Here is a 72089-nt window from a genome sequence, read left to right on the forward strand (position 1 = left end):
TATCCTTTAAATTTATAGAACTGCTGTGTGAATTGATGCTCAGTTCTGAGCACTAGAGTGATCAGAAAGTATTACAGTACTTTGAGGAAAGTAATTACACCATTTTCCCACTTAATCCTGCAAAACTAAGTAGTTAGGCTCAAACATAGGAAACACGCACAACATGTTCATCTGTTTCAAGTCCATAGATGTATGGTTGAATGATCATAATCTTTATTGTTGAGAAACAGGGCAAATTGGCAAATTTGTACTTGGAACAGAGAGACCAACGCATCCCCACAGATTGCTTTTGAATACTGTTTACTCTCCCCTTTCCAGCAAGAATTTGCATCTCCATAGACCCACTTTCCATTCATTGTTTCAGTTGAGACATTAAACCATTTTCATTAATGGAAAAATATAATTCTTAAGCAGAATAATTAGGCCCTCCTCAAAAAGATAAAAGCTTACTGATTTGAATGGAAGGTTCTTCTTCTCTGGCAGCCAATTGCACAATCAGGCTGCCTCCCACCTGACAGACAGTAATTAGGGAATGGTTGTGTGTGCATGTTAAAACCTTAACACACAGGTGTCATCTTCCTGTTGGGATGCAGTGGGGGGGAAGAACAAGTCCATGGCAAAAGGCTGAGGTGAACCCATTTGTTCCACTGTGCTTAATTAATTTGTTGGTGTTTAGATCTCTGGGGTGGTGGTTGTTTTTTTTTTAAAGTCATCTGAGAAGTTTCTGACACTGAAGTCCCCATGACTGATTTGGGCTGCAAGAAGCATAGTGACTGCACCATCTCCAGACTGCTCAATGTGGTGGAGAATGAGCTGCAAGCAGGAAGAGACAAAGGAGACCCCACTGAGAAACAACTCCAGGTGGTTTTGGAGGATACAGCTCTATGGCAAAAGTTCAAAGAAGTGACAAATGAGATGATTGTCACCAAGAATGGCAGGTGAGTACTATCTTCTCCTTTGAGGAAGTGTGGGATAGAAAGATCTGCTTTCCGAAACAGCAGCTGGATGGGCAATGAGGCTGATCCACCATAATGTTCTCCTGCACAGACCCACTGAGATAAATAACTATGCAAGAAGCACAAGAGAACTCTTGAGCAGCTCCTGCTCATATCAGTGGGGCTTACCTAGGAGATCTTCTCTATAGATTGTGCCCAATTATTTATTTGTGCAAAATGTCCTTTTCAATGCTAACAGGGTGTGTCTATGCAAGTTTCTACATACGTAGTTAACGAATGCTAATTAATTAGATTAAACATTCATACTTGACTTTTCTCCTCAATGGGTTTATAAAGTCACTTACAACATTATTCTTGTTTCTTAAATGCTATCTTTGTAACATTCACGCTGTGAGGTAGGTTGGACTGGGAGAAAGCAACCTGCCCAAGGGCACCCAGCAATCTTCCAAGGCAGAGTAGGGATTTGAACCTGGGTCTTCAAGATCCTAGTCTAGCACTTTACCAACTATATGATGCTGGCTTTTACTGAAAGCAAATGTCTTTGTAGAGGCCACTGGATAAAGATACAATTAAAGTAAGGTACCTTGAGTATGGCACTATCTTTTTTCTGAAGCAGTATCTGATGGCAAGAGTGTACAAGCTGACTAGATACATAGAACACTTTTGAAAGACTTTCTTCTGACTGGGCATCTTCCGAAATAATGTCTTTCCTACCCTGAAACCACCACATGCTCAATATGATTGACATCATGTGTGGTGTGAATGATCATATGTTATATTTATTTATTGTATTTATTGTTCTTTTAAGACCACAAGAGGTTTCACAAGGCAACTTCGTTGGAATAAACAGCAAAACACAATGCCGGTGTGAAAACACAAATTATATTAAAAATCGTTAACCTGACCTAGCATGACCTGTTCACTGCATGCACACATCATGAGAAGCTCCTATTGGTAGTGTGTTCTGCCATGTCATGTATGCAAAGAGATGCTGACATGTCTATCTCTGGACTGTCCACTGTTGTATGTGTATCTAGATCTGTAAAATGTCCTGGATGGCACAGACTAGCCCAATCTTGTCAGATCTCAGAAGGTAAGCAGGATCAGCCCTGGTTATTATTTAGATGGGAGATCACCAAAAAAACCAGAGTCACAATGCAGATGCAAGAATGGCAAACCAGCTCTGAACATCTCTTGCTTTGAAAACCCCATGGGGTCACCATGACAGCTGTCACTTGACAGCAAATTTTTATATGGGGTTAACAAAACATCAGCAGTAGAGTTTCTGACAGACTCAGAAATGTAGTAACTCCCTTTGATTTTTTAAATTTAATCTTTAGTCACAGAAAGTTTTATGGAGGTCTACCAAGAATATTGTCTGAAGGTCATTTGCAAAGGTATAAATTGAATAAAGTAAAGTAAAGTATTATTGTTGTAGAAAATGAAGACATCTAGGGAGCTCAATAAGAAATAAATCTCAAAACTAATTGAGAATTTATTTCCAGAGGAAATTTGAACTGAATTAACCTGACATTTCTCTTTGAACTCAAGGAGAATCTGTAAACTGTTAACTAGTTAGGAATAAATGGTTCGGTAATAAGAAGCTCAAGTAGGGTGGTAAGAAAGGGTCAGAAGAGGTCATGGCCTAGTCCTCATATGAACTATACCATATCTGATTGCACGCAGAGGCCCAAATGGCTGCATAGTTCTGTATACAATGACTTTTCCTCTATGTGGAAAATTAGACAGTAGCCTGGCCTTTCCTCTGACATCTTTCTTTCTTTTTTTTTACAAAGCCATCATGTGAGGCTGATGTGGAATAGCCCAGCACAGATTTACTGTTACAGCATATGGGGCTAATCAGATGTAACACTGAAAGGTCTCTGAATGCATCTCCTGCTTCCCACAACACCCAGTTTAATAGCTGCTCTGGATCAAGGCTGTGGCAAGAGAGGAGATGTTTTTCACCAATGTTCCCTCTAAGCTGCAGAGTCTTGTCAGCAAAAATTCTACTTTGTGAGCTACGGGTATTAAAGTGGTGCACTACTGGCATTAAAGTTGTGAGCTACTGCATAAATTATTGTGCTCTGGGGTCATCCTTCCTGAGCTATGATAAAAATGTGTGAGCTGGAAACTAAAAATCTGTGAGTTAGTTCATGCTAACTGAGCTTAGAGGGAACACTTTTCCACCTTTGCATCCTGGGCCATTTCTCTAGCCTCTTCCCAATACAGCTGTTTACCCTAGGGTTGCCAACCTCCAGGTAGCACCCAGAGTTCTCCTGGAATTATAATTGAGCTCTATGCTCTTGTGATCAGTTCCCCTGGAGAAAGTGACAGCTTTAGAAGGTGGGCTCCATGGCATCACATCCCCACTGAGTTCCCTCCCCAGATGCTGCCTCCAAATCCTCCAGGGGAGGAAGGCAAACTGCAATTGAAAATAATTTTTTAAAAATCTCCAGGAATTTCTCAAGGCAGAGCTGGCAATCCTATTTGCCCTGCAGGGAAAAACTTACTGGTTACCATATAATAATGGCATCATGCCATTGCTATGCTATGCTCTGCTATGGCAGGATGCTATGCCATACTATGACTGGATGCTGGACTAGATGGACCATTGGTCTGATCCAGCAGGGATCTTCTTATGTTCTTATGATTGCCAAGTTCCAGGTGGAGCTTGAAGATATCCTAGTATTACAATTGATCTCCAAACTACAGAGATAGTTCCTGTGGAGAAAATGACTGCTTTGCAGGGGGAATTACACTCCATTGAGGTCTCTCCCCAAATTCCACCTTCCCCCAGCTCCAAACTCCAAATTTCCAGGAATTTCCCAACCCAGAGTTGGCAACCCCATGTTTTCCCCCATGGAACAAATAGCAACAACAAGAAAAGAGTGAGTGAGATTAGGAAAACAGTGTGCAAGAAGACTCTGTTCATGCTCTTTGGCACCAACTGGATCAGGTTCCATACATTTTGACTGCTATGAAGCTAGTGTATTGTAGCTGGTAGAGCTGCAAGCCCATGATGACCCTGAAAGCTTGGCGGGAGGAGCTAGGGTATTGCACCACACTGTGTGATGAAACTTCCAGCTGTGTGGTGTTACATGCTGCCACAATGTTCTAGTTTTCTTCCAGACATCTTGATTTCATCACAGATGAGGTGGCATTTGCTTCCACATATTTCTTGCTGTTGCATCAGAGCTATGAGCCTCTGGTAAACCTAGGATAGATGGGACCTTGGGAAATCCTGAATTCAATTCTCTTGTTGCTGTGGAGTTCATTAGGTGACTTTGGGAAGTCAGTCTTTACCCTCAAAGTGTAAGAACAAAGCAGAGGAGGGAAGATCTTGGAGAGCCAGTTTGGTGTAGTGGTTAAGTGTGTGGACTCTTACCTGGGAGAACCGGGTTTGATTCCCCACTCCTCCACTGGCACCTGCTAGAATGGCCTTGCATCAGCCATAGCTCTGGCAGAGGTTGTCTTTGAAAGGATAGCTGCTGTGAGAGCCCTCTCAGCCCCACCCACCTCACAGAGTGTCTGTTGTGGGGGAGGAAGATAAAGGAGATTGTGAGCCACTCTCAGACTCATATGAACATATGAAGCTGCCCTATACAATGTGAGAAGGCTAGAAAATACTGGGGACAGGTAAATAGTTGGATCCAAAAAACGTTGAAAATAAATGTTCAGCTTTCACCTGAATTCTGCTTGTGGAATATGTGCCCAAATTCGTTACCCAAATTGATTAACAGATTTTTACTGCATGCTGTAACTGCAGCTAGATTGGTATATACTAGATATTGGAAAAACCAGCAGATTCCCAAAAGAGGAATTTCTTCAAAAATTATTTGAGACCGCTGAAATGGATTTCATAATTGTTAAGTTGAAGGAAGGCAATATACAAGAATGTAAAGCAACTTGGAAACCATTATATGAGGGTCATAAGTTGATTTAGATGTTTAGTTAAATGTTAAGATATGAAAGATGGAAAGAGTTGGAATGTTAACAAATTTGATTTAAAAATGCAAGTCCTTGAAATAGATAAAAGATGGAAAATGATGTATATAAGTTAGTATGATCCTTATGCTTCAGTGTATATTGTACATAAGTGTGTGTTTGGTTTTATTATTTGTGTGGTGTGTTGTATGTTTTAAAAATAAAACGGTTATAAAGGTTAAAAAAAAGAAGAAGAAGCTGCCTTATACTGAATCAGACCCTTGGCCCATCAAAGTCAGTATTGTCTACTCAGACTGGCAGTGGCCCTCCAGGGTCTCAAGCTAAGGTTTTTCACACCTATTTGCCTGGACCCTTTTAATTGGAGATGCCGGGGATTGAACCTGGGACCTTCTGCTTACCAGATGCTCTACCACTGAGCCACCGTCCCTCCCGATTCTCTTAGATTTGGAGTGGAGGGTGGGATATAAATCCAATATCATCATCATCATCTTGGAGGAATGGGTAGGATGAAAGTGTAAGATTTACCCCCGTCAAGTCACAGCTGACTTATGGGTGACCCCATAGAGTTGTCAATGCAGGAGATGTTAACATTGCCTACTTCTATGACACAGCCCTGGTATTCCTTTGAGGTTTCCCATCCAAATACTGACCAGGGCTGACCCTGCTTAGCTTCTGAAATCTGATGAGATCCAGCCAGCCTTGGCTAGATAGGAGCTTTAAAAAGGAGACGAGAAAGAGACTAGCTGACTGACTGAATGACTACCCTGTCACATATCTGTTTTATTCTTTTGTCAAAGAAGTAACGTCAGCAAACACAGAGCCTTGTCCCCTCCATTTCTCCTGTCTCTTGCATTGGCTTTGACATAATAAACTGCTTTTCTCAGAAGTGTGCAAGCAAAAATATTCTAAATCTGAGTGCGCAACATGATCCACTTGTGGTCTGGTGGATTCAAATTGTGCAAACCGCCCTGCTAAAACTTCTTGCCACATTCTCTGACTCTAAACTGAGTTAGCATTCCAATTCAACCCACTTAGAAGCTTCTACTACAGAAATGGATGTAGCAAGAAGTGTGTTATGTATGTGTGTGTGTGTATGGGGGGTGGGGTCAGAACTCCTAGCTGTTGTTCTGAAAGACAGCATGTTTGGAAGTCCCTGTGATACAGTGACTTCTGAGCTGAGAATGGATGTTCTTGTTAAGAAACTGAAAATAGTTTAGCATTTTCTTTTACAAGATTCTTCAGACCTTTGACCATTTTAGTGGCCATTCTTTATCTTTTTAGCACTCTGAGATTCTTTCTAGCAAGGGGATTACCAAAATTGTCACAATGATGGCAGTGTCACAGATGTATATAATCACATTATGTTGGCGGTTCTTTGCTGGTGAGAGAAGTGCAAAAAGCACCTGTCATTAAAAAGTGCCTTCTCTTCCTGCTATGCAGGTTAGGTCAATGCATAAATAACATTTGAAAACTGATATTCAGAATGGGAGCAAATTCTACCCCTGTCATCAGAATGTTACCCAAAACAGTAGAGTTGTGGTGAGTTTTCCCCACCCTAATGCTTCTGTACAATCTACATCATCACAAAAAAATTGCCTACTACCTCCACCCATAGAAGCAGCCTTTGGTTTGGAGTTAGGATGGGGAGACAGGGCCATGTGTCATGCAGTTGGGAAGAGAGAGAATCATTTTCCCACAACAGGCACATCATCTACTACTATTCTTATTTTGTCCTTTCAGTGGTCAAAATGTAACCAAGAGAATTCTGGAAGATGTGGTATTTGCTCATATTGAGCAGCGTGTTGAGGGGAAATGTAAGTTTCTGAAGCTGAACATTAGTGGATTGGATCCACCTCATGCTAGCTCTTCTTTTGTCAGATGATTTTCTCTAGTATAGGAAAATAGTTGATTGGATCAAATTTTGTGGACTCAACCGATTGAACCCATTTTATGCAGCAGTCATAAGACCTGATGACATTAATCTGCATCAAATGTCTGAATTAGTTCAAAATTGATTCAGAATGGCTAGTAACATTACTAAATAACATCTTAAAGTTAGTGTCTGAAGCAGACAGTTAAAAATACTGAGATAATCTGAAACAAAATTGAATGCAAATGTATAATAGTTTAGCTCGGCTTGGAACAAACTGGGACATTTATTGATACATCTCTGCAGAGTGCTGTCAGTTTCCTTAAAAGAAGTTTGCCTCAAAAGAGTCTACTAAATGCTTGGGCGTGATTACATAAGAAATAAAATTACAGAACCATCCAAAAATGAGAGATTACTCCAGAGATTAGAGGAATTGCCAGAAAAAAATTAGAGGTGATCAGTAATGTTGATCAAGTGGACTATTAAGTTTAGGTCTTGGAAATGAATATGAATCGATCAGTTTATTCTTTGTCCCCCCAAAAAACCCTGTATGCCACAAGAACGATTTATACAGCAGAACAAACTTCAGGTTCAGGGAACATTATATTTGGAAAATGGCATAATGGCATAAATAAACATATTCACATGGCTGAGCCATGCCGTGCCATGTGTGTACCTATTTAAGATTAGGTAGCAGAGACAGGGCTTTTTTTTGAGCAGGAACACACAGGAACACAGTTCCGGCTCTTTTGGATCCAGGGGGTGTGGCCTAATATGCAAACGAGTTCCTGCTGGACATTTTCTATGAAAAAAGCCCTGAGCAGAGATATAAACTTTATAAAGGACACAAACACAATTTAAAAAAAAAAAAAAACTTAAATCATTAGCACTCATTGGTTTTAAAGGTGCTTTCTTTGTATCTCTCCCACTGGATCCAGGGAAATGAGCAAAGGAAGCTCTGGCTCTTTGCTTCCTTCCCTGGGGACAGGGCCGTGGCCAGGATTTTAAAAGTTGGGGGGCTTTTTAAAAAGTCAGGGGGCACCCTTTCACATCCACTGCAGGGCTTGTCCCTTCTCAGAAGCTTTCTGGGATAGGGGCAAAAGTTGGAGGCTCTGAAAATGGCCAAGTCGAAGCAGATAACCCCAAAACTTTGGAGTGAACTGCACCTTGCGTGCAAGTAGAGAGGTTTCCTTCCACATCCCTCTCCCCCACTTTGTAGCCAGCAGCTCCATCCATCCCCCCTTCCCAGGCCATTCCACATGGCTTCTCCTGCGCCTCCCTCCTCTCCACTTGTTGCTTTGGCTGTTGCAGTGCCCTGTGCCCTGCTCAGCTCTCCTGGCTCTGACTGCCATGAATGATGTTTTGTCGGCTCAGCCATGGCAAAAAGAAAATGAAAAAAGCAGACCATATCTCAGTGCTCCCCCTGGAAGTCAGGGGGCCCTACCTGGAAGTCGGGGCAGTGCTCCTACAGCCCCCCTGTGGCTACAGGTCTGCATGAGGGGGGAAGAAGCCTTTAGCCAATAGAAGGAAGAGAGGTTTGGCTTAGTAGCTCTGCTGTGCAATTGAGAGAGCACCTCCTTCTGGGGCCCATAGAATTGGACCCCATGGTTTACTGCCACAGGAGGTGGTGGCGGCCACAAGCATAACCAGCTTTAAGAGGGGATTGGAAGACGACTGGATTCAGATTTGGAACTCGCCCCTTTTAAAGAGCAGAGCTATAAATATTCATACACAACAATTTAAACTCCTTTCACATTGGTATTTGACTTCTTTAAAAAATTTTCGAAGTAAACTCAACAATAATGCAAAATGTTGGAAAGGGTGCGCTAAGGAGGGTAACTTTTTTCATTGTTGGTGGCTATGCCCTGAAATTCAAAAATATTGGGCCCGGTCGATAGCGGAAATATCTGAAATAGTTGGTTGTATGGTACCTTTAATGCCAGAATCAGTACTTTTAAATCTCTGGCCAGATAGTTTTTCCACTCCTCAATGCAAAGAGCTTATTGTTTACTTGATACTGGCAGGTAAAATTTTAGTAGCTCAGAATTGGAAAAAAACTAGTCTTCCTACTATGGATGAATGGTTTGCGAAAGTCAGGAAGCTTATAGTGCAAGATAAATTGTCCACACAGCTTTTAATCATGGAAACACCGAACTATAAGAATAACTTTATTGAAAAATGGTTTCCTTATCTTGAATATGTGAACTCAATTGCCTCTGCAGAAGAAATATTGACTCCAGAACTGTTGAACTTTATTGTTCTGTAATTGATTGATCTGTGCTTGTCCTTTTTTGTAAAACCAAACTTTGGGATAACTTTTGTATAAGCTTTATTTAAGTTCTTGTTTGTAACATATTTTTTATTTTTTTGTTACAATTAAATTGAAATTTAAAAAATAGAAAGAAAAAGGGATTGGATAAAAATATGGAGCAGAGGTCCATCAGTGGTTATTAGCCACAGTATGTGTGTGTGTGTGTGTGTGTGTGTATATATGTGTGTGTGTGTATAGACACACACACACACACACACATATTGGCCACTGTGTGACACAGAGTGTTGGTCTGGATGGGCCATTGGCCTGATCCAACATGGCTTCTCTTATGTTCTTATGGTCCAATCTTTTTGAAACTTGGGTTTTTTAAAAGGAGAGTCACCAGTAGCTATGTTGCAAATTTGGTGCCTCTACCTCAAAAATAGCCCCCCAGAGCCTCAGATACCCTCAGATCAATTCTCCATTTTAGCCTATGGGGCCCATTGACTATAATGGTCCTCATAAGCTATTATGCTTTTCAGTATGATTTGTAAGCTGCTTTGAGTCACAGTAAAAGTGGGATATAGGGTTGCCAAGTACCCTCTGCTTTCTGGTTAGGGTTGCCAAGTCCAATTAAAGAAAAATCTGGGGACTTTGGGGGTGGAGCCAGGAGACTTTGGGGGTGGAGCCAGGAGACATTGGGGGTGGAGCCAAGAACAAGGATGTGACAAGCATAATTGAACTCCAAGGGAGTTCTGGCCATCACATTTAAAGGGACAGCACACCTTTTAAAATGCCTTTCTTCCATAGGAAATAATGAAGGATAGGGGCACCATCTTTTGCGGCTCATAGAATTGGACCCTCTGATCCAATCGTTTTGAAACTTGGGGGGTATTTTGGGGAGAGGCACTAGATGCTATACTAAAAATTTGGTGCCTCTACCTCAAAAAATAGCCCCCCCCAGAGCCCCCAATACCCACGGATGAATTCCCTATTATTCCCTATGGGAATCGTTCTCCATAGGGAATAATAGTGCCCAGTAGACATTTCCCTCCCCACCATGCTTTCTAAAGGGGGGAAGGCCTCCAAACCAGGGAATCCCCTGCCCCCTCCCTCTCTCTCACACACAAATACTTACCAGATCTTCTTCCGGAGAACTCTTGCTGTGAAAACGAAAGCAAAAGAAAGGGAGGGGCCGTTCTCCCAAGCCCTTCCTGCTTCCTGCCCAGCCTTAAAGGGGGATACATTTTACAAACGGCTCAGGAGCTCTATAATAACATGAAGCCTACAGGTATGTTCTCCCCCCCGCCCCCCGCTTCCCAATTTTTGAAGAGCGGGAGATGAGGCTGCGAACCCAGGGGTCTCCCGCCAGAGCGGGAGGTTTGGGAAGCCTATTTCTGGTGGGGGACTTTCATGTGTGCAACACACCTGGAAGTGACGTCATCGCGCCGGCGACAGCACTTGCGGCTGCTCTAGGCATTTCTGGGAAAACTGTATGGTTTTCCCGGATCCTCTAGCCATTTTTCCTCCCAAATGGCTAGAGTATCCAGGAAAACCATAGAGTTTTCCTGAAAACGCCTAGAGCAGTTGCCGCGCACCAATCCCGGCGTGATGATGTCACTTCTGGGTGACATCATCGCGATGATGACAGTGGGGAAGGTTCCCCCCACTGGCTCAATGTGGGCCAGCAGGTTGAGAACCTCCCGGGCAGGGGAACCCCTGCTCAGATTGTGGCTTAGCAGCCTTAGATATAAATATCTGAATAGATAAGTAGTTTAGGCAGGTTGATAACATTTAAGCAATTTCCTGTTAGGTTAGGCAGGATTCTGACAGTGATTGTTCCACCTTTGTTATACTTGACCTGTAAATTTGTCATATTTCACTAACTGCCCCAAAGCAGACTGCAAGAGTCCTGCCTCTCCCCCCACCCTCCAGTGTTGGTATGTTTTCTATGGCTCAGTGCAGGGTGATAGAACAAGGCCAGGTCTACCAATAGAATGGAAAGGGAGGGACGAAATTTGACTTGATTCTGTTTTCTTTTATGATGTTTAAGTTTTTCTTAAAATGTAGTTTGAATAGAGTTTTAAAAAAAATAATTCTGAGGTTTTTTACAATGTTATGGAAGTTTTCTAAAAACTAATTTATGTGATCGTCAAATGTAGACTCACTTGCAACTTTAATGCTACTAGCTTTTTTTGTTCACAAGGTAGATTTTTTTGCTTACAACCCTGTGGAGCTTAGAGGGAACATTGGATAATTGCTGCCCATGCTGGGTAGCAAAACGTCTTTGGCAGCCCTACCCCTGTCTACGGACATCCAAATCTGCAAATCAAAGACATGCTCACCCCGAACAGATGTTTCTACAAACTTGGGGGACCCACTAGATTTGCAAAAAAATCTGACATCTTAAAAAACACCTTGGGAGTTTAACTCCCCCCCCCCAATAAAATTCTCTGCTTGTGCACCTACTTCTGGCACAGTGTGCAGTGCAGCCCAGATAGGGTTCCCAGCCTTCCACCGGGGGCAGGGTTTCCCCTGATTTAGGGGCCTCCAACTTGCAGTCACAGAACTGGCCAAGGGGGGGATCCCTGCCCCTGAAGAGCACCAGCATATAGTGACATGTCCAGAAGTGACATTATTGCACTGGGCACATTGTGGGGGGAAATTCTAGAACTTTGGAAAAATTCTATGGTTATCACTGGGAGATGTCATTGAGCTGTGTGTGAGATCCCCTGCCCGGAGCCAGGTAAGACCTGGCAACCCTAAGCCAAGGAGATATGCTATGCCCAGAGGTGGCAGCAGAGCCCAGGAGTCATGCTGGGCCTGAGGTGAAGCCCAGGAAACATGGCAAGCCCCATGGCAGCTACAGCACAGCCTGGGAGCTGCAGGAGCATAAGAACATAAGAGAAGCCATGTTGGATCAGGCCAATGGCCCATCCAGTCCAACACAGTGTCACACAGTGGCCAAAAAACCCAAGTGCCATCAGAAGGTCCATCAGTGGGGCCAAGATGCTAGATGTCCTCACACTGTTGCCCCTCCCAAGCACCAAGAATACAGAGCATCACTTGCCCCAGACAGAGAGTTAACAGCCACTGATGGACCTCTGCTCCATGTGTTTATCCAATCCCCTTTTGAAGCTGGCTATGCTTGTAGCCGCCACCTTCTGTGGCAGTGAATTCCATGTGTTAATCACCCTTTGGGTACTTCCTTTTATCCGTTTTATTCTGTACTTCCTTTTATCCATTTTATTCTGTACTTCCTTTTATCCGTTTTATTCTGACTGCTCAGCAATTTCATTGCATGCCCACGAGTTCTTGTATTGTGAGAAAGGGAGAAAAGTACTTATTTCTCTACCTTCTCTATCCTATGCATAAACTTGTAAACCTCTATCATGTCACCCCTCAGTCGATGTTTCTCCAAGCTAAAGAGCCCCAAGTGTTTTAACCTTTCTTCATAGGGGAAGTGTTCCAACCCTTTAATCATTCTATTTGCCCTTCTCTGGACTTTTTCCAGTTCCATAATATCTTTTTTGAGGTGCGGTGACCAGAATTGTACACAATACTCCAAATGAGGCTGCACCATCAATTTATATAGCGGAAGACAGGCAGCAACTGTATCACATCAGAATCCAGGAGCCATGCCAGGCCTGGTGAGAAAATGGGGGGATGGAATTCCCCCTTAAGTGTATTGTAAGACAGGCTCAGCGGCTTTAAAACAACATAGGCAATGAAGATTTTCGAGCAGCTTCTGATTCTTCAGGGTGCTTAATTAGTTACTTCCTGTTCACCTATGGTGCTCTGGCACATCTGAATCTATTCTTAATCATTTCCTCCCCCTGAGGGTGAAATGGAAGAGTTTTAATTACTACATTTCTCTTTTGCCAGAATTGCTTATTAGAGCTTTTATTTTTCATGCTCTAATAGTGTTAACTGCATTATTATGTTCATTAAAAATAATGAACAATAAAATTTGCTGCAGGAAGCTGGAGGAATTAAAGTCTCATCCCTCTCTAGCCAGGTAAAAGATCCATACAGGCACACTGAGGCACTGGCACGAAGAACTAGAAGTTTTTTTTGGGGAATGGGGGGGGGGGGCGGGGAGGAACCCAAAGTGAAATTTAAATTGATGTCTTCACAGTATATTATCTACCAAGAGTGTCTGGTCCTGCAATTTCTTTTAAGGGGGGGGGGGGGAAATGGCCACAAATCAGCATGAAAAAAGACCACCAAAAAGAAAAAAAGAAAAGACAAAAGACATAAAAATTGGAGTGCACCACAACATCTTTTGGATCATCTGTAAAAAAAAAGACTGAACAAATTATGGTAATTACAGATTAAATGGTCAAAACGGAACCAGTCAAAGTGTATGTTTGAGGTCCACTATGTTAGGAAACAAAAACTTCTACTCTGTTTTGATGAAAGAATGTTGTCCTTCAACAAGTACCTTGGTTTATGTCATGAAAGATACTGAATAAATAGCAAAACTTATTTTCTGGTTTTAACCTCATGGCTTCCCACAATTGGACTTCTCTTGCAGACGGATGTTCCCAGTTTTAAAGATCAGCGTTTCAGGCTTGGATCCCAACGCCATGTATTCTTTCCTGCTGGATTTTGCTCCAACAGACACCCACCGCTGGAAGTACGTGAATGGAGAATGGGTGCCGGCTGGGAAGCCAGAGCCATCGAGCCACAGCTGTGTCTACATCCACCCAGACTCTCCCAACTTTGGAGCCCACTGGATGAAAGCCCCTGTATCTTTTAGCAAAGTGAAACTTACCAACAAACTGAATGGGAATGGGCCGGTAAGGTGCCAGTGCACTGAATATGCCTGCTGGCTTCAGTCATAGGCTTCTACCAATCAAGAAATATCAAGGGTGCATTTATGCAATTACAAGGGCCCTTAGAGACCTCTTCACCCACAGATGCCAATTATTCCTTGGAGTCCAAATGTAAACAGGAATAAACAGGTCTTAATTGGAGCTTTCAGATTTTAATGGACTCCTTGATGTTAAGAGAGACTGAGTGCACTGTGGTTTAACCATCAGGGATAGTTTCCCCCCCACATAGCTTGTCTTGTGTGTTGGGGTTTTTACACAGGACTTCAGAGAAGGAGGGAAATGATTGTGGGTATTAAGGTTTTGTTTTCTCCCCCATGGCGTTTGGTACGTAAGTGGAATGTTGGCAGTCGTCAGGCACTAGAATAAAAGGCTGCTCCTAAATGAAATAATTACCATGCTTGCATCTGCTTCATGGTAATTATCAATATTCTATTGAATCATCTTTGGTCTTTGGAATAATAATAAAAAGCATCTACCAATACCAGAAAATAAGTGGCATTCTCTCTGAGACCCTTAAAAATGCAAAGAGGAAAGTTGGCTTTGTTGGATAGCTTGTTTATTTCATATGGATCTTGGATGATAATGCCATGCATTATCTTTGGCTTGTTTGATACAAAACTCCACTAGTGGGATAGACCCATTGGCAAACCCATTAGCAAGCAAAGAATTAATTTTTCTGATCTGAATTAGTTTTGCCTGTGGTCATTTCATATATTATCTGTCCTCAAGTTAGATCTTAATGAACATCGCCTCCCTGAAGAAGAAACATAGGGTAACGAGATTTCTGTCTTGCTGGTTCAAAGTCTCATAGTGGAATAGTGAGTGTGCTGGAAATGGAATCTAGACAGCACTGGAAACTGCTTTATACTGAATCAGACCCTTGATCCATGAGGTCAGTATTGTCTACTCAGACTGGTGGCGGTTGTCCAGGATCTCAGGCAGGGGTCTTTCACATCACATCCTACCTGATCTTTTGTCTGGAGATTCTGGAGACTGAACTTCCTACATGCCAATCAGATGTTCTTCCACTGATCCACAGTCCCCCCCCCCCCCCCACCCGCCTTGCCACAGCCTTGGATCTATATTCCAAATGCGTCCGCTTGCTCATTGGGAGAAGCGTAGAGAATGGACTATACATTGACCTGATAGTCAGTACCCCCTATTCTTTAAATGATTAATGATGGACAGCAATTTGTACTCCATGGTATTGTCAGCATATGCTTGCTAGTTAGACTTTAGGTTGGAGTCTAAAGTTGATGATCTGTGACAGTTCCTGACAGCTTCCCTTAGCAGGTGCATACCGGTTCTGTCCAGAGTACTTGTGCCTATGCAGGATGACTCAGCACTGTGTGCTGATTGGTGCTTGTATATAGCTATATGTATATGGCTGGGAAGAGTCTATGCAGTGTATCTCTGCTCTCAAATGTGTTGTCTGGCGAAGCACTTTGTCCAGTGTATACCAGAATAACTACAAACTGTAAATAAATGTAAATAGTTAGCATAAGTCAGTGTGCTGTCTATTCTTAAGCCTCACAAATCCAGAGCATACCAGTGAATACGCCAACAAGTATGCCTGTGTTAGATCCAGAAGAAGATGTAGTCATACAAGCAGAAGAGTTTGAAATTTTGCTTGTGGTAGAATTGGACTTAGAAATACTTCATTCCTGTGACACTAGCCATTTAAAAACCTGAAGTTAACAGCTAACTTCATATTTCCTGATAGGCTTGCCATTTGCTGCTTGTGGCAGGTAAACCCCCACCCTCGACCCCAACTGACCATCCTAAAGAAATTGAGGAATGAGATTTTTTTAAAAGACTGGAAAATGTCTCAATGGTGATGTCCTACCTAGATGTTTCCCCATTTCTCAGTGGTCTACTACAGATTAGGGGAAATTCCTAGAGCAGAAGTGGTGTGACATTGCCCCCAGACTCCATCCTTCCCAAACACTGCTCTCAAAAACTCCTGGAATTTGCTGAGGCAGTTCTGGCAGTCCTAGGGGAATCTGTATTCTGTAATGAGATCATTGAAATCTTTCTTTTACATTAAAAAAAACCCTGTTCAGTTTGGTTTAGTCCTATGGTGCAGAGATGGGAGCAGTGTTAACACTTCTACCCAGTATAGTTTTTTTCAAATAAAAGCTTTCCACGCACCACCACCCCTCCTTCACACACACCAGGATTAAAAGATTTGTGGTGTATTGTCTGACCAGCCATCCAATATATTCAAAAAGGTGTAGTGATGATACCACGGGACAGTCTTTTGATATGTTACCTGCAAATCTTTCCAAGAATTGTTGACTTTGGCTTAATACCATTGCCTTCTAACTTAATTTCAAAAGAAGATTCCTTTCAATCCTTTTGGAATGATACATATTCTAGTTTTTAAAGAGATGTAATTTAACAATGTTTTCATGCAGACCAATGTAATAAATACACAGAGTGTTCCTTTCTGCTTCACTGCTAAAACTTGTCTTAGATATGATCTCTCATTTTGTACCTACTAGTCTAATGATTTGGAAGTGACCCCAACCTATTAATAAATCCGATTGAAACCAATGGAACAAATCTTATTGCTTTTAATTTTGCTGCAATTTTAAGGACACTTTCTTAGGGGTAATGCAGCCCCATGGTGCAGAGTGGTAAAGCAGCAGTACTGCAGTACTGTGGTCTGAACTCTCTGCTCATGACCTGAGTTCGATTCTGGAGGAAGCTGGATTCAGGTAGCCGGTCCAAGGTTGACTCAGCCTTCCATCCTTCCGAGGCTGGTAACATGAGTACCCAGCTTGCTGGGTGGAAAGTGTAAAAGACTGGGGAAGGCAATGGCAAACCACCCCATAAAATGTCTGCCGTGAAAACGTGAAAGCAACATCACCCCAGAGTCAGAAACAACTGGTGCTTGCACAGAGGACCTTTCCTTTCCTTAGGGGTAAGCCCTATAGAAATAAATGGGGCTTACTCATGAGTATGCAAACATAAGCCCAGGCTCCATGTATCAGCTAATTTCAGTTGGATTGTTTTTTGCTAATCCAGCTCTCCCTTTTCCTCTCTATAGATTATGCTGAATTCTTTACATAAATATGAGCCTCAAGTTCACATTGTCCGTGTCGGAGGTCCACACAGGATGGTAATGAATTGTTCCTTTCCTGAAACTCAGTTCATAGCTGTGACTGCTTATCAAAATGAAGAGGTAGGTGGGTTTAATTATTTAAAAACACAGTTAAATGCCCTTGGGGTTATCTACATTTTAAAAAGAAAGGGCATTAAAACATAAAGTGTGCCTTCCCTTCCGGATGTATGAAAAAGGGCATTCTAACAACACCATGCCAGGAAATATTGTTCCTCTGCCCCCTCAAAAGTATAATTTTTAGAAGAAAAAAAATGACCATTCATGATCTGAACAGGAATGGAGAGTGACATTGTGTAGAAATAAACAGGGAAAAGAAAAGGGTTCACAATTAGAGTTGCTGAAATGGAGAAGAACACTCCATAGTGTTACCAACATCTAGGTGAGGGCTGGAGTTCTCCTAGAATTATAACTGATCTTTAGTCTACAGTGATCAACCAGTTCCCCTGGAGAAAATGGCTGCTTTGGAGGGTGGGCTCTATGGCATTATATCCAAATGAGAGCCCTCCCCTCCCCAAATTTTACCCCTCTGTCTTCCCAGGAGTTTTCCAACCCAGAGCTAGCAACCTTAATAGGGCATCATGTCCTCACTGAACCCCCTCCCCTACCTAAACGGCACCCTCCCCAGGCTCCTCCTCCAAAATTTCAGGAATTTCCCAACTCAAAGTTTGCAAACCTAAGGATCAGTCCAGATTTTTCTCAGGAGAAAAATCCAATCTGATGACCCTAGAAGGATATCAGCTAAGAGCAGTCATGTCTCTCAATCTTCATCCGGCCTCTAGTCTTTAATGTTCTTTCAAGTGACTACCAGTCATTTCTCTTTGTGTCTATGGTATATCATAAGATGAATTGAAATTGTAGAACACCCACTTTCTATAGCCACGCTAGACTGCATTGTTCCTCCAAGGGGAACTGATCTTTGAAGTCTGGAGATTCCCAGGAGAACTTTTGGTCCCACCTGACAATTCCAAGTGAGCTCAGATCTGTATGGGAGAGAGAAAACTAGGGCCCAGACTGTAAAAAAAAAAGTGTACATAAAATGATGTTGACTGCATTATACTGTACATTTTGCATATGGGAAATGTAATCTAGTTAGACTTGAACTACTCAAGGAGGAAGCTCTATTCACAAGTTACAGTAAACACATGTGAAATCCATGTATGGTGTACACATTATTGTTATTTGTATGTGTTTTGAGTAATTCTCATGTTAACATCAGTGCATGGACATCTGAACATTTAATGCAACCCTCACATTTATTCAGGTATTGGTCCCACGTTTCATTTGTAAAATGAATCCACGTTAGCTCTTTCTTACAAACGGATGTATGCTAAGACTGCCAAGTTCCCATGGGGGATTGGTGGGGCCCAACCCGCCGGCAGGAAGGAGGCTGCCAGGAGATCCCTGCCACCCCAAAATCCATTTATTTATTTATTTTAGTATATTTATATTCTGCCCATTCCCCGTAGGGCTCAGGGCGAAGTAAAACATATGATAAAACAATAAAATACAATAAAAACATTTTAAAAACAGGCAACTCAACAGCACTCAGAGAAGTTTACCATATCATCACATATTGCCCAGCCTGGCAATCTCACATCATGATATCTCATAGAGATGGCAGATGATAATCCATTTTATAGCAGAGGTGACAGTGCTGATAGGTGAGACCAACCAGATCAAGAATAGACCCCATTGTCGTGTGGTGTGTGTGGGGCATCTGGAAGTGATGTATCACACTGGGCATGTCGCACCGGGATGCTAGGAATTCAAGGGGAAACTCTGTGGTTTCGTGGGGGGAAACTTGCTCTAGCAATTTGGCAGGTTGGGGCCCACCAAACCGTGGGATCCCCCACCCTCCATGGGAACTTGGCAGTCCTAGCATACAGCTGTTTGTAAGAAAGAGCTGACATGGGTTCATTTTACAAATGAAACTTGGGACCAATACCAGAATAAATGTGGGGGTTGCATTAAATGTCCCCTGCCGGCAGCTGTGGGGGACTTGGGAACCCTAATGTATGCAGATATAGGCAGGGTTCATGCATTCATTGTAACATGTGAACAAAGCCTGACTGAACAGCCTATTAAATACTAGCTTCCTGTTTGCAACCAGTGAACAGACTGTGGGCCATTCTGATGCTTTAAACATCCTTAATATCCTAGGATCCCATTTTTATCAAAAATGTATTTGATGAATCCTGTACCTAGTTCAGTAACTGCAAATGACTCGAGGGGGAACAAATACTGGTCACTGTTCATTATGAAGTAACAAAATCCTGGTTGTTGCTCTGAAGCATGAAGACTGTGTATTTATTACCTTTAAATATAGCATTAATTATTTAAGTGTGTGTGTGTGGATTCTTTTCTTGTATGGCATACTTCAGAGTGGAGAACCCAACTGATAGGTAGATGCTTAGTTAAATAGAATGCATGTTTGCATATGTCTTAATGGTCCAGGATAAAACTAAAACCCATTCCTGTAACTTTGGAAAACATGGAGACAGCCTCCTTCAGCTTCACAAAACCTTGTTAACAAAACTTTTTTTTCTCTCCAACTCAAGATAACAGCCCTCAAAATCAAGTACAATCCCTTTGCCAAAGCCTTTCTGGATGCAAAAGAAAGGTAAGTTCACTTTCTGGTAAGGCTCATGACACCGATTGCACTTAGTATGCAGGTATGACCTTAGATAAGCCTGGTCTCAGTTCCCCCAGCCTTGCTATCTTAGGCTGTGATCACACCCTAAATAATGTACTTTCAATCCACTTTCAATGTAATTTTCAACTGGATTTTGCCAGTTCACACAGTAAAATCCAGTTGGCAAGTGCATCGAAAGTGCATTATTTAGTATGTGATCCCAGCCTTTGTGTCGAAAAGGGCAATTATAATTGCAATGTAAGGCACACCATGATATTTTTATCATTATGATCACAATCATATCCCATCCTTTCTTCAGCCAACTCAGAACTGAATACACAGTTTTTCTCCATTTAATCCTCACAACAGTCTTGTCCAGTAGGATAGGCTGAGTCCTAAGCTCATCCAATGGGCTTCATATTGCTGTGGGGAGGTTTTGAATGCAAGGGGAGTATCATTAAGATTGTCAAAGTAAATTTGATATAAATTTCTTTCAGAAACCATACAAAAGATACTCCAGATCGTGACTCTGAAAGTCAGCACATGACGTATTCTCACTGTAAGTCTTCTTCATATCTTTTTGTTACTCTGAATGAGTAGATCTAATTAGGGAAGACCCATGTCCCATCTGCTTTCACCTTTCTTCCCTGACTGTGATCAATACCATATGTTTCAGGACAAAAGTAGAAAAGGCAATGTTGGGATAACTAACCTTAGGACAGACTAAAATAAATGCCAAAGAATGATTATAGGAGTCTAATTTATTATTATTACTAATGTTATTATTAATGCTGGAAAAGAAACAATGTAGTCTGCTGGGGCATTTTAGGCAGTCAATTGGAGACAGTTGTTAAATATCACTGTGTAAGCTGCTAATCTCTTTTGCTTTAATACGGACTAGTAGCCACTTGGAAACTTAGTGTATTACTGTAGACATCTGGAAGAAACAATGAATTTTAATGGTTATTTTCTATCATTGGTTTATGGTTTGTTTTATTCCTGGAAGTTACCATATGACTAGTGCCCTGGAAAGGAGATTAAATAATGCTGCCATACTCCCACCCCAATTTTGGCATTTTATGGATGACACATAACATAAAGATAACTTTTCCCACTTCAACTAAATTTGTTTGCTTCTATTGCATGCTGATTACCCAATAAACCATCAGTATTTCTTTCATTAACAGATCCCTTTACATTTAGTTTGAGACAAAAGGCTGCTCATATATATTCCATAGGATTGAAAGGATGGCAAGAGGACCACTGCAGCTCACTCATTTTCCCCAAAAGCTCCTGTGGATTAGTGAGTGTCAGGAGCAGTGTGGAATATGACATGGTGGTCTGTAGTGGAGAAGGGGAACTGGCAGAACAGAAATCACTTCCTCTCTACCAGTGTGAAAGACAACTTGTGCCAGGCCTCATTTTGGGCAGGGGCTCACAGGAGCGGAGCTCTAGAACCTCTAAATTTTATTGTACCCTTTCTTTCTACCCTCCCCCCATAATTGCTTCTGGGCTCCATTGTTCAAACCCCCTGTAAGAATTTTGCTGAACTCCAAGATTTGACAAACTTTCTAATATTTCCCCCCACAAAAAATGGAAAAGTAACCAAAACATAAAGCTGATATAATTTAATACACCTTTTGGTGATGTCAGGGGTGTGTGGTATATGCAAATGAGTTGTGCTAATGAGCTCCAGCACCTCTTTTTATATGCAATGACCTGTGACTCATATTAAGAATATAGTAGTCTTGGGTAGGGGGTAGGAATGGATTAGATGTGATCTCCATGGATTTGCTAAAATCTCTTCCTGCACTGTACCCAAGGCTACTGTATTCTTAATACAAAACAACATGTAGGCAAACGTGGGGGTTGGTTGAGTAGTTTAACTCCTTATTGTTTTAATTTATTAATGAAATGAGTTGGCTGTATGCTGTTTCAGAGGGGTTGGTCTGTAAGTCTGTCGCAAGAGAAACAAAATGAAGTAGGCTTCCCAATCCACAGTGGGGGATCCCCCGGTTTTACAGGCTTCCCCCCTCCCCCAGCCAGCTGGCCGGCAGGGGGAGCCCCACCCCCACAGCCATTATGCACCTTCATGAACAATTCCCATAAGGAATGATGGAGAATTGATCTGCGGGTATCAGGGGCTCTGGGGGGCCTGTTTTTTGAGGTAGAGGTGCCAAATTTTCAGTATAGCATCTAGTGCCTCTTCCCAAAATAGCCTCCAAGTTTCAAAAGTATTGGACCAGGGGGTCCAATTCTACAAGCCCCAAAAGAAGGTGCCCCTATCCTTCATTATTTTCTATGGAAGGAAGGCATTTTAAAAGGTGTGCTGTCCCTTTAAATGTGATGGCCAGAACTCCCTTGGAGTTCAATTCTGCTTGTCACACCCGTGCTCCTGGCTCTGCCCCAAAGTCTCCTGGCCCCACCCCCAAAGTCCCCAGATATTTCTTGAATTGGACTTGGCAACCCTAAAATGAAGCCTTATTGTGGCTTAAGCTTTTATAAGACTCCCTTGTACAGGGCTGTTTTTCTGAAAAAAGAGGTGCCGGAACTCTCAAGAGGGAAATGAAGATGAGACACGGGCACCGCTCACAAACTTTTAAGCTGTTTTTGAGAATTTTGCTTCCACAAAGAGGTTCCAGAACTCTGTTCTGCCTGTGGAGAAACGCCATTTTAGGCAGTGGTGGTGCTTCATTTGGCAGGGGTCAGTAAATCCCTCAGCCGGTTTTGTAGCCTTCCCCTCACTCCCCCCCTCCCTTCCAGAGCCAAACCAACAACGCTAGGGGGAAAATCTCCTAGAGAGGCAGGAAGTGCTGTTGTTCCTTGCATGTGTTAGGCAGGAAGAGAAGCCAGATTTTGAACTGGGGCTCGAGCGAGCATGTGGTGAGCAATGGAGGCTCCTGCCTGTGGGGGAGGCCTGCTCAGGAAAATGAGGCCTCCAGGCAGTAAGACAAAGTAAGTCATTCAAAAAGGGCAGGGCATGTCTAGATCAGGGCCAACCGGATGCGTTTATAATCAACTTTTCTTTGTTATGCTGTTTGCTGTGTTGTGCGGTGCTGTGCTAATTTTTTAAACGCAACTGTTTTTGTTTTGTTTTTCTTTTCCTATCTTTTTCTCTTTTTAAATAAATATATTTTTACTGTTTAAATGCTGGCAGTCAATCTCTGTACCACATTGATCCCTAGACCGCTTTAGACCACGCTGTGTTGAGAAGGGGGCCCCAGGCGAAGGGGGGGGGGAAGGCATGCAGTTGGATAAGGTGCCAATCCTCCAGGGGTGCCCCAAAGAAGCACTGAGGTCTCTGTGAAACCCAAGTACAGGGTGGCAGAGGACCTTGAGGCCGGGCCTCATAGCTGGAGAGGGGGATTGGGAGTCCTGTTCCTCTCAATCTGAACCCCGGGACTGAGCAGGTGGTGGCAGCGAGCCCAAGGGGCAGGAGGAGAAATAGCTCCCTCCAGGAGTTGGCGACTCCATGGGGAGCTGACGGGACCGGGTCTGAAGGCAGAATCGGGCCGGTTCCGTCACACTTGGCGGCAGCGGTGGGATAAGAACAAACAGAGAACTTGATTGGCCAGGCATTTTTGTTTTTTTTGATACGTGCAAGCACCCAGAGGAAGCAACAGCGGTTTTGTTTTATTTTCGGGTCAACTGGAGTAGGGAAAGTTTAGCTAGTTAGGATGGAGCGTGCTAAGATGCGGGAAATCCTGAAGATGACAAAACCACAGCTCCAGGAAGAGTGTGCAAAGCACAAGCTGGAGTGTGACAACATGACTGTAGTAGATATGAAAGACCTCCTTTTGGAGTATCATCAGCATGCAGCGGCACTTGCAAAAGTGGCCCCCACCCAGTCAGAAGTAACCTTGCAGCTACAGTTGGAACTGGCAAGAATACGTACCAAGGCGTACCAAGAGCGCAGACAGGAGGAAAGAGAGAAAGCTGAGATCCTCAGACAGGAGGAACGAGAGAGAGAGGAAAGACAAAGAGAGAGGGAGCTGAGACGAGCTGAGCTCCGCAGACAAGAGGAAAGAGAGAGGGAGCTGAGACGAGCTGAAATCCACAGACGGGAGCAGGAAGAGCAACGTCGCCATGAGCTTGAGGTGCTGCGTCTGGAAGCTGAACTAAGCGGAACGATCAAAGTCACCCCCAAAGACTTTGCAGTGTACAAGGAGGGAGAAGACCCCTCCACATACCTCTCCAACTTTGAGAGGGCAGCCAAACAGTGGGGGATTGCAGAGGAGGACTATATGTCTTACCTCTGTAGCAACCTGACTGGAGAACTTTCAGCCATCTATCACAGCATGCCTATGGAAGATGGGGGGATAACTTTTGCGGCCTATAACGCCACTGTATTTAAAAGGTTTACACTGGGGCCGGACCACTCCCGAAAGCAGTTCAGGGGTTTGGCTCCACAAGAAGGTAAATCCTATTCTGAATGTGGGGTAATGAAGGAACAAACAGTTCCAGTGTTATTGGGCCGGGATTTGTTGGTTGGCCAGTACTCTATCAATGCTGTAACCAGCAGCCAAACCCTCAGAGGAAAGTGGGAGGAGGAAGGCAACTTTAAGGAAGCCACCTCACCACCAACCAGGGAGGGGGAAATAGCCCAGGTTACTGAGGATGAAGAGAGGGCAGTCACCCAGGAGGGGGAGGACCAACCTATCTCAAGCCCTGGAGGAGGGTGTTCCCAAGGGGAAGAGGGGTGTAGCTTTCCCCAAGTGCAGCAAGAGGCTGTCGATGTTCCTAGCAAGGAAAGGAACCTGTCTAGCTTAAAGAATGTGCAAGCTGAAGAGACCGAGGTGGAGAGTGGAGATTTCACAGGAGGTTCTGAGAGCAGCAAGGCTAATGTGGGCTCAGAGGAGCACATAGCTGAAGGCTTGGGGGAACGGGAGCGGTTCCAGAAGGGGGTCCTGAGCGGCCTTAGGTTGGAACCGGTTCACCAAGTAGCTGTGGATCAGGAAGTGGGATCGTCCGAGACGCTCTCAAAACAGGTCGTCTTGAAGCAGGGCAGACAGGAATCCTGGGAAGCTGTGGGACCTTCCAGACAGGAAGGGGGTCAGTTGGGTAGTGCTGAAAAACCAACCGAGGGGACTGAGAACCCAAGCCAAACCCTCAGGGGAAGGTGGGGGGAGGAAGGCAACGTTAGGGAAGCCACCTCACCACCAACCAGGGAGGGGGAGGACCAGCCTGTCTCAAGCCCGGCAGGAGGGTGTGCCCAATGGGAAGAGGGGTGCCAAGTTCCGCAAGGGCAGCAGGATGCGGTGGAGCCTTCCAGACAGGAAGGAGCTCAGTTGGCTGACACTGAAAAACCAACTGTGGGGGCGGAGAACCCAGGTCAAACTTTGGCTAAGTGTTCTGGAAACAGTGGGACTAGGGGTGGCTTGAAGGAACAGATGATAGGAAGTCTGGGGGAGCCAGAAATGTTCCTGTCTGAGGTTCAAAGTGACCCTAGGCTGGAAACACTGTGTGAGGTGGCAAGGGACCAGAAAGTGGAGTTCCCAGAAGCTGAGACAGGGGATAGGGTGATGGTTTTCCTGCCCCTTCATACTGGTGAACGGAAAGTGGAATGGGAGGGACCCCATGTGATTGTGGATGACCTGGACGATGCTACTTATGTGGTGGCTATGGAGAAGACGGGAAAGGCAGTTAAAGTGGTGCAGGTGAATATACCACAGCCATTCTCTGCGAGGTCCATGGGGTTGCACATAGGTAGGAAGGAAGGAGACAAAAAGAAGCTGGGACAGCAATTGTTTGGAGCCCCAGAGGTGGGTTTCTGGGAGGACAGAGTGGACAGAGGGAACATTCCACCAATGAGGGATAAAGAAGCAACTTTGTGGGAACTGGGCAGTTTCCAACCTCATATGTGGGGCCAGGAATTTCCTCCTTTGATGGACCACTCATTCCAGCAACAGCAGCAACGGAGGGAGAGCACCAAACTCCAGAGGTGGTCCTGGGAGATGGAGGAGTACATCTTAAAGACTGGACATTCCTTCGGCATGCAGCAATGCAACGTTTTGTCCAGAAAGGGCATGGACACCTAGGTTGTGGGACTTTGTGTATTACTGGAGAAATACCTGGATGTTTGTGTAATATTTTGGTTAATGGGTTTCTCCTTGTTTGATTGGATTCTGCTACGGGGTCACCTCTGTAGGAGGCAACCCCTCCGGCTCAGAATTTAAGGAGGGGGACGTGTGGAGAAACGCCATTTTAGGCAGTGGTGGTGCTTCATTTGGCAGGGGTCAGTAAATCCCTCAGCCGGTTTTGTAGCCTTCCCCTCACTCCCCCCTCCCTTCCAGAGCCAAACCAACAACGCTAGGGGGAAAATCTCCTAGAGAGGCAGGAAGTGCTGTTGTTCCTTGCATGTGTTAGGCAGGAAGAGAAGCCAGATTTTGAACTGGGGCTCGAGCGAGCATGTGGTGAGCAATGGAGGCTCCTGCCTGTGGGGGAGGCCTGCTCAGGAAAATGAGGCCTCCAGGCAGTAAGACAAAGTAAGTCATTCAAAAAGGGCAGGGCATGTCTAGATCAGGGCCAACCGGATGCGTTTATAATCAACTTTTCTTTGTTATGCTGTTTGCTGTGTTGTGCGGTGCTGTGCTAATTTTTTAAACGCAACTGTTTTTGTTTTGTTTTTCTTTTCCTATCTTTTTCTCTTTTTAAATAAATATATTTTTACTGTTTAAATGCTGGCAGTCAATCTCTGTACCACATAGATCCCTAGACCGCTTTAGACCACGCTGTGTTGAGAAGGGGGCCCCAGGCGAAGGGGGGGGAAGGCATGCAGTTGGATAAGGTGCCAATCCTCCAGGGGTGCCCCAAAGAAGCACTGAGGTCTCTGTGAAACCCAAGTACAGGGTGGCAGAGGACCTTGAGGCCGGGCCTCATAGCTGGAGAGGGGGATTGGGAGTCCTGTTCCTCTCAATCTGAACCCCGGGACTGAGCAGGTGGTGGCAGCGAGCCCAAGGGGCAGGAGGAGAAATAGCTCCCTCCAGGAGTTGGCGACTCCATGGGGAGCTGACGGGACCGGGTCTGAAGGCAGAATCGGGCCGGTTCCGTCACACTGCCATATTCCTCCAGGTAAAAATGCTACAATACCTCTGTTAATACCAAAATGACTCATGTATTATGGAGTGCAGGGAGGTTGCAATGCAGTTGTGTATGAACTTTCCTCAATGGCTGTCAGTCACTTCAGAAACTTGGCTTGTGTGTGCATTTAACTCCCCCTCCCTTTAAAAAAAAAATAATCATTTTGATTTTTGTAGTTTTTGAACTGCTTTTCTGCTTTCACACACAGAGACCAATTGTGAGAGAAAGGCAAAGAAATTGCTTTAAATGCCATATGTGAATTTCATCTTAATTTTTAAGATTGCCAGATAAGTATTTTTTCCTCTTTTTAAAAATTAGCTCTTTTGTCTCTTTCTTCATAGTAGGTGGCTGGTTGATTTCCAATCCAGATGCCATGTGTGCAGCAGGAAATTCAAGCTATCAGTACAGTGGCCCTTTTTCTCTGCCCACATCACATTCTCATCACAGCTGTGAACACTATTCGGCCACCCTCCGAGGGCACAGAGCAGTGCCATATCCTGCCTCTTACATGCAGAGAAATCACTCCCCGTCAGGCAAGTCCCTATCATTTTTTTTCTTGATGGGGAAGAGCAAATGCTAAATGTTATACTTCAGCAAAAAGATTCTAGTATGGCATATCTAAATTATCAGGCAGATTCTACAAGAGAAATAATAAATAAATCACAGCAGGCAGAACTGAGAGATATTTCTTGCTGTCTCTTGTATTGATTCTAGAAATTGATAAAAGGCTCCCATTTCCTTTAAAAAAAGAGAGAGCAAAAGTTCTTAAGGTTACAACAAGGAGCAAGGAACAATAGAGAAATTCACAAGTTTTGATAGTTCCTGTCTCTGTTTTGTCTCACACTGTTCTGAGCTCTGGAATAACTCTGAGGCCTGTACACAATGATTTCTGTCTGGAAAAATAAAAATGCATTCCCCAGAAAACAGACTTGACAGAAGGGCATTCCTAATAATAATAATAAATAATAAAATTTTATTTATATCCCGCCCTCCCCGCCTAGGCAGGCTCAGGGCAGCTAACAACATTTATAAACATACAGTACAATAAATATAAGACTTTAAAATTAACATTATTTAAAAACCAGTCAGTATACAATTAAAATTTAACTTAATTTAACTTAATCTGACAGTGACGGTGGTATTTCGGCGCTAATTTCTGAAAGGTTAAAATCGTAATACAGGTCTTTAAACAGAACCATATTGGCGGGTCCCTTTGTTAAACAGCCATAATTCAGCAGTCCGTATACGCTAGCTTGAAGAGGGTGGTCTTGCAGGCCCTGCGGAACTGATCAAGGTTCCGCAGGGCCCGCACCTCCTCCAGAAGCTGATTCCATAGGGAAGGGGCCGCGATTGAAAAGGCCCGTGCACGGGTGTTCTGGAGTTTAGCCACTTTCGGCCCAGGGATAGTCAGTTTATTTTTCCCGGCTGACCTCAGTGCTCTCTGGGGCTCATATGGGGTAAGACGGTCCCTCAGGTAGGCTGGTCCTCAGTGATGAAAAGTGACAAGTTTGTAAACTAGCCTTTTTTATAAACCGCATTTGTCTTAACAGTGTTCTCTCTCATGAATACAATGTCAGATCAGTTTTAAGAACACAAGAAGAGCCCTACTGGATCAGACTAGTGGTCCATATAGTCTAGTATCCTGTTTCACAGGATTGCCAACAATAGGGCATAGAGGCCGAAGTCTTTCCCTGCTGTTGTCTCCTAGCAGGATTGCCAGTCTCCAGGTGGTAGCTGGACATCTCCTGGGATTACAATTGAGCTCCAAGCCACAGAGATCAGTTCACCTGGAGAAAATGACCACTTTGGAAAATGGATTGTATGGCATTTTACCCCATTGAAGTCCCACCTATCCCCACACCTCACCCTCCTCAGGCTCCACCCCCAAAATCTTCAGGTATTTACCAACCTGGAGCTGGAAACCTACTTAGCTCTGATATATAATATGGAGATTTTCTTAAATTAATAGCCTCTGATAATCCTATCCTCCATTTATCTTTTATGTCTATAAATGTGAAGCAACCTTTTGTGGTAATAGACTGGTATTTGGGTCCCTGAACACAACTGAAGTAGTGACTTATCAATATGATTGTTCATTTTCTCCATTACACTCAGACATTTGAGGAGCAGCCAGAAAGCTTTTATTATTTATTAATTAAATTACTTCCTATGACATTCTGCCTTTCTCATAAAAGAAAGATTACAGATTATACAAGGCAGATTACAGAGTTATAAAAGGCAATGCAATAAAGATGGTATAGTATATACCATGAACAATGACAATAAAACTGGATTACACAAATTAAATAACAATGAAAGAAAAATAATACACTATATCACATAAAAATGGATTTCACAAGCAAATGCAATAAACTGGATTTCAAAGTTACAGCATGCTGAACTACAGACAGTGTAGTGGATCCAGTAATTGATGCAGTAGAAAGGGGGAGGAAAAGAAGGCTGCCTAACAATTTCATAGGCAATTAAAATTAGAACTTTATTACCTACATAGAAATTGTCTTCCAGCGGAATTCCATTTTAATATTTCCCTATTCCCTCTAAGCCAATGTGTTTTCTGAACAGTTCTGTTTTACACGTTCTGTGAAATGATGTCAGTGCAGGAGCCTTTCTTCCCTCATCAAGCAAGCCACTCTACAAAGTAGGGGCAACATCCAAGCAGGGGGTTCTGTTTTGTAAAGTAGGACAGGATGGTGGAAGTATCTAGCAGTTCTAGACTGAGGTCCTCAGCATGGCATCCATGGGTGCCATTGTGCCTGTTGAAATCTTATCTGGTGCTCTCCAAATGTTTTAGAAAGTGGGTGGGGCTCCTGCCCAGCAGAGGTTCTGATTGGCCATTGGAGACTTGGCTGTGCAGATTAAAATAGCATTATCAAAGATTTCAGGTTTTCACGTCTGGTAACATCATTAGGGTTTGTAGAATCTTTCGGGCTCAAGTGCCGTGTTCTACTGGAGAAAGTTTTCCTTCCAGACGTTTCGTTCTCAGCTGCGGAGAACATCCTCAGTGGCGTTGAAGCCGGAGCAGGCGCTCTGACCTTCTTGGCTGCTGTGCATTGAGACATCGAGACATCAATGCACAGCAGCCAAGAAGGTCAGAGCGCCTGCTCCGGCTGCAACGCCACTGAGGATGTTCTCCGCAGCTGAGAACGAACGTCTGGAAGGAAAACTTTCTCCAGTAGAACACGGCACTTGAGCCCGAAAGATTCTACAAACCCTAATAAAATAGCATTGTTTCAAAGGCAGCAACTGCCACAGTGTTGGTTTTATTCTCTCTCACACTCCTCTTTCTGAGTGCATTTTTTAAAATGTAAAAACTTATTCCTCTTGTTTCCTGTGCTTGGGCTTCCACTGTGTGCGTGGGGCTCTACCTCCCACAGTAGTCACTTTGTGGCTGGCTTCACCTACCATGGTCACCATTTTGTGGTTGTACCCACTGTCCTGTGTCAGAATTCCAAAAGTGCCCACAGGATCAAAACGTTTGGGGACCCCTGCTCTAGACATTGCATGTAATCCTGAGCACAAACGCGAATTGCATGGGGCTTCACTGGTAGTCTGCCATTGCCTTTCTCTGTGTAGCAACCCTGGACTTTCTTGATGGTCTCCCATTCAAGTACTAACCAGGGCTGGCTGATCCTGATTAGCTTCTGATGAAGTTGGGTTAGCCTGGGCCACAGCCCATGCAGCATCAGAGCTGTTGCTTCATTAGCACTTAAAACTGCTCAGTTTTTAGGAAATTGCAATTTCCTCAGTTTAGAAGAAATTGCTATTTTTTCAATGGCAATATATAAAAACAGATTAGAAGAGATCTTGGGAGAATTCAATTCCAGTTTGAAATGTGACAAAGAGAAAGGGACATTAGGTAGAAATGTGTTATGGTGATACTGAAGAAATGATAGCTTAGAAATTGGAATATTCTATTGTCTATTACAAACTAAAGAGAGTTTAAAATATGTAAAATAATTCCTGAAATGATAATGGCTACTAGATCTGACAGCATTTTAAAAAGATTGAACACTTGTAGAGGGCAGGTCTGTTGGGACAAATAATAGTGGAAGGGAGTCACTTTTAGGCCAGGCTGCAAACTTTCCAGAGGGGTATGGCTGACCACTGTCAGAAACATCATGCTGGTCTCCACAACCTTCATTTTCTCTAGCAAGGCAATCCTTCTTATTAATCCCTGTTTCACTCACAGCCATAAACATGGAGGCCACCACAAGCTGCCTTCATATAGTGGTTCTCTCAGTGTATCTTGATTTTTAACACTGAGATGTTGACTCCAGAAGTTCTGGGGAACTCAAATATTTGCTCACCAATTTGTGATATTGGCTGCCCCTTAGGGTTGCCAAGTCCAATTCAAGAAATATCTGGGGACTTTGGGGGTGGAGCCAGGAACAAGGGTGTGACAAGCATAATTGAACTCCAAGAGAGTTTTGGCCATCACATTTAAAGGGACAGCACACCTTTTTAAATGTCTTCCTTCCATAGGAAATAATGAAGGATAGGGGCACCTTCTTTTGGGGCTCATAGAATTGGATCCCCTGGTCCAATCGTTTTGAAACGTGGGGGGTACTTTGGGGAGAGACACTAGATACCATATTGAAAATTGGGTGCATTACCTCAAAAAAACAGCTCCCCCAGAGCCCCCAAAACCTCCAGAACAATTCCCCATTATACCCTATGAGAATCCACATAGGGAATAATGAAGACGTTTCCCTCTCCCCCCCCCCCCCCACTTTCTGGCCAGTCTGAAGCAGCGGATCAGCCTCTCTACTCACCATTTGCTGCCAGCTTCTTCACAGAAACACAGACACACCATCCTAAATTGAAGCCTTTCAAGTCAAGCCTCTGGAGGTGCAAAGGCACATGGTCCTTTGCGGGCGGGGCTCCCTCCCCCCCCCCCGCCAGCCAGCTGATTGGGGCGGGAAGCAGCCTGGGAAAACTGAAGAAAGGCTGCTGTGATCGAGGCTGGGTGGGAAGGGCAGGGCAAGGAGAAGCTGCTGAGATCGGGGCTGGGTGGGAAGGGCTGCCATTCCCCCTCGCTTTTCAGATTTTTGGCTAGCGAGGGAGAAGGCTCCAAATCAGGGGTACCCAGGCAAGGCGGGGATTTGGGAAGCCTACTGCCCCTAGACAAAATGTTGTTGCACATATTTTTTTCTGGAATTTTTCTATGGACCATCAAGGATACCTGTGATCACTGCCAGAAATACAAATGCTCCTGAGGAACAGTCAGATATTTTAATGTTTTATGTGAGCTGCCTTGGGGACTCGGGTTGGGTAGGAAAGCAGCATAAAATATTTTAAATAAATAAATAAAACATGTGATCTGAAACCCAGGAGGGGGCATAATGGTCCTCCACTTCTTTCTGCTTAAAGCAACCTTAATATGGCAGCCATACCTATTGACAGTCAAGTCCAGTAGCACCTTAAAGACCAACAAGATTTCTAGGATATAAGTTTTCAAGAGCTAAAGGTTCAACTTTTGAAAGCTTCTACCCTGGAAATCTTGTTGCTCGAGTCAGTCTACTGGACTCGAATCTTGCTCTTCTACTGCAGACCACTTAAAAACTATCTATCACAACAGTATGTATGTGTGTGTATATATATATAACAGCACAGGTATTATCAATATTTTTTCAAAGATTTCAGGCTTTCATGGCTGGTAACATCATTAGAGTTTGCAGAATCTTTCAGGCTCAAGTGCCGTGTTCTACTGGAGAAAGTTTTGGAAGAAAAACTTTCTCCAGTAGAACACGGCACTTGAGCCCGAAAGATTCTACAAACCCTAATAATATTTTTTCACATTATGTGTTGATTTAGAATGCAATCCTGGATCCTTGAATGATCCAAAAACAGTGAGCAAGACTGAGTAAAGAAAAGTCACCCATTGATTCTACTTTGTATTTCCTCCCATATTTATTTCAGTGTTAAAAATCAAGCTGACTTGATATCTTAAAATAATTTTCTTAGAAATATGCTTCATCTTTTGAACTTGTATTTTCCCTACATAGTGAATTTGATAGACAGCACCAACAGCGATCTTCAAGTATCCCCAGGCCAAGAAGGTTGGACTTCAGGACCATCCAGTCCTCATGTCAACTTGCTCCCCATGTCACACAATAATGGTGCTACTACCCCAGGATCTAGGTAAGCAATTTGCATAAAATATCAGCACCCCAGTGACCTCAGCAGCAACCAGCATATTAGTCCCTTTTGATCTGTGAAGGATCCTTTACATATAATGTGGTTTACATATAAAAGGGTAACCCTGGCTGATAACAGATGGCCAGTTCGGGGCAGCTTGCAGCCGCCCCAAAGAAAGCTGCCCAGAAGAAGAGCGCCCCGGAGCTTCCGGACGGCGCTGGAGGAAGGGGCAGGTCTTGGGCAGCCGGGGAGCATCTGGAACGCTCATGTGTCTCGATCGTGGCTCCCCAGGTGCTAGTAAGGTGCTCTCTGGCCTTCCAGACAGACGGCCGCCGCCTCAGAGCTGCCTCAGCAAAAAGGGACCACTTTCCAAGTGGTTCCTTTCTGAGGCGGTTGGAGCCTCTTTCAGGATGGGGTAATTGCAGGATGGGGGTGGGTGGCAGATGTTGCCATCTGGTCGGGTTTTTTGAGTCGACTTCAGAGGCGTCTCTGAGTTGACCCAAAGTGCCGGTCTGTAGTCAGGCACTCTGAACTTTATTGTCTGAGAGCTGTGGAAAGTCTATTCCATCCTTGCTCGCTTGTTTCCACCAAATATGAGAAGAACAGAATCTTCTGAATGTCTTACTGCACTCTGACAGGAAGCTGGGGGTAACCTCTCCAATGGCTCTCTAGATCAGATCTAGCAGTCTTGACTTTTGTTCTAGAACAAAGCATTTTCTCATTTCAATTGACAGTTTCCTCAAACCAGTCAGCTGGGCTCAAGTCACTACATATTTCAAACTCAGGTTCAGAGCTACATTAGGCTGTATCTACATGGAAGTATTCCTCCATGTTAGCTTCCAAACTGCTGTGGGTTTTCCAGAGTGTTCACATCATGTTGTCCTCTAATCATCCACTTTCTAGGCTTTTCCAGTCCTTGGTACAATGGGTGTTTTCGCACTTACGTTTTACTGGCGCGACGACCCTCCTCACGCCGGCGGATCTGCAGTGATTTCGCACTAGAAGCGCCGGCGCAGCCCATTGCGCCGGCTACTTCCGTCGCTAAGCCAGCGCAAACGTTTTCCTGCTTCTTGGCGGTTTCCGTTTGCGCTGGCTTAGCGACGGAAGTAGCCGGCGCAATGGGCTGCGCCGGCGCTTCTAGTGCGAAATCACTGCAGATCCGCCGGCGTGAGGAGGGTCGTCGCGCCAGTAAAAGGTAAGTGCGAAAACACCCATTGTTTCTCAAGGCTGGTTTGGTATAACTTTTTCCAGAAAGAATGCAGTCCAAGTGTGTTAGCAAAACCTGTGCAACTTTGAAGGTCCTGCCCACATTAAAGCAGTTTGTCCTCCCCGCAGGCTTGTGCAGCTGCTATTTTTTCTTGCTGTGACACCAGAGGGATTTGTAGGGCTGCCAGGTCTGTATTGGAAAATACCTGGAGACTTTGGGGGTGGATCTGGGAGAGGATGTGGTTGGGGATGGGCCTCAGCATGGTACAATGCCATAGAGTCCACCCTTCAAAGCAGCCATTTGCTCCAGGGGAGCTGATCTCTGCCAGCCTGAAATCAATTGTAAAAGAGGGAGCTCTACAGGCTCCCCCTCGAGGCTGTGTAAACCAAATAGAGAAACACGGCAGAGAGCGACAGGAGAAAACCCCAAAGGGTTCCGTGCTAACCAGCCTCAACAATAAGTCACAATACAAATTATTTAGAAATATATAACATACTTATTAACACTCTCATATACAAAAAATTGTTTCTTAACAAACATACCCTGATGCAAACACCCAAAAACAAGTGCTGAGGATGGGCTCTTAAAGGGAAACAGTCAGATTCATGTAAAGTCCTTCTCCTTCCAACAGGATCTCTAGTGTTGCTTCTGAAGAGACTCAAAGTTGATAAGAGCTGTAATCTTCAGTAGAAATTCTTGAAATTCAATAATTCTTAAAGCACAGCATACATAGCGATGAGGTAGTATTTTATCTTCCCCTGTTTCGATGAAAGCTTTGACCAGCTTTTCCACTATCATCAGAGCATGGCAAGATTCCATAGACTTCACACACAGTTAAGTTTCCATTTGCAAGGTGGGCACTCCATTGTTCTTAATGGAGACCAATTCCCATAGGAAATAATGGAAAATTGATCTGTGAGTATCTGGGGCTCTGAGGGGGCTGTTTTTTGAGGTAAAGGCACCAAATTTGTAGCATAGCATCCAGTGCCTCTCCTCAAAACACCCTCCAAGTTCCAAAAAATTGGTCTGGGGGTCCAGTTCTATGAGCCCTGAAAGAGGATGCCCCTATCCTTCATTCTTTCCAATGGAGGGAAGGCATTTAAAAGGTGTGCAGTCTCTTTAAATGTGATGGCCAAAACTCTCTTGGAGTTCAATTATGCTTGTCACACCCTTGTTCCTGGCTCCACCCCCAGTGTCTCCTGGCTCCACCCCCAAAGTCCCCAGATATTTCTTGAATTGGACTTGGCAACCCTATAGAGGAGAGTCCTATGCTCTTTGGCTGCTGTGAATGCCTCATATTCCCGGCATCAGTGACAGGGAAGTGGACAGTCCTCATTGTATAATTGCAGCCCTGGTATATGTTTTTGGTTTTTTAAAAGGGCTAGTTTATTAAGGAGCTACACACATATATATTGAAAACATTTTATTTATTTCGAATGTTTATGTACAGCCTCTCAGGATTCATGCTTGAGGTGGTTCACAACAAGATCGATGTATTTAATATAGATATAAACAGTTTAACATTCCAAATCCACTCTAAAATCAATTTCCAGCAAATTAACCATAGCAGCAAACAATACAGTCTAGAGGAAAAAACAGCCACTCAAAGCACTAACACACAAGCATTGATTTAAGGGTAGTGGTGGGGAAACAAACAATCACAGATGGGATACATTGTTAATGAAAAGCTTGCTTAAAGAGAAGAGTTTTAGCTGGGTGCTGAATACCCAACCAGGGCTGTAGAAGACTGCAGATTTATACCCCGCCATTCTCTCTAAATCAGAGACTCAGAGCAGTTTACAATCTCCTATATCAGGGGTGGGGAACCTTTTTTCTGCCAAGGGGCATATAAAATATGGTCGTGGACCATAAAAAATTACCAACTTTAAAAACAGTGCTCCGCCGAGGGAGAATGATTCAGGCCAGCAAAATTAATGCAAATAATTGTTTTTCTATTTGAAGTCATTTGGGGAGAGCCTAATCTGGCACACACACACACAGACACACACACACACACACACCCGGCCCGCCGCCCTAGGCAAATGCATAGGTCCAGGCCCCAGGGAGGCTGCCACACAGTACATCTGTGCCCTGTGATCCCTGCCTGGCCCTGGGGAGGCTGCTGCACAGTGCAGCTGGGCCCCACAATCCTCACTGGCCAGCCAGGCCCCAGAGAGGCTGCCACATGGCTCGGTTCAGCCCAGCAATCTCCGAGGGCCACACCAAATGACCTAGAGGGCCGTATATGGCCCTCGGGACAGAGGTTCCCCACGCCGTCATATATCTTCTTCCCCCACAACAGACACCCTGTGAGGTGGGTAGGGCTGAGAGGGCTCTCACAGCAGCTGCCCTTTCAAGGACAACCTCTGCCAGAGCTATGGCTAACCCAAGGCCATTCCAGTAGGTGCAAGTGGAGGAGTGCGGAATCAAACCCGGTTTTCCCAGATAAGAGTCCGCACACTTAGGTGAATGGAAGGGTGAGTGTATCTTGTATTAGGAAGCCACCACTAGTACTTTGTAGGAGGGTACTACATTATTCTTCATGACTGCTTGCTAGGGTTGCCACGTCTGGGTTGGGAAATTCCTGGAGATGTGGGGCTGGATCCTGGGGTGAAGAGGGAAGGGTTTGGGAAGGGGAGGGACTTTGATGGGGCGTAATGCCATAGAGCAGGGGTGGCCAACGGTAGCTCCTTAGATGTTTTTTGCCTACAACTCCCATCAGCCCCAGCCATTGGCCATGGTGGCTAGGGCTGATGGGAGTTGTAGGCAAAAACATCTGGAGAGCTACTGTTGGCCATCCCTGCCATAGAGTCTACCATCCAAAATAGCCATTTTCTCCAGATGAATGGATCTCTGTAATCCAGAGATCAGTTGTAACTCTGAAAGATTTCCACCTGGAAGGTGGCAGACCTAGGAAAGACATAAAGACCTGTGATGATTAACATAGGGTTTCCAAGTCCAATTCAAGAAATATCTTGGGACTTTGGGGGTGGAGCCAGGAGACTTTGGGGTGGGGCCAGGAGACATTGGGGGTGGAGTCATGAGCAAGGTTGGAACAAGTACAATTGAACTCCAAAGGGAGTTCTGGCCATCACATTGAAAGGGACTGCACACCTTTTCAATGCCTTCCCTCCATTAGAAATAATGAAGGATAGGGGCACTTTCTTTGGGGGCTCATAGAATTGGGCCCCCCTGGTCCAATCCTTTTGAAACTTGGAGAGTGTTTTGAGGAAAGGCATCAAATGCTGTGCTACAAATTTGGTGCCTTTACCTCAAAGAACATTCCCCCCCAGAGCCCCAGATTCCCTATGGGAATCGTTCTCCATAGGGAATAATAGAGTGCCCAGTAGACATTTCCCTCCCCACACCCACTTTCTAAAGCTTTCTAAAGCAGGGAGAGGGCCTCCAAACCGGGGAATCCCCTCCCCCCCTCTCTCTCATACACACACATTTACTGGGTCTGGTTCCTCCACAACTTTATTTGCTCTGAAAACAAAATCAAAACAAACAGAGAGTCTGTGCTCTGACAAAACTGCTGCTGACCCTTCCCTATGAAGCGCTTCCTGTTTCTTGCTCAACTTTAAAGGCACACATTTTAAAAATGGATCTGCCGGCGCTCTAGGAGTACATGGTGACTGTGGGGGCGGGGCTTCTCCCCACCGGCCAGCTGACTGGCGGCGGGGGAAGCCTGTAAAACCGGAGGATCCCCCACTGGAACCTGAGGATTGGGAAACCTAGATTAACACAATGTCTATAAAAATAAACATTGGAGCAGTTAGTGTTTCTGATATCCTGGTCCCAGTCCATACTCCTCTTTAAAGGTTAAAACAAACTCCTTTAATTAGACCCATATATGACAAAGCAACCAGTGAAGTGCATTCACTATTGGGGTAAAATATTATCTACAACTGTGGGCCTGCAAGACTCCTGCCCCCCTCCCTGGCCCAGCATGGCCATTGTGCTCTTTGGCAGCTGCCATCTGGCCTGGCACATTCCTGGGCTCTCTAGCAGCTGCTGCCCTGCCCAAAGTAGACTACAGGCTGCTTCATTATTGCTGTCACCATCACAGGGCCTGCCCCGGCTCCCGGGCTCCACCATGCTAAAGTAAGAAGGAAATCTCAGGGGATTTAACCCCTGGTGTAGTTTTTTTGGACATTTCAGATTTTTCTGCAAACTTGAGGAGTGGGGTATCCCTCAAGTGTGGGGAAAAATCTGCCTTGGTAAACGTGACCCCAATCAGTGGATTTAGGTATCCACATGTGGTGGCTACTCTTGGGAAATAGATATATAGATAGTCAGTCCATGCCTGGTTGTAGTCTTTCTGCTGCATTCTGGGACTAACTTAAAGTTTTTGAACCATCTTCAGGCTAGTCCCACTTAAATGCCATACTGTAGCATAACTGGAGATCTTGATGACATGGATCACTGTGTTTATTCACTGGATTGCTTCCTGAAAACCTAGGGAAAGTGATAGCTGATTTTCAAGTGCATTGAGCATTGTTAGTGGGCTTGTCTGGCTCTCAGTTCCAAAGAGGAAACCCTAAAATATTTTCAGCATGACATATTCCACCACCATTATGAGAAATTGTTTTTCAAATGATATTTTTATGTGGGGATTGCTCTCCTGTGTGTTCTTTAGAGTTCTGACTGACAACAGACACTTTACTGTATAGGGAAATAACTAATGCATCTAACTTTGAAATATTTCCATGTCCCTTCACTGGGATTTTCAAAAGAGCCAAATAATTTGGACTGGTCACTGAACAGCTTTCAGAAATAAGTCCCTCCTTCCTTGCAGATTTCAGCGACTGACTTTTATCACTGCTTCATTGCAGCCACTATCCATGTCTGTGGACAGTCAGCAACAATGCCGTTAATGTTACCAACCTTGCCAGTGATGTAAGCAGTGGCCCCCCAGGCACATTCCTGCGCAACATCCCACTGCCTGCTGCATCCTCATCCGCTCCAGTTCCTTTGCCAGGAACTGTTGCCAGCAACATTGAAATACAATTGGAGCCTGCTGTTCCCAGACTATCAGATTCCACCTGGGCATCAGTAGCTTCCCATTCTTTCTGAGGGAGGGCCAGTTGCAGAAGAAAGGCCAGCAGCATCCTGAATTAAGCTGAACTGAAGACTGTCATTCTCACAGCCAAGACCCAACAATGCCCCACTTTTTATACATCTCTTAAGATTCGGCTTGGAGTCCTGTAGCACATGGAACAAAATGGAGGGAAAAGAGCATCTCTGCTGCTTTGTTACTCAGCTCTACAGACACTGGAGAAGGAGCCTTGCTACCTGTCATGTCCAAAGAGAAAAGGAAAATGACTCCAGGGTAAGGTTGCCAACTACCTGGAGAAAACTCAGTCATTCAAGGGACAAGACTTAGTGGGAAGTTATTTACCAGATAATATCATTTACCTCCATGACATGAAAAGCTTCACCTTCCCATTTCCACACATTAAGCCTCTATTAAAGGGAGATTCTCTCCCCCCTCCCCCAAAAGCCTGTTGCCAGCCCTATCCTAGGGAGAAGAATACCATAGTTAGTTATTTTAATCTGATTTCAGAAATGTTGTTGGCTGTAACTCTGGTTGGTTGAATAGATGTTCAGGACATATTAGTTATGAGAAGATTTTTTCCCCCTTCAAAAATGTCATGAAACTGTCTTGACTTCTTTGGAACACTAATACTAAAGAAGAGACATAGTCAAGGTATCTTTTTTTCACAGGAACAACTTCTAGTGAAAAATGTCAACCCAGTCTGCTCAGCTTCGCTACTTAATGTCAGTTCTTCATCTCTCTGTCCAATTCATCCATGGTCATCTGATCTAGACTGAATTTACTCAGCAACTGCCTCTTCTGTGTTATGCACATGCCCACTGACACTAAGCAATGGTTTGTGTGGTGTGATGGAAAGTGCTGTCAAGTTACAGCTGACTTATGATGACACCCCCCGCCCCCAGGTTTTCAAGGCAAGAGACGTTCAGAGGTGGTTTTCCATTGCCTGCCTCCACATCACAACCCTGGTGTTTCTTGGAGGTCTCCCATCCAAATATTAGCCAGGGCGGACCCTGCTTCTGAGATTTTATGAGATTAGGCTAACCTGAGCTATCCAGGTCAGGGTAAGCAAGGGTTTAGGAATGATGAATCTGGAAAATCATTGTTTATTATATCCACACTAATAAGTTGTTTAATGAAATGTAATTTGAACTATCTTAATGGATTGGATTCTTCAGCATTTGTAAAAACAACTATAAATGTTCTGTAAACTCTTTATGTTCCTATCCAATTTAGATGTTGAATCAGAAGGCAAAATCCAGTTGGAAAGTGCATTGAAAGTGGATTGAAAGTACATTATTTAGTGTGTGTGATTGCAGTCAAAGACCAGTTCTTAGAGCTCAGTCTTGATCTTTCCTGGGTACCTGCTCGTGTGGATTAATAAAATGCCTGATCATAGCTATTAAGAACTATACTTCTATGACTGAACCAGGTGGAGGGTGAAAAAAGAATGGAAATGATTATGGAAATTATATGCAACTTTATTTGTGATCATCTGGATCACACAGGTAAATATATGCCCCAGGGGAAGTCAGAGTTACTTTCAGGACTTAGTATTGTGAAAACCAGCCTTAGGACCATTCATCTCCATTTTTGCCTATCATTTGTGACATCCCCCCCTCCCGCTTTGCAGCTGCTGTGTAGCTTTTGTGCATTAAGAAAATCACTCACTGTGTTCCAATAATATCGAATATTGGGTGCATGTCGGGGAATAACAGCATGCTCCTAGAAAGCTTGCTGATGTGCTGTGTTGCTCTTGAAATTGAAAATATGCTGATGAAATGTAATACTTTTGAGAATCTTGATTTCCAGTTTTTACCTGGTTCTAAGATAAATAAACAGAAGTTTATGGTGTGTTGGTGTCTTTAGATGCCTGGTTCTCCGTGTAATTTACATTAGGAATTTTTGTCTGCATTAACAGAATCCAGAATATGAAGAGCTGTCAACTTTTAAAAGAATTCTCTGTAGTTGTTTCTTTAACACTATTCTGTAGCAATTAGTGAGAGTATGCTGAGTTTTTCATTTTAGCTGTGGGGAAATGTCATCTAATTTTTGCATATCAGAGATCTGCCAAAGCAGTGGTCTTCAACGTTTCCAGACCTGTGACCCACTGAACTGCAAGGAACCCTATAATAGGAAACCTTGCGACACCACAGTCATGTGACAGAGTCATGTGTCAGGAACAAGGTTGCTAGTGGGCCTGGAGGAAAATGTCCTGCCCCTTTAATAGAGGTTTAATGTGCAGAAATTGGCAATTGAGACACAGAGAAAAATAACATTATTTCTGATAGGACATTTTTCTCTAGGTCTGTTGGTAACCTTAGCCTGAAAGATGTACCCAGAATTATTACATCATTAGTGTCAAGGCTAGAGCAATGAGCTGCAGATTAAGGGAAAGCAAACACCAGGAGGTATAGCACTGAGATTACTCTATAGTGTCCTTGCTTCTACATGTGCCCACCAGAAGCAGATTCTTCCAAAAGGCAGCATCAAATTGACTGCTCTATAGTGACTCATGACCCAGCAGCTGGAACTTCATGGGATGAAGACCGCAGTGCTAAATGAACAGGCACAGGACAGGTCAGTTGCCCTCACCAGATACAACGTGACCGCATGTCTATCTTTTGGCTGTGACCTGTTATGAATGCGTGTTTTCTGTCACATTCAGCGTAAATGTCCATCTTCTCCCCTCTTTCTGCATATGTTTTTCTCCGTTTTGTGCTTGCTTCACTTTCTGTTCAGTTCCCTCCTGTGTTTTCTGAGAGCACTTTTGTGCTTTCAATTTTTTTGTTTGCTTCCAAGTTGAAGTGTATCCACAAGCATTAAGATTTCATTGGAGTTCCCCCCGCCAGCTTTTACCATACCTTGATCTATTTCCCTGCCCACATCAAAGTCATTTTACCCATTCAACCGCCTTACATAAGAGAAGCCATTTTGGATCAGGCCAATGGCCCATCCAGTCCAACACTCTGTGTCACACAGTGGCAAAAAAAAAATTATTATATATATCCGTTTTAACCCGACTGCTCAGCAATTTCATCGAATGCCCACAAGTCCTTGTATTGTGAGAAATTGAGAAAAGTACTCCTTTCTCTACTTTCTCCATCCCATGCATAATCTTGTAAACCTCTATCATGTCACCCCGCAGTCGAAGTCCAATTCAAGAAATATCTGGGGACTTTGGGGGTGGAGCCAGGAGACTTTGGGGGTGGAGCCAGGAACAAGGGTGTGACAAGCATAATTGAACTCCAAGGGAGTTCTGGCTATCACATTTAAAGGGACAGCACACCTTTTTAAATGTCTTCATTCCATAGGAAATAATGAAGGATAGGGGCACATAAGAACATAAGAGAAGCCATGTTGGATCAGGCCAATGGCCTATCCAGTCCAACACTCTGTGTCACATAGTGGTAAATATATATATATACATACATATACTCTCTCTCTCTCTCGGCTTGGCTTCGCGAACGAAGATTTAAGAAGGGTGCAATAGTCCACGTCTGCTGCAGGCTCGCTGGTGGCTGACAAGACCAATGCGGGACAGGCAGGTCCGGCCACAGTGGCTGCAGGGAAAAGTCTGATTTAGGGTTGGTGCTGTAGCAGTGCGATTCTTCCTCAATCTCCTTTTGTCCTCAAGACCAGCTATGCGTGCGTTCCCAAAAGAAGAGACAGCCTGGTGGATGGTGTGCCTCCATGCTTTGCGATCTGAGGCTAGGTCAGACCACTGGTGATGGTTGATGCGACAGGTGCCAAGGGATTTCTTCAAGGAGTCCTTGTACCTCTTCTTTGGTGCCCCTCTATTTCGATGGCTGGTGGAGAGTTCACCATACAGGGCAATCTTGGGAAGGCGGTGGTTTTCCATCCTAGAAATATGCCCTGCCAGGCGCAGCTGCATCTTCAACAGCAGTGCCTCGATGCTGGTAACCTCCGCCCGCTTGAGAACTTCAGTGTTGGTCACAAAGTCACTCCAGTGGATGTTGAGGATGGTGCGAAGGCAGCGCTGATGAAAGCGCTCAAGGAGTCGCAGGTGATGACGGTATAAAACCCACGATTCGGAGCCGTAGATGAGGGTTGTCATCACAACCGCTTTGTAAACATTGATCTTTGTGCCTTTTTTCAGATGCTTGTTGCTCCACACTCTTTTGTGCAGTTGGCCAAAGGCACGGTTTGCCTTTGCCAGCCTGTTGTCGATCTCCTTGTCGATCTTAGCATCTGAGGAGATGATGCACCCCAGGTAGCTGAACTGCTGGACTGTCTTCAGAACTGATTCACCCACAGTGATGCAGGGAGGGTGATAATCTTCCTGGGGTGCAGGCTGGTGGAGAACTTCTGTCTTCTTCAGACTAACTTCTAGGCCGAATAGCTTGGCAGCCTCTGCAAAGCAGGACGTCATATGCTGCAGAGCTGATACCGAGTGGGAGACGAGTGCAGCATCATCAGCAAACAGTAGCTCTCGGATGAGTTTTTCCATTGTCTTGGAGTGGGCCTTTAGTCGCCTCAGGTTGAACAGGCTGCCATCAGTGCGATAGCGGATGTAGACACCATCATCATCATCTAGATCTACTGCGGCTCTTTGAAGCATCATGCTAAAGAAGATCGTAAAGAGAGTTGGCGCGAGAACGCAACCTTGCTTTACACCTGTGCCTATTGGGAAGGTCTCCGAGAGGTCATTGCAGTGTCTGACTTGGCCTCGTTGGTCTTTGTGTAGCTGGATGATCATGCTGAGGAACCTTGGGGGACATCCTAAACGTTCCAAGATTTGCCACAGGCCTTTCCTGCTAACGGTATCGAAAGCTTTGGTAAGGTCGACAAAAGTCACATACAGAGCCTTGTTTTGTTCCCTGCATTTCTCTTGGAGCTGCCTGAGAACAAATACCATGTCGGTGGTGCTCCTGTTAGCTCTGAAGCCGCACTGGCTCTCTGGGAGGAGTTCTTCTGCAATGGCGGGCACCAGTCTGTTCAGGAGTATTCTGGCAAGGATTTTGCCTGCGATGGAGAGCAGGGTTATCCCCCGGTAGTTGGAGCAGTCTGACTTTTCCCCTTTGTTCTTGTATAGGGTGATGATGATTGCATCGCGAAAGTCCTGTGGTAATTTGCCTTGTTCCCAGCAGGTGACAAGTACTTTGTGAAGTGAGCTATGTAGTACTGTGCCCCCATGCTTCCAGATCTCTGGTGGAATTCCATCAACTCCTGCTGCCTTGCCACTTTTCAGTTGCTCGATGGCTTTAACAGTCTCTTCTAGAGTGGGGATCTCATCCAACTCACTGGTTGAAGTGGGGTGAGGTGAATTGCTGAATCTTGAACTACGAGGTTGGCACTGAAGAGAACCTGAAAATACTCCGACCACCGGTTCAATATGGATGCCTTGTCTGTGAGGAGCACTTGGCCGTCTGCACTACGCAAGGGACTCTGAGTCTGATATGATGGACCATATACTGCCTTCAGGGCTTCGTAGAACCCTCTTAAATCACCAGTGTCTGCACACAGCTGGGTTCTCTCTGCAAGCTTGGTCCACCACTCGTTCTGAATGTCTCGAAGCTTGCACTGGAGGTTGCTACATACAGCGCGAAAGGTTGCTTTTTTCCCAGGACAGGAGGGCTGAGCAAGATGTGCTTGGTAGGCAGATTTCTTTTTCGCCAGTAAATCTTGGATCTCTTGATTGTTCTCATCAAACCAGTCCTTGTTCTTCCTTGTGGAGAACCCGAGGACTTCTTCAGAGATCTGCAGGACGGTAGTTTTTAGGTGTTCCCAGAGTGCTTCTGGAGAAGGGTCTGTGGGGCAACTGGGGTCCTCAATTCTTGACTGGAGTTTTGACTGGAAGGCAGCTTTAACTTCGGCTGACTGGAGACTGCCAACCTGAAACTTCCTCTGAGGGATACCTCCTCTCCTGGGTGTGGGTTTAAAGTGAAGACGGAGATTGCAGCGTACAAGACGATGATCCGTATGACATTCTGCACTGGGCATTACTCGGGTGTGTAAGACATCTCGAAGGTCTCTCTGGCGCACCAGAATGTAGTCGATAAGGTGCCAGTGCTTGGACCGTGGGTGCATCCAGGTTGTCTTCAGACTGTTCTTCTGCTGGAAGATAGTGTTGGTGATGGTGAGCTGGTGCTCCATGCAGAATTCTAGCAGGAGGCGCCCGTTGTCATTGCAGTTGCCAATGCCGTGTTTGCCAAGTACTCCTTTCCAGGCTTCCGAGTCTTTACCTACTCTGGCATTGAAGTCGCCAAGGATGATCACCTTGTCCTCTGTAGGGGTCTTCCGTACGAGGTTGTGTAGATCAGCATAGAACTTGTTCTTTTCTGCAGGATCTGCAGGATACACACACTCATCTGCCACGTTGACGCCCACTCACCCAGCCTCAACAGTTCCCTTTGGAGTGCCTCACAATCCTCTCTGGTTCTCACAACCCTGAACAATTTAGTGCCATCTACAAACTTGGCCACTTCACTGCTCACTCCCAACTCCAAATCATTTAGGAACAAGTTAAAGAGCATGGGACCCAGTACCAAGCCCTGCGGCACCCCACTGCTTACCGTCCTCCACTGCTAAGACTGCCCATTTATACTGACTCTCTGCTTCCTATTAATTAGCCAGTTTTTGATCCACAAGAGAACCTGTCCTTTTACTCCATGGCTCTCGAGCTTACTAAGGAGTCTTTGATGAGGAACTTTATCAAAAGCTTTCTGGAAGTCAAGGTAAACAACATCTATTGGGTCTCCTTTATCCACATGTTTGTTCACCCCCTCAAAGAAATGCAACAGGTTAGTGAGGCAAGATCTTCCCTTATAGAACCCATGCTGAGTGGGCATCAACATGGCAGATGAGGTTCAATGTGGACAAGTGCAAAGTAATGCACATTGGGGCCAAGAATCCCAGCTACAAATACAAGTTGATGGGTTGTGAACTGGCAGAGACTGACTAAGAGAGAGATCTTGGGGTCGTGGTAGATAACTCACTGAAAATGTCAAGACAGTGTGCGATTGCAATGAAAAAGGCCAACACAATGCTGGGAATTATTAGGAAGGGAATTGAAAACAAATCAGCCAGTATCATAATGCCCCTGTATAAATCGATGGTGCGGTCTCATTTGGAATACTGTGTGCAATTCTGGTCACCGCACCTCAAAAAAGATATTATAGCATTGGAGAAAGTCCTGAAAAGGGCAACTAGAATGATTAAAGGGCTGCAACACTTTCCCTATGAAGAAAGGTTGAAACGCTTGGGACTCTTTAGCTCGGAGAAACGTCGACTGCGGGGTGACATGATAGAGGTTTACAAAATAATGCATGGGATGGAGAAAGTAGAGAAAGAAGTACTTTTCTCCCTTTCTCACAATACAAGAACTTGTGGGCATTCGATGAAATTGCTGAGCAATCAGGTTAAAACGGATAAAAGGAAGTACTTCTTCATCCAAAGGGTGATTAACATGTGGAATTCACTGCCACAGGAGGTGGTGGCAGCTACAAGCATAGACAGCTTCAAGAGGGGGTTAGATAAAAATATGGAGCAGAGATCCATCAGTGACTATTAGCCGCAGTGTGTATATATATGAGTGTGTGTATATGTGTGTATATATATAATTTTTTGTTGACCACTATGTGACACAGAGTGTTGGACTGGATGGGCCATTGGCCTGATCCAACATGGCTTCTCTTATGTTCTTATGTGCCCCTATCCTTCATTATTTCCTATGGAATGAAGACATTTAAAAAGGTGTGCTGTCCCTTTAAATGTGATGGCCAGAACTCCCTTGGAGTTCAATTATGCTTCTCATACCCTTGTTCCTGGCTCCACCCCCAAAGTCTCCTGGCTCCACCTCCAAAGTCCCCAGATATTTCTTGAATTGGACTTGGCAACCCTAAATTGAACTACAAAGAGAGTTCTGGCCATCACATTTAAAGGGACCACATACCTTTTAAATGCCTTCCCTCCATTGGAAATAATGTAGAATAGGGGCACGTTCTTTTGGGCTCATAGAATTGGACCTCCTGTTCTAATCCTTTTGAAACTTGGAGGGTGTTTTGAGGAGAGGCACCAGATGCTATGCTGCAAATTTGGTGTTTCTGCCTCAAAAAAATAGCCTCTCCAGAGCTCCAGATACCCACGGATCAATTCTCCATTATACCCTATTGGAATCTGTCTTCATAGAGAACAATGGAGTACTCAACAGACATTCTCCCCTCCCCCCTGCTTTCTGATGATCCTGAAGCAGGGGCTGGGCCTCCAAACTGGAGGATCCCCTGCCCACACCTGGGAATTATATATACAAAACTACCAAAGGTTATAGTCACCAAATTACTGAGATATCATTAATCAAAATTGCAATAATATACAGTAACAAATTAGAGGGCGCAAGGTCCAATAGAATTCCAATAAGGAGTCCCGATGTACAGGAAGTTGACTTGAAAGTTCCTGTTTCTATCACTCTTCCAGCATAGGGTGCTCCATTGATAACATGATTATACAAAAGACATCAATTTTCAGAATTGTTTTACAGCACTATTTCCACTGAGTTCTGCAACTGCTGAAAAACTTCCAATTAATGATAAGGACCCAGAGAGTCTCCAATGCAATTTTCAAACTGGCACTATGCTCAAAAAGGCTCAAGGCCCCACCTTGGGGCTGGCAACCCTATGCAACCCCTCCTCCTCCCAGGAAGGGCATATAGTACTTCAGGGTAGTGCCAGATTATAAAATCAGGGAAATGGCCAGGAGAAAGGGTTAAATCCTACCCCACCCCCAGCCCAGCAGTGCTTTCTCGATCTATTGAACAGCTTCCCATGAGAATAGGAGAGCTATGATGGATAGCCCTACGCCTTGGCTGTTTCTGTCTTAGTGCAGATAACATGAGACAAATCGCCTTGTCAGGAAAGTGATTTGTTTTGGGAAATTGCTCAAAGGCAAATGACTAACCATCCCCTTAAGTGCTATATCTTCAGTCCAGATCTCTCCTCATGCAGCTGCTATTAAACTACAGAAGCATTTCTTGGATCTCTCCCAACCTGGATCTAGTTGTTGTACCCTAAAAATGTTGTGTACATGTTCAGATTTCACTACACCATTGCAGTCACTAGGTGGCAAACTTCCCCTAAAAATGTTTGGATGCAGATTTACAGAATTCGAGGGTGTTTATTTCCCATAGTAGTAGTACTGTACAGGAAAAATATTCCTACAAATAGGAAAGTGCTCTGATGCCATCTGGTTTCTCCTCAGTCAAGAAAAAATATATATTTTAGGATAATGGGATAGTTACCTGAATTAACCAGATTTGGAACTTGCTCCTGTAGCTGTCCCTTTAATACTAATAAAAACTGTTCCTTCAGTTTGGTAATGTTTTGTTAGGTACTATTATAAAGCTTTGCCTGATGATGAACAGCAGAGTAGTCATTTCCTAAGTTCTTTTTTATGGCTCCTAGCTTGGCAACTGGCTTCCAAGGCCAGGTCTCCTGTGGCTTTCTCTCCCTCCCCTCCCCAATATGCCACTCTGGGTGATGGGTTCACAGCTCTTGGTTTGCCCACTGTAGCTTGCTTCACCCCACCCCAACATTGCTGCTTCCTGTGATGAGTGCCTGGCAGGCCTGGGATAGCTTCCTCCACTGTCACTCCCAGCAGTGAGCCTGGTGTGGCTCCCAGCTCCAGTGCTGGACCTGCTGCAGCTTCCTCCCCCACATCAGCACTGATGGGCCTGGCATGACTCCTGGCTATCCCCCACCATTGCTGCTGCTGACAGCAATCCTGGAGTGGCTGCTGGCCTGTCAAGGCTCTTGCCATCACCCAGGTCCACTAACAGACAAGGAGGAGGAGGTAGGTTTCTTTTGGGGGGTGGATAGTCCTCCCATGTATTTTTTTTTAATTTTTAAATGATTTTTCTGCAAGCCAGGGAGTCCCCCAGATTTGCAGAAAAACCCATTTTTAGTTAGTGTGGGCCCAACCTGTGGTATTAAATATCCCCAGATGGCCCCACATTTGACTGTTAGAATATAAGATGATGTAACATTGGTCTTCAAAATGAGACACAATGGCTGATTACAGACCGGCACTTTGGGTCGACTCAGAGATGCCTCTGAAGTCGATCCAAAAACTCTGTACAGATGACAACATCTGCTGGCCATCCTCCTCCCGTCTTTACCCTGTCCTCCAGGTGCCTGAGACCGTCTCAAAAGCTATCACTTCCAAAGTGGTAGCAAATCTTTGAGCCAGCTGTCAGTCGCCTCCCCGCCGTCTGGACGGGGAAGGGTGCAAGCAAGGTGACTCGGCAGTGTGGAACTGCCAAGCTACCACAAGCTGGTCCCAGGTTTTTTTAAAATAAAGCATTCAGAGCGCTAGAGCACTTGTGCGCATGAATGCTTGCCCCTCCCAGAGGAAAAAAAAGGAATCTGGCTTTTGGGGCGCCTTCCTGTGCGGAGGCACCCAACGACCGCACAGAGGGGATGGGGGCGGCATGTGGGTGAGTGTACGGAGGTGTTGGGACAGTTCTTTTTGAGCTGTCCTGATTCGGGACGCCTCCAAGCTGCCCCAGAATGCCCGTCTATTCTCAGCCACTGGTTTCAAAATATTTGTAACTACATCAGGCAAATGGCACAAGCAGAGCCACCAACAGGACTGGAGAAAAAGCTCCTGTCATTTAATACAGGGCTTAATATCTTGAAGTGGATAGCTGAAGCTTCTCATGACAACCCTAGGCTTAGAACAGATCAAAGGAAATACTTCTTCACCTAAAGAAATACTTCTTCACCCAAAGAGTAATTAATGTGTGGAATTCCCTGCTGCAGAAAGCAGTGGCAGCTACAAGCATAGACAGCTTCAAGAGGCGATTCGATAAAGATATAGAACAGAGTGATGTGGATCACATGGGTACAGCCAACTCTGAAGAGGGACAGGAACAGGCAGGTGAAGGAAGTCCCAACTTACAGTTACAGGGAACCTACTGCTACCCTGCCAAGTAATGATTCACAGCCTGACAGTAGCAACCCAGCTGTTCAGGCCCAGGGCTCAGAACCGGATAGCAATGGTTCAAGGGGAAAGAGCTAAATAGCTCTGCTTCCTCCATAATGGTTTTCCTCTTGTAATTGTAGCCCTTCTTAAACTGCTTTCTGCTTTTAAAAAATTGGGAAAAATACATGTTGTTGTCCTATCAGAATTTCTGCTTGAGCTACTCTAAGCCTCCTCTTCACTCCATTGTCTATCATCCCACTGCATCATTTTAGTGGCAAAAAAGGGGGGTTCCTCTCCCACTTTTGCCAGCAGAAAAGCTGGTAGGTTATAACTCATGATGTTCACTTCTGCCCTGAGATATGTCTTAATTTGAGAATATGGTGTTCTTCAAGGCAGAAGCTGTTCTGTATATTAGCTAAATGATAGATTTATTTTTATTTTATTGGACAGGCCCAGGACAGCTGATGAGACAATGAGAACTTTATAGATTAGTTAGGAAATTGTGATCAACTTCTATATGGAAAGATGGGATAGTGAGTGAGGACATTGGGTAGTTCTGATGGGAGGTACGTAGAGACTTGAAAGGCTGGTGGAATGGGGAGAGGGTAAAAACCCTGGGTAAGAGAGGGGGTTTTTTTAGGGGGGGGGGGAGAGATCATGTTGAGCACAGACAACCCCACAAAAATCTCTCTGGCCTTTATTCTAGCAGAAATATAGGCCCCTTTCTCTTGAATTGGAACATGTGTAGCCCCAACAGTGCAAAAAGCAACCCTGGGGGCTATTTTGGGTTTGGAAAATGGTATGGAGTTGGGAAAAGAGCCCCATGGCGCAGAGTGGTAAAGTTGCAGTACTGCAGTCTGAGCTCCCTGCTCACGACCTGAGTTCGATCCTGACAGAAGCTGGGTTCAGGTAGCTAGCTCCAGGTTGACTCAGCCTTCCATCCTTCCAAGGTTGGTAAAATGAGTACCCAGCTTGCTGGGGGAAAAGTGTAGATGATGGGAAGAAAATGGCAAACCACCCCGTAAAAAGTCTTCTGTGAAAACATTGTGAAAGCAATGTCACCCAGAGTCAGAAATGACTGGTGCTTGCACAGGGGACTACCTTCACCTTTTTTTTTTTTAAATAGAGTTGGGAAGCAGAAACCTCTTTTCCCTGCACATTATGGTCCTGATCTAAACTGGGCCCCACACACTTGGTTTCTGGCAGGGAACTCATAGCTGACATCTAACCAAAAATACCTGTGTAGGACATAGCAGACCTCTATTAGGCACACCGACACCTAAGCATACAGTACTACACCACTTAAATCGCCTTTCTTTTCAACTGCACTCTTCCTATTGCTGTGTAGATTTAAATAGATAATTCACAGTGCATATTCAATAACTATCTCTGCATACCCCAGACAACCCAGACAATGTTTTGGCTTTCCCATTTCCCCCCTTGGCTGGTGCCTTTTCCCCCCCTGGCTGGTGATATTCATGATGTCCTGCAGCATACATTCCATCTGAAGGCACACTATGTGCTTTTAATGAAAAAAAAAAAAAACTGTTGGACTGTTGGGGATACAGTTGCCTTAGTTGTTATTACAGCTTTTTTTTGCGCAGGAACACAGTTCCAGCTGACTTGGTGTCAGGGGTGTGGTGTAATATGCAAATGAGTTCCTGCTGGTTTTTCTACAAAAAAGCCCTGGGTGAAACAATGGTGACATCAGAGGGTGTGGCCTAATATGTAAATGAGTTCCTGATGGGCTTTTTCTGCAAAAAAAGCCTTGACTGTTACTATTTAAGTGGTTGTTCTATGTAACTTCTTCCAATTTCCTCTTAACTGCAACAGGTAAATTCAAGAATCCAAATGTATCTGTGTCCTATTGATCAATTTCAATGAGATTTATCTCAGGATAGATTTGCTTGTGAAACAGTTAAGGTACAAATGTACCAAGGCAGATCTACCCATGAACCTGTAGAATACAAAGCAACTGATTCAGGAAAACCTTTAAAAAAGGTTAACAAAGAGATATTATTCTGTTTGATATGAGTGTCTGATTCAAAGTAAGAGCAAGACATTAAGGTGGTCAGATAAGGGACTTGATTTATGTGTAAAAATTAGTTAGTAGATCAAGGAACACTGGAAAATCAATTATATCGTTTGCAAAGTTCACAGCGTGCCTAGCACTATGATGTCATTGACTCCAAGCTGTGATTGGACAGCACACAATACGGCAACCTTTGCTGAAGTTAAGTAGATCAGGGCCCAGTCAGTGCCTTGATGTGAAACCTCTTGGGAATGCTTCGTAAACTGTCTTGGGATCCATAGCAGAGTAAAGTTGGAATATAAATGTAGTACCTAAATAATAAGCAAATATGTTAATGTTGTTACATACTCACAACTTCCCTGAGTGTTGAGAAGTTCCAGGGGTAGTACTAATATGTATTGTTTTCTCTGGGAGAAAGAACACTGAAGTCTTTATGGTGCTTCAAGAAGAAAGACTACCTATGAGCAGATCTTCTCACAAGGTGACAAACTGTAGTTCTTCTGTCTGTGAGGAGGTATGCTGGAGGAGAGAACTGCATCCTACTGCCAGGTCAAGCAGCAAGCTGAATCTCTTTAATGGTCTTCATACTAGAGAACCACCAGAACCAACAAACAAGACAATCGGTTTATAAAGTTGAATGCCCTTTATTGCATGTAGCACACTGGTCATTTCAATTGAGTGTCTCTCAGGTAATGGTTACTGGGGAATTTTAGATCCACACTCAGACATGAAACCGATTGCATGACCTTGGTGCAATCACTCTTTTATCTTACTTCACAGAATTGTTGGGATGATACAAAGAGGAGAGAGCTTGGAAGTTCCTGCGAGAAAGACCAGGATAAAAATTAGATGGCTGTATGAGGTAGTGTTTGTCAGGCAGGCCCAAGATCCCATTGCGGAACCCCTTGAAGCTTCTGATGAAGTTATCATCGTATCAGTCAATGATTTTCATGTCTAATGGAATACATATTTGCTATTATTGTCCATTCCTCATCATGAAAAGTCATGATCAAAATATATCCTGAAATAGCCTATCAGAACTGGATATCAACTGAAGGGAGCAATTTCCCCAGCTATGATTCCATGCTGCCCAAGGTATTAACTGGGGTTTCTCACTGGTCGGAATATTCCTACAATTAGGAGGTTTTTCTCCCTCTTTATTAACATTTTTTGCAAAACGTTAAGGTTTTTTTGCATCAGTACCATAAATGGTTGTAAGTTCTGGGCTGGGAGATACTTTGAGATCTTGGGGGTAGAGCCTGCAGAGGGTGCAGTTTGGGGAAGGAGGGGGCCTCAGCAGGTTGTAATGCCATACAGTCCACCTTCCAAAGCAGCCATTTTCTCCAGGGGAACTGATGTCTGTTGTTTGGACGTCAGTTGTAATTCCAGGAGACCTCCAGCCACCACCTGGAGATTGGCAACATATCCATAAAAGGTGCTGCATTTAACAGACCAGCTCCAGAGGAACTAATTCAGTTTTCCAGTTGTGCTGATCTCTCAACCTCAGGAGTCACTGGGTTTTGTTGGAAGCCATTTGTTCTCCCTATTTTATTTATGTTGGGGCCCTTTTCCACCAGCCGTCCGCCTGTTGCATTATACCTATAACAACTGACATCCCCAACAGTGTTCTCCTCTTCCCCCTCCTCTTTGGCTAGAGACATGAGAGGTCCTGAGGCTGCTTAAAATGAGCCATCTGGAGAATCAGGTTGCAGATCTAGACAGCTCTGTTTGCTTGCCGCAACATTCTCCCTGGGCAGTGATGAGTCATACCTTAGCATTGTAGAAACTGCACAAGCGAAGCAGTAGCCGCCATTGTGTTTGCTGCAAATTTTCATCATATGATTTAACCCAGATTTGTTGGGTGTGCTGGAGGAAATCACAGGATGATTCGTTCCATCTGCCTTACAGAAGACACTTACAGAAAGAAGCATGTCTGGACTTCTTTATCTGACCACCTGTAAACACTCAACAAACTTTGGGGAGGGAAAAGGTAAGAAAGCAAAGAGCAGAAACATTAGATCACAGTCTAGAAATTATGCTTTCATTCCCCCACCCCAAGCAGGGAATCCAGCAGGGCTGGTCCTGCCACTAGGCAAACTAAGCGATTGCCTAGGGCTCTGGCCTTCTGGGGGCACCAAATTGGGCACCCCCATGTGACTCAGTGATGTTATCAGTGCGGGTGGGGGGAGAAGTTAGCCTTGCCTAGGGTGCCAGACAGCCAAGGGCCAGCCCTGGAATCCAGGTAGCCATGGCTACTCCTACTCAGACCTTCCATTAGTGCTTGCTATTGCATACAGAGGAAAAAAGAATGCATAGGAGGCTGGGGAGGGGAGGAACAAGAAGAATCAGCTGCATAACTACTGCAGTTCTTACTTCACTGAGGAATTTATAAGGTATGCACCCATTCTCCTGATTGCAACTTGGTAACCTTGAAAAATTTAGTTGGCTGGCCATTCCTTTGCTGCTTCAACGGCCTAGAATGATTACCTATCATTTTCTCAATGGGTGCAAATTGTTAGGTCATGGGCTCCTGATGGCCCTCTTCAAGTACCCATCAGAACTTGAGGAAAATGGTTCATCCCAGTTGAGGGGGGGCATATATAGGTTGACTGGAGCACTTCAGATGTACATGGTCTCTGTCTATGTGGGTGGTTGCGTCTCCCGGAATTGTGGAGTTGTCCTGAGGCTGCCTAGTGTTTTTCTGCTTGTATACTTGTAACTGAAGCAAATATTGTGAGAATAGGTTGTCTGCAACTTGAGTCTTAAAATGTCAAGCCACAGCGCTTAGTTATGCATGGTTCTACATGTCAGTAAGCACAGTCCAAGCCTGTGGTGCCTGAACAGACCTCATGAGGAACAGATGTCAATTAGGTAGAGTTTGTTTTGTATCAAGCAAATCAATACAATTTGACATTCCAAACTAGCTTTATTGTAGATATATAAAGAGGCATAACTGCTGCGTCATTCACTTGGACAGCCTAGGCCAAATCTTTCTTCTGCTTCTTGTTTGCTATCCTACTGTACTACATCTGGCAACTGGCAGTGGTACCAGCTCTGTTGTTTAGCCACAGCTATATCTAACAACACCACAGTTCCTCATTATAAAATCCAAAATTGGAACCCCAATCAGGTTCACTGTCTGCAGTTTGGTGAAGACTGCACCAACTCTCAGTAGCATATCTCCATCAGTATGAAGATTCTATTCTTTACCATTTTTATAGAGCATAGTTGGTGTCCCATATTTCAGGCCCATCTTTTGAAAGCTTCTCTGGCCAGAATAAGCTTAATTACTAGGTCCTTCTTCCAAAGAAAAATGTCTGGTTCCTTTCTCCTAAAATCTCACCACATGTTGTGCTTTGTTGGCTCTTTTTCTCCTCACACTCCAGCAGATGGTGTAGGAGGCAGTTTAATGACTCACATGATGTTTCATGAGGAAAAGGAATCATTTTTTTGGCAACCCAACTGAAAGACATTCATCCAAGCCTATTAGTTTTGCAAGAATGTGTGTGAAAATTCAAAAATGAAAACAGTTTAACCAGTTGGTTTAACTATTTTGTCAATTTAACACACGTCCCTGAATGTGGGCATATGTGTGCATACTGAATTGCCATAGCTTTATATCATAAAATTTGACCTAGAAGGGCTGGCAAAATGATGTAATCAGTTATCTGAAAAGTGGGATATAAATTTTTGAAACAAAAAGTCTAAACATAGGTGAGCTTCATGATCAGGGGTGTTTATTTGTCCATGTGTGGCAGCAGTGATTTACATTGACTCTGCAGTTAGTTTCACAATGTGAAAGGAGGGTTTGTTAACCGGGGAATTGATGTTATCTTTTGATAATTTCCTATTCTTTTGGACACCATTATATAATTTTTCAAGGTCAAATTGAAGGCTCTATTGTATACTATTGCATGTTATAATATACAAGTGAGGACTCACAAGAAACTTGTGGGAGTGGCTATCCCATTCCCTCCACCTTTGCTTCCTCCCCTCTCCCCCTACTTCTCTCACACTCTTTCTCCTTCTTGCCATGCCCTTTCTTACTCTATCTCTCCTCCATGCCTGTCATTTCCTCTCTCTTTCTGCCCCCCCCCCCCAATCCCATCATGCTTTCTTTGTTTTTCTGACTCCTCACTTCATCACTCTTTTTCTTTCTGGCCCCTATCCGATAACTCTCTCTTTCTGCCCATCACTCTCTTGGCCTCCCTTTGCTTCTCCCCCTTCCCCCGCACAGTACCAGTTGTGGCAGCAGCTCCTAAATAACCACAGTGTATCTCCCAACTACAGAGATCAATTCCCTTAGGGTTGCCAGTTCCAGGCAGGAAAATTCTTGGAAGCTTGGGGGTAGAGTCTTGGAAAAGTGAGGTTAGGGAAGGGAAGCGCTGAAGGATTTTGGCTTGGAGCCTGAAATTGAGTAGCTACATTTTTGCCTGGACTCCAGCTGGTTGCCAGACTCCAGCTGGGAAAGGAGCTGCTGGATCCTTTTGGTCGAGGCAAGAGCCAAAGTTAAATAGGGAGATCCACAGTCCCTTGCTTTCCGTGCAGCTGCCCTGTGTGGATGGATGGTAACAGCCCACTTGCAAGCCTGCCTGCCAGCAAAGCAACTCTGAGCCTGAGTCAGTGCCCCCTGTTGCTCCCTCCTTCCATCTGGCCTTCTTTAGTTAGAATCATAGAGTTGGAAGGGACCTCCAGGGTCGTCTAGTCCAACCCCCTGCACAATGCAGGAAATTCACAAATACCTCCCCCTAAATTCACAGGATCCACATTGCTGTCAGATGGCCATCTAGCCTCTATTTAAAAGCCTCCAAGGAAGGAAAGCCAATGCAGAGCCATCATTGTCCCTTGTCTACAGGTGTGGAGAGAGCTCTTTGGCAAGCACCTGCCCTTTTCTCTTCCTCCTTCTGCACATGCGCAGAAAAAGCTGTTGTGCTTTTTTTGGTGGGGGGGAGCCGCCCTGAGCCCGCTTCGGTGGGGTAGGGCGGGATATAAATCTAAATAAATAAATAAATAAATAAAGTAAGTAAGTATCCCTCATATCCTTTGGCTGTGAACGGCTGATCCATTTCACTCTGCTTCATGAACTCTTGGATGTATGCTATCTGGGCCTGGTGATCTGTCAGTTTTTAATTTGTCCATCAGGCATAGGGCCTCCTCTCTCATCATCTGACTCAGGTCTTTCAGCACTCCTCCTAAAAGCAGCAGTTCTTATTATCTTATAAGCAACTCTTATATTATCTTATAAGCAACTCCCACCTTCCACAGTAAAGACAGGGGCAAAAAATGCATTCAGCTTCTCTGCCATTTCCCTATCATTTTCCTACTCCTTCTCTGCTCTACTTCTAATTTCCCTGCCATTTCCCTACTCCTTCCTAATCATGCAGTTCAGCACAATTGGATTTTCATGCATATAATCACACATACTGATCTGAGTTCTGCTACCTCCCCGTCCTTGCTCCATAACTGCTCCACTCAGCAGGCAATTGTTTCAATAGAGCTAAATCAGTCACAAACCATATAAATCAGTCATAAATAAATTCTGTGTTTTAATAATGGCTGCTGATCAGCACACACAGCCTTTTGTTAAAAGCTGATTCAAATGTGTTTGGCAAGTGTTTGTAACTATTTGGAATGAACTGAACAGTCTGAATGATTGGCTCAGGTCTGTTCCACACCTTCAAACATGGCAAGTTTGACTAGCATTTATTATTATTATCTGAATCGCCCCATCCCGGCTAGTGCCAGGATCTGGGAGATGTACAACATTAAAATCAATACATATATATATAAAATCAGTTCATAAAAAAGATTTAGTGAATCTTCTGTGGGTATGGATATTTTCCCCTGCTTCAGTTTTTTGGATTGTTTATTGAATCTCTATTTTTTTGTATTCTTTTTGTGTAAGTTCTTCTATTGATTTTTGAAATTATTTTAAATACAGTTTTACTTTTGTATTTTTCTAAATGATTATTGTGAGCTGCTCCGTAAGTGAGATAGATATATATCAAATGAATGAATAAATATTGTGCTTGAAGCCACAAATATCTTTTCCAAGACTCAGAAATTGCAAGACTGAATGACTACAGCTGTCAGGCTTACCCTGAGTCACTTTCTCATGGATTTTGCTTGAGTATATTATTGCAATGTGACCTATTTCCAAATAAATATGTTTAGGATTGCAATCTGTGAACTCGTCTGCATGTGTTTGCAATCTGTGAAGTATCACACGTTTGCAGTCTGTGAAATTTGCACGCATTATCTAGTTTGTCTAAAAGTCAATGCACTTCATCTTGATGGCTTCTTACATTTTTAGGCAGAATCTGTTTGTAGGATGCTGATCATTGATGGCAGTTTTATATAACTGTTATTTCTTTGGGCAGCTATAAATTGATATGGCAGACTTACATGTATGAGGCAGAAGTGACAGAGAGCAATCTGACAGAATTGATTGTGAAGCTGCTGTTGTCATTTGGCGGAAGGAACAACCTCTCCAGGGATGTGTGCCTACCCTCACCTTTGATCTTTAGGAGACAGTTGAAGATGGTTTTATTTATTCAGGGCCAATAAAACATTCTTTGAGTCTTTGTAGTCAAGTAGTATAAGGAGTCATGATTCTACAGACAGGCTAGCTCAAACACCTGTTTCAATAGGCTTCCTCAGAGCACAGTACATGTAGACTCTGCAAAGTCTTGTCTTACTCAGTTTCTCAGCAGCATGTTCTCATAGGCATGCTACTTGAATACAAGATTAAGAAAGATACAGACACAAAAAATATTTTATTGTCTATTGCACTTTAATTGCATTAGATGATGCTTCAGGTGAAGAGAACCAGGCAGTCTCGTGCAATGGAGAAAAGCATCATGTTGTTGGACTATGCTTGTTAAATATTGTTGATTAAACAGGAAGTGTGGAGGCACCATATTTATAGCTTTCAATACAAAAGGCTCTAGAACTGCCAGTTTCTGAGGATGCTTTGGAAAGATCAAGTATCAAACTAATCACAGGCAGCATGCATTCCTGTAGTACCAGATAACAAAACCCTTGTTTTGTTGCCTGTTTATTCTCTGACCTTATCTGAGGCACCTGAAAAACCCATTGAAGAAATTCTGTTTGAATTTTGTTTGAAGCAGACTCCCATGGAAAATCCGCCTGCCAGTGTGAAATTTCATTTATCATGTCTATTCACAATGAAACTACCTTGTAATAACAACAACAACAACAACAATGATAATAATTTTTAATATATATCCCCCCCCCTCCCGCCGAAGCAGGCTCAGGGCGGCTCACAACATAGATACAGCATTACAATAGTAAAATACTAAAACAGATAAAATATCTCAATTTACAATTAATACTCAGTTAAGCATTAAACATCAATAAAACAAAATTTAAAACCACAGATTAATTTGGTGCTACGAATATAACATAGCTTTGCATGGTATAATAATTCCACATTAAAAAGCCAGCTGGAAGAGGACGGTCTTACAGGCCCGGCGGAACTGGTTAAGGTTCCGCAAGGCCCGTACCTCTTCTGGTAGCTGGTTCCACCAGCGGGGAGCTGTAGCCGAGAAGGCCCTCTCTCTTGTTGTTTTAAATTTGATCTCCTTCGGCCCAAGGATTGTCAGCAGGTTTTGCGAGCTAGATCGAAGCACTCTCTGGGGAACATATGGGGAGAGACGGTCCCTAAGGTAGACAGGTCCTCGGCCATATAGGGCTTTAAAGGTAGTAACCAGCACCTTGTAATGAATCCAGTACACAATTGGCAGCCAGTGCAGTTCCCGCAGCCTAGGCTATATGTGCTCCCACTTAGGGAGTCCCATTAACAGTCTGGCTGCTGCGTTCTGCACTAGCTGCAGTTTCCGGGTTCGGCATAGGGGCAGCCCCATGTAGGGGGCATTACAATAGTCTAACCTCGAGGTGACCATTGCATAGATCACTGTTGCTAGGTCATCGCGCTCCAGGAAGGGAGCCAACTGCCTCGCCTGTCTCAGATGAAAAAAGGCGAATTTAGCAGTGGCTGCTATCTGGGCCTCCATTGACAAGGAAGGCTCCAGTAGTACCCCCAGGCTCTTGACCCTGCACACTGTTTTCAGTGGCGCACCATCAATGACCGGTAGGGGAATTTCCCTTCCTAGTCCGCCACGGCCCAGGCACAGGACCTCTGTCTGCACTGGATTCAGCTTCAACCCACTCAGCCTGAGCCAGACTGCCATGGCTTGCAGCATCCAGTCCAGATTTTCTGGGACATCGCCAGGCCAGTCGTACATCAGTAGATAGAGCTGGGTGTCATCAGCGTACTGATGGCAACCCAGCCCATACCTCTGGGCAATCTGGGCAAGGGGGCGCATGTAGATGTTAAACAACATCGGGGAGAGCACCATAATTAAGTGGGTTTCTCTGGGACAGCTCTCCCCCAATCGCCACTCTTTGTCCCCGACCATCCAGGAAAGAGGAAAGCTATTGTAAGGCCAGCCCCTGAATCCCTGCATCAGCAAGGCAGCAGGTCAGTAACTGGTGGTCGACCGTATTGAACGCAGCTGATAGGTCTAACAACAACAGTACTGCCGAACCGCCTCGATCCAGGTGCCGCTGGAGATCATCCATGAGGGCAACAAGTACTGTCTCCGTCTCATGGCCCAGGCGGAAGTCGAACTGGTATGGATCTAAGATGGAAGTGTCATCCAGGAAACTCTGCAGTTGTAGTGCCACTGCTCTTGTTACAACAAAAGTTGTTACCTCAAACAACTTTTTATTGGGGAATATTAATATTTCTTAGCTCAAAATGGTAGGCCTACGAGAGGTGAGGTGTACAGGGTCTATGTCTACGGAGATAGACCACTGAAAATCCTTTGGTTAATAATGGATTTTATTATGGCATAGGGTTTCAAATAGCTACATCTCAATCAAACAATTTCAAGCATACAAGAGGAATACAAGAGTTTAGCTGACTAAGCATGGGTGGGGGAAGGTGATACAATACCTATATCTTGCAGGGTAGGCTCAGTCAGAGGAAATGCAAGGCCTCTGGAGGGAGATTTCTCTTGAGAAGAGGGGAGTGAGGGTAGGAAGGGGGTGGAGGAAGGAGAGGATGAAGGGATTTCCTTTTTCCTTCTTTTTCTTTCTCAACCCTTTGCTCGCTGGACCCGCTGGACCCTCTGGACCCGCTCCTAAACCTGACAGGTTGAGTTGTCTGTTTTCTAGGGTAAATTACGTCACAGCAAGCAATTAAACTACCCAATGAGGGGGCAGGGTGTCACACCAATAGAAAATCAGGGTGTCATATGTGTAATATCCAATCAGAGATCATTCATATCATAGATCCATACCCCAACATAGGAATTTTAATTACACTGGCCAAATGACTTTATGGCCTTGTTTTCCCCAAAACTGGTTCCTTTGAAGCTCCCAAAAAGTGATAGATTTCTCTCTTAGTGTCAAACATGGATGGGCATCCATCAAGTATTCAGGGGACTGGTTGACTTTGATGGCCTTAGCAATTAATTAAAGAAAAATAGAAACTCTGTTAAAAGTCAGAATTGTGAGATCAGTTTACAGGTATACCACACATTCACAACAAGATGAGTACTTAGCCTTTAACCCTTGTGTTTCTGCTGTCTTGCCCTGAAGAGTACCAGATACAAGCCATTTATTTGTGTTTCAGAGTCCTTGGTAATTCTTATTTCTTTTATGCTTTGATAACAGGACTTAAAAGTTGCTAAAAGAGTGAAGGAATTTTTATAGCTCTGCCCGCTAGCCCCTCTCTGGGCCCGGAACTTTTTCATTCCTAGGAGCAGAAAGATGGACGCTTCTCAACCTTTCAGCTGGCCACCTGCTGTTCTGGCTTGTGAACCAGAACCACACCACAGCCTGCTTTGGGCCAAGAAGGAATTGGATTTTTCTCCCTTATGTGCAAGAGAGACCATTCCAATTCAGATGGGCATTGCTGTGTCATATTTAATATTCTAGGGTTACACTGCAATATCACATTCCAGGGGTGCATGGCTTGGGAATAAGTACAGGGGTGCCTTCCTGGATATCACCCTCTCAATGATTTTACCCAAAAAGGGTAAATTTGAGACCAGCCGATAATGTGCCAATTCGGTTGGGTCTGATGTAATCTTTTTTAGGAGGGGGCAGACCACTGCCTCTTTAAGAGGCGTTGGAAAAAGACCCTCCGAGAGGGATCTATTTACGATGTCCCGTTTAGGACATCTAAGCTCCCTCTGGCAAGCTTTAATTAGCCAGGAGGGACAAGGGTCCAAATCGCAAGTTGTAGGGCGTACAGTAGAGAGAATTCTGTCAACCTCCTCCAGGCTGAGTGTGTCGAAGTGATCCAAGGTTGAACCAGAAGACAGGCACGGAGCCTCGAGTTCACTTACTGTATCCAATATGGCGGGGAGGTCGTGGCGGAGCGATGTGACCTTGTCTGCAAAAAATTTGCAAAAGCCTCACAGCCTATCTCTAATTCCTTAGCATTTGGCCTGCCTTGTGGCAGTGTCGTCAGGTTCTGAATCGTCCTAAACAATTGCGCCAGGTGCGAATTTGCAGATGCAATCTTAGCCGCAAAGTAAGTCTTCTTTGTGGCTTTGACTGCCATCTCATAGGACCTCAAACTCTCTATAAGATGTTCTAGTCGCTTCATCCCGGGTACGCCGCCATTGCCTCTCTAACTGTCTCAGTCCTCGTTTCAGCTGTCGCAGCTCCGGGGTGTACCACGGGGCCAGCTTAGCACGAGGGTGCAGAGGGCACCAAGGTCCAATCTCATCAATGACTCTGGAGAGCCGGCCATGCCAGGAATCAACCAAATCATCGAGAGAATCACCAGGGGGCCAGGGATCTCGTAGAGCCATTTGGAACTGCTCTGGGTGCATCAGGCGCCACAGGCGAGCCAAAATAGGCTCGCCGCCCAAACGGGTTTGGGGTGGAGCATCCACATGAGCTTTAAGGACAAAGTGGTCCGACCATGGCACTGTCTCAGCAGTTACATTGTCCACCATAATCCTGGCCGCAAAGATAAAACTAACATGTGCCCCACCTGGTGAGTGGGCGATGTCACAAACTGGGAGAGTCCCAGTGTTGCCATGGATGACACTAGGTCCAGCGCCTGACTCTAGAGACCGTGTCATCGGCATGGACATTGAAGTCACCCAGGATCACAAGCCTTGGGTACTCCAATGCCCAGCCTGCTGCAGCCTCGATCAGGGATGGTAAGGCGCTGGCTGGTGCGTTAGGCGGATGGTACACCAGCCAAATCGCCAACCCCTCCCCAACGCCCCACGCCAGACCAGCAGATTCAATACCATCGATCTCCGGGGCCAGGAGAGCCCTAAAGGAGTAAGCCTCTCGTATGAATAGAGCCACCCCTCCCCCCCACCCGCTAGTCCATGATTGTAGTGATTCAGACCACTGAGCCAATGAAAGCACCCGTCAAAAATGAACCACATTCACCAATTTGAAATTTCATCTGCTTATGCAATTATGAAGACATTAATTCAATACTAATTAATTTAGACTAATGAAAAAAATTAGACAAAGTCCCTAACCTTGATAGGTCTGTGGGCATTTTAGGAATCTGGAGAGTGGAAAGTGGGCACCACCATAAAGTGACTGCCATGGGAAGCAATTACAAAAAGTTGAGAAGTTCCAAACCAGACATCCTGTTGTTAGGGGCAGCTCTTTCTGAATGGCTGCTCCCTGCCTCAGGTCTTGAGGTATCTCCTGCTGTATTAAGGTAGAGGAAACCCAGAAAAATGTGGGTATCAGAAAAGAAATTGGTGGGTACCATGTTGCCCAGTGGAACTATGTGAAGGCTCAGTGTTCCAGACATTGTGTGCATTTGGTTTATGCTTGGCACTGGCTTTGTAGTTTTAAGGATGCATAGACAGTCATTCTCATTCTTGCAACTATTTCATCAGAATACTGTTAGTTAGCCATAATAGGGATGCTGGCATCCCAACCTGTAGTAACATCCATGGGAGAACTACAGATAGTTGATTATTAATGCCATAAATGAGAACACATGCAATAGGCCTGTGTCATCACAAAGTTCTGCTTTGAATATTGGAATGTTAGATGTGTTCAACAGAAATGGAAAACATCTCTATTCAGCTCAAAAAGAAAAAAACTAAGGCTGATTACAGACTGGCACTTTGGGTCAACTAAGACACGCCTCTGAAGTCAATCCAAAAAACCCTTCCGGACGGCAACATCTGGTGGCTGTCCTGATCGTGTACTCACCCCTCGAGGCCGCTCTACCCGCCTCAGAAAGGCACCACGGCAAAAGTGGTATCTTTTCGCTGGGGTGTCTCCGAGGTGACTCCCAGCTGTCTGGAAGGCTGGGGAGTGCCTGAAGAGTGCCCGTGGAGCCACGAATGGGATGTGTGAGCGTTCCAGATGCTCCCTGGGTGCCCATGGCCCGCCCCTTTTTCGAGCACCATCTGGAAGCTCCAGGGCACTCTATTTCTGGCTGGCTTTATTTGGGGTGGCTGCAAGTCGCCCCTAACTGGCTGTCTGTTATCAACCTAAGGGACTTCACACAATCAAAATGAACATGCTCATTTCCCTAGGAGGAAAATCAGCCCTACTGTGGAAAAATAATGTAGCTTTTTTGTATAAATTCAATTATGTATATTTGTTTCGCACACTGCTATAAACAGCATTTCATTGATAGTGCAATGGCACATTTCGCTTATAGCATATGTGCTTTACTGAGCAAAAAGCTGGCAAACATTAAAGTGAAAAAAAAGGCAAAAAGCCAAACCATACACGCCCTACAATATACAGTCTCAAAGTCAAATTCGTATAGCATATATTTCTAATACAATATAAAACTCCAAGGTCTGTAATTTTCTCCAGTGTCAACAGTCTCTGTAGTAATTATTGTATAAACTAAGGTAGTCTGTGTATATATATTGAAAGGACAAATTGATGGATGAGGCTCTGGCTGCCCGTGATTTAGCCTTGATAAGGTGCTTGCTGTGTTTTGAATTATTTTCAGGGGGCTTTGAGATTAGAAGCATGAACTCTGAAGGCAAATGATATGGCTTTTAGGCAAACATGATTTGGGAACCCTCTGACCTTTACACTCTGACCTGGATAGCCCAGGCTAGCTGGATTTTGACTGAGCTGAGAAGCCATGCAGGGTTGGCCCTGGCTAGCATGTGGATAGGAGACCTCCAAAGAATACCAGTGTTGTGCCATGGAGATAAATGGCAAACCACTTCTGAACATCTCTTGCCTTGGAAAAAATCCTACAGGGTCACCATAGGCTTCCCAATCCCCAGCCCCCAGCGGGGGACCCCCGGTTTTACAGGCTTCCCCCAGCCCCTCCCCTACAGCCACCATGTACCTCTAGATCTCCGGCAGGACCTGCAAACAGGTCCGGTTTTAAAATGTGTGTGTTCCTTTAAATTGGAGCAGGAAGCAGGGAGTACTTCATGCGGAAGGGTTAGCAACAGCAGACCTCATCAGAGTGCAGCCCCTCATTTGTTTTGCTTTCATTTCAGTCAAGTGAGTGTGTGTGTACAAGAGAGCAGCGTAGCCCCCGTATTTTCCAGACCTCGTTGTGGAGGCACCAGAGATAGTTAAGCGTGTGTGTGTGTGAGAGAGAGAGAGAGAGAGAAGGGGGATGGGGGAGGGGAAGGAACCGTATTATTCCCTATGGAGACTTATTCTCATAGGAAATAATGTAGAATTGATCCATGGGTATCTGGGGCTCTGGAGGCCCCTGTTTTTTGAGGTAGAGGCACCAAATTCATAGCATAGCATCCAGTACCTCTCCCCAAAATACCCAAGTTTCAAAAAGATTGGACTAGGGGGTCCAATTCTATGAGCCCCAAAAGAAGGTGCCCCTATCCTTCATTATTTCCTATGGAGGGAAGGGATTTAAAAGATGTGCGGGGATGACCAGAACTCCCTTGAAGTTCAATTATGCTTGTCACACCTTTGCTCCTGGCTCCGCCCCCAATGTCTCCTGGCTTCACCCCCAAAGTCTCCTGGCTCCACTCCCAAAGTCCCCAGATATTTCTTGAATTGGGCTTGGCAACCCTAGGTCGCCTTCAGCTGTGATTTGATGGCAGTTTTCACCACTGGCATTTACACAAAAGTCAAAGACTGCAGATTTTCTGGGTACGGGATTGGGGCTACTGCCTTGTAGTATAATTTCATGCTGGTATAAATGTGTATACATAAAGTAATCACACGGTCATGACACATTTCCCATGCAGTCGTTGCTTAGGCTCAGGGCTTTTTTTGTAGCAGAAACTACTACAAAATTAGGCCACACACTCCTGATATAGCCAATCCTCCAAAAGCTTACAGGGCTGTTAGTGCAGGGCCTACTGTAAACTCCAGGAGGACTGGCTACATCAGGAGTGTGTGACTTAATATGCAAAGGAGTTCCAGCTACTAAAAAAGCCCAGCTTAGGCTACATGCTTTGCCACATAGGTGCTTCATTCTCATGCATGCTCCCCAGTGTCATGGGACTGGAGAGAGGCTCCTATCCCACTGCTGGTGCATGTGAAGAACATCAAAGTATAATGCAGGCTTAGTTTGGGGTTTTCTGCCATTTTAGGGGGTGTCTGAAAGGAAGCATTAGATTTTGATGTATCCCCGTGACATGATTAATGGAGTGGAAAATTAATAACTGTGTGCGTCTGATATGAAACTCCAGGGCATAATTTATGCAATGCTAAGAAATGTGCTTTACAAAAGTGACAGCTCTTTAGTGATGAGATAATATATTCCATTTTGTAGACATGTTCTTGAGCAGCCACTAAGAATAGCACTTGGGTATATTGAAATGTTCAGGGTTCTGGCACAAAGGAGGAGGAGGAGGAGGAGGGAAAGCTCTAAAGAGAGGGAACACACAGAGCGTGCTGTCCTTTAGCATGGTCTCCTCTTCCCTCACAGCTGTCTGTCCTGAAGAGCAGACAGTCGGGATTCCAACATTTCCTTTCCTCCTGCTTTCCTTTTGATTTCTGAGATAGCTTGGAGAAGGTTATAATTACCCACTGTAGCTGCCAACATTTTTGAGTGAGCATTATTAATAAATAGCTTTGCATGAGCTTAACTTTTTAATATAAAGATCCATTTAAAAAACTGATTCTAAGGTTGAGTACATTCAGGAAGACCTGGGAGAAGCATGGAAGAGCATGAGGAAGAAAAGGACAATGGAAGGGAGTCAAATGCAGTTGAATTGGGATGATTTCAAGGAGCTAAAAGAAAGGCTTGCAGTTTTTTAAAAAAAAAATGAAAATGGACCCAAATGAAAAGGGTCCCAACAATGCTTCAATTTTGTAGTGGTTAGATTGTAGGCTCTAGGAGACCAGATTCAGATCCTCAGAATACCATGGAAGTTTGGATGGTGCTATGGTTGCATACGAGGGTTGCCAGGTTTGTGTTGGAAAGGACGGGGTTTGGGGAGGGGAGGGGAGGAACCTCAGCATGGTACAATGCCATAGAGTCCATCCTACAAAGCAGCAGTTTCATCCAGGAGAGCTGATCTCTGCCAGCTGGAGATCAGTTGTAAAAGCAGAAGATCTCCAGGTCCCACCTGGAGGCTGGCAACCCTATAAGAGTTGTGAAATTCCTGGAAAATGGGGGTAGGGCCTGAGAAGGGGAGGGTTTGAGGAGGGGAAGGATCTCAGCAGAGTATCATAGACTCCACTCTCCAGAGTAGCTATTATATCCAGGGGAAGGGATCTTTTTAGTTTGCAGATCACCTGTAATTCCAGGTGATCTACAGGCTCTATCTGGAGGTTGACAACCCTGCTGGGTCCCCTTGCCTCTGTCATACTCCTTCACTATAACTTATTTCCCAGCATTGTAATGTTGTTGTAAGAGATGGGAGAAGGTTGGTGTTAGCCACTTTGAGTCCCCACTGGAGTGAAAGGCAGGATAAAAATGTCTAAATAAATAAATAAAATGTTGGGGTCTCTAATACATGACTACACCAGGTGAACGCATGTGTGAAAAATGTCTACCCTCATCCAGGGTGGAAACATTTTAAATTGTATCTGGAAACATCTAAGGCTAGTCTGATCAGGAGGTAAGCTGAAGATCAGGTTAGGATGCCTATGTTAGTATTATCTGGTCCTTCTTTGGGGAAGAAGAACCAAAGTAACTTTTCTTATGGTTCAGCCTTCATGGAAACACATACAGAGAGTCAGACGGACAGACAAACCAAAAAGGAGAGAACTTTACACATGTAGGTGCTGTGTTTGAAAAAAAATGTGATATTCTCATGCATAAATGTGTTTATATTCCACTAGGAAAGCATTGCCAACTCTGGGTTGGGAAATTCCTGGATATTTGGAGGAGGAGCCTGGAGGGGGCAGAGTTTGGGGAGAGGAGGGACCTCACCAGAGTGTGATGCTGTAAAGTTTGGGTTGCCAGCTGCCCCAGTACTGGCAGGGGGACCCTGCTCTCAAGCCGGACCTTTCTGCTGCTGATCAGCTGGCCAGTGGGGATAGGGGACTTACAGCAAAAAAAAAAAGAAAAGAAAAGAGGAGGAACACCTGATATTTTAGGGATGTGCCTACATGACTTCAACATGACCCAGAAGTGACATGGGGATGCTGGGGCAACGCTTTGGTTTTTGGGCAAAATCTCTATGGTAGAAGCTAATTCTTCCACAGAGTTTTTGCTCCAAAAAGAGAGCGTTTCCCTGATGTACCCACCATGCTAACATCATTTCTGGGTCACTTTGGTAAGGCCACTCCCCAGCCCCCCTGGCTAGCCAGAGGAACCTACCAACCCTATAGAGTGCACTTTCCAAAGTATCCATTTTCTACAGAGAATCAGATTTCTGCAGTCTGGAGATCAGTTCTAATTCCAAGAGGTCTCTCCATCCCCACACCTAGAAGTTGGCAACCTTAATTCAGTAAGAGGTATAACTTTTCTTTATCCAACATATGATTGAAACAGGTATGGCCCTTATAGGTTTCTAACTGCTTAGACAGATAATTGAACCTCTTATTTCATATTTCTTATTTCTGTATGAAGGAGGAGGTTCAATTATCTGTCTAAGCAGATCATCAGCTAGAAAGATTCATCCCTGAATCATACTCTGAACTCACTTTCTGTAACAGGCAATTTAGTTGAATCATTGAGGCTCAAAAGCCCGCAGCCTTCAGTGATCTCAAACCTTTTCAGTCCTATTACCTTCAGTATTAGAATGAATACAGGGAAAATATAACATTAGTTTGTTCCATATTTCACAGAGACCCTCTATCTCAGTCAATGAATCTAAATTAATTGCACCAATATATGCCACCCTGAATTCCAGTTCATAGGCCTTTTGTGGCAGTAAAAGGGCATTTGAAATGCTTTATTTATCTTTCCAGCCTGAAATTGCTTCTAGGGGGCATTGGTCATTTACAATGCATGCAGGCCTTCTGGAGCAACCTGTCTTGGAAGTCTTCATGCAATCAGCAAACGTTGTAGCACTCAGGAGTCTGTAAATGTATGTAGGTTAGGGTTGGCAATTCCAGTTTGGAAAATTCCTGGAGATTTGGGAAGGGGAGCCTGGGGAGAGTGGGGTTTGGGGAAGGGAGGGATCTCAGCATGTTAGAATGCCACGGAATCCATCTCCCAAATCAGCAATTTTCTCTAGCGGAACTGGTCACTATTGTCAGGAAATCACCTGGAGGTTGGCATCCCAAACACAGGCTGGTCAGTATTTTCAGGAAATCAACTGGAGTTTGGCATCCCAAGCATATGCATAGGCTTTCCCTCTCAGGGAGATTAATAGTAAAAGCCCTAACAGACATGTTAGCTTGAAGAGCTACTCTCTCAGCAGTTCTCAGGCTGCTGCCAGAGTTCATTCACTACCCAGTGTATAGACTGTAATTGCTACACTGGTCCGTTCTCTCTTATTTCATTTGAGATGAAAGTAGCTTGAGAAAAAGAAAGTGTTCTGAGACAGGTAGTGGTAAAAGAGAGAGAGAGAGGCCGAGTTAATAAAAGAATCTTGGCAGTCGGCAGGCACATAAAAGACTGCTAAGAAAAAGCTGAGCATGCTGCTGAGGCAGTTGGAAGCCCTTGTGAGACCTTCCTACATTTACTGATCCCCGAAGACCTGAAGGAGCTTTTTCGGTCTCCAAAGGCCAAGGCGGAAGCCCTTCCCTGCCTTGACACCTGAGATCTGTTGTGGGCATGCTTTAATTATTGTTTCAATGTTTTGATGTTCATCATCTTAGGGACACTATATGGGTAGAAAGATGGCACAGAAAAGTTTTAAATAAATAAATAAATAACCGGAATCTTCTAAATGCAGAACACAAGTGGTGTGTGTGACCCATCTATGAGTCCTTGATGTAAACCTACATATGACACATATGTAGTAGGTAAGAAACCTAAAAGGTTAATATGCAATTAAGGGGCCGAACATTAAAAACAAAGTGTAAAAAAATCATAAATCAACATACATGTATTTATTGTTGAAAGCTAAAACCATTTAAGGGCCCATCATAAGCCTCTATCCTATGTAAAATCATAAAACCTCAATGGGAACCCACTCAACTTGATCTGACGCATTTCAACCTAATTGGTCTTCTTCAGAGGTCAGAAAGGTAAGTACACATATTGGCTCATAATCCAGAACAATAAAACAATAGAACAATGCTGGACCACAAGAAAATTTCTGTAATATAAAAGAGAAAAATTATAAATTTGTAAAAATATTTTTTCATGCTCTTTAAGGATAATATTTAGAATTAATTACTTACAGTGAAGTGAAGGCTTAGAGAGATTCTTGAGGCCTCTTGTTTTATAGCCTTATGTCATAATCAAGAGCATACCTATAGCATTCAGTGTTTTTTTGTATGCCACGTGGTCCAGAATTGATCAAGTAAAGTCAGAGCCTATGTGCCAAGAGTTGTGTGTAAACAACTACATATGTAGTAGGACAATGACACACAATAATAGCACCATGCATCAGACCTATGACATTAGCACTGGATGACTGTGACTTTAAGGCTGCCTCCAAGGTGATAGTGGATGGTTTCTTTCTTTCTTTGTTTACCTAATTTATACATCACCTTTCTCCTCAGTGAGGATCTGAAGTTGCTTGCAACATTTTCCCCTCTTCCATGTTGTCCTTACAACAACCCTGTGAGGTAGGTTAGTTTAATAGAGAGTGACCACCCGAAAGTCACCCAGCTAGCCTGCATGGCTGAGTGAGGATTTGAACTTGGGTCTCCTAAATTCTAGTACAATACTCTAACCAGCGCACCATACTGGGTCACAACATATGCACTTCCGTAGGCAAAGAGGTATGTCTAAGGCCACAGTGTGAGGAGAATCAGCCAGAATGGAATTCAGGAGTCATGACTCCCAAAGTCACTAGCCCTTTTCACATGACATACTTGGGGCTACAGAAGCATGGATTGTAAGTGTAGAGAAGGGTTATATCCACTAGCCCTAACCTGATCTCCAGAAACCAGTGCTCAGCTGTGAACAGACTCTCTCTCTCTCTCTCTCTCTCTCTCTCTCTCTCGGCTTGACTTCGAACGAAGATTTAAGAAGGGTGCAGTAGTCCACGTCTGCTGCAGGCTCGCTGGTGGCTGACAAGACCAATGCGGGACAGGCAGATCCGGCCACAGTGGCTGCAGGGAAAAGTCTGATTTGGTGTTGGTGTTGTAGCAGTGTGATTCTTCCTCAATCTCCTTTTGTCCTCAAGACCAGCTATGCGTGCGTTCTCAAAGGAAGAGACAGCCTGGTGGATGGTGTGCCTCCATGCTTTGCGATCTGAGGCTAGGTCAGACCACTGGTGATGGTTGATGCGACAGGTGCCAAGGGATTTCTTCAAGGAGTCCTTGTACCTCTTCTTTGGTGCCCCTCTATTTCGATGGCCGGTGGAAAGTTCGCCATACAGAGCAATCTTGGGAAGGCGGTGGTTTTCCATCCTAGAAATATGCCCTGCCCAGCGCAGCTGCGTCTTCAACAGCAGTGCCTCGATGCTTGTAACCTCCGCCCGCTTGAGGACTTCAGTG

The 72089-nt window shown here is 44.4% G+C and overlaps 1 protein-coding gene across 1 annotated transcript; it reads left to right on the forward strand.

Annotated features, from left to right (window-relative positions):
* Window positions 1-610: 610 nt before the first annotated feature.
* Window positions 611-39251, forward strand: TBX19 (T-box transcription factor 19). Its single transcript, XM_060235160.1, has 8 exons — window positions 611-938; window positions 13563-13827; window positions 16916-17050; window positions 19549-19610; window positions 20120-20181; window positions 27044-27235; window positions 32729-32864; window positions 38904-39251. The coding sequence occupies exons 1-8, from the start codon at window positions 742-744 to the stop codon at window positions 39142-39144; spliced, it is 1290 nt and encodes a 429-aa protein (XP_060091143.1). The 5' UTR covers window positions 611-741; the 3' UTR covers window positions 39145-39251.
* The last annotated feature ends 32838 nt before the right edge of the window (window positions 39252-72089 follow it).

The sequence above is a fragment of the Heteronotia binoei genome, chromosome 3 (assembly GCF_032191835.1).
Source record: "Heteronotia binoei isolate CCM8104 ecotype False Entrance Well chromosome 3, APGP_CSIRO_Hbin_v1, whole genome shotgun sequence".
Classification (NCBI taxonomy): Eukaryota; Metazoa; Chordata; class Lepidosauria; order Squamata; family Gekkonidae; genus Heteronotia; species Heteronotia binoei.

What these genes read in the sequence shown, in the direction of transcription:
- TBX19 (XM_060235160.1), top strand. Translation starts at nt 742, where the DNA reads ATGACTGATTTGGGCTGCAAGAAGCATAGTGACTGCACCATCTCCAGA. An exon ending in AACTGAATGGGAATGGGCCG is followed by an intron (nt 13,828 to 16,915) that starts GTAAGGTGCCAG and finishes TCCTCTCTATAG; the next exon opens with ATTATGCTGAATTCTTTACA. An exon ending in CTGCTTATCAAAATGAAGAG is followed by an intron (nt 17,051 to 19,548) that starts GTAGGTGGGTTT and finishes CTCCAACTCAAG; the next exon opens with ATAACAGCCCTCAAAATCAA.